We start from the raw sequence: 72,089 nt of genomic DNA, 5'->3' as shown, positions 1-72,089 counted from the left end.
ACATACACAAGTCAATAAATGTGATATACCACATAAACAGAATTAAAAACAAGAATCACATGATCATCTCAATGGATGCAGAGAAAGCATTTGACAAAATCCAGTCTCCCTTTAGATTAAAACCCTCAGCAAAACTGGCATAGAAGGAACATACCTTAATTTAATAAAAGCCATCTATGACAACCTCACAGTCAATATTATAGTGAACGGGGAAAAGTTGAAAGCACTCTCCATGAGAACTGGAACAAGATAAGGATGCGCACTCTCACCACCTCTATTCAACATAGTATTGGAAGTCCTAGTCAGAGCAATCAGACAAGAGAAAGAAATAAAGGGCATCCAAATCAGTAAAGAGGAAGTCAAACTGTCGCTGATTGCTGATGATATGATTAGATACCTAGAAAACCCAAAAGACTCCTCCAAAAAGTTCCTAGAACTGATAAATGAATTCTGCGAAGTTTCAGGATACAAAATTAATGTACACAAATCAGTAGCTCTGCTATATACCAATAGCAACCAAGATAAGAATCAAATCAAGAACTCAACCTCTTTTATAATAACTGCAAAAATAAAATACTTAGGAATATATCTAACCAAGGAAGTGAAAGACCTCCACAAGGAAAATGACAAAACACTGCTGAAAGAAATTATAGGCCGGGCGCGGTGGCTCAAGCCTGTAATCCCAGCACTTTGGGAGGCCGAGACGGGCGGATCACGAGGTCAGGAGATCGAGACCATCCTGGTTAACACGGTGAAACCCCGTCTCTACTAAAAAAATACAAAAAACTAGCCGGCCGAGGTGGCGGATGCCTGTAGTCCCAGCTACTCGGGAGGCGGAGGCAGGAGAATGGCGTGAACCCGGGAGGCGGAGCTTGCAGTGAGCTGAGATCCGGCCACTGCACTCCAGCCTGGGTGACAGCGCGAGACTCCGTCTCAAAAAAAAAAAAAAAAAAGAAATTATAGGCAACACAAACAATGGAAACACATCCCATATTCATGCATGGGCAGAATCAATATTGTGAAAATTACCATACTGCCCAAAGCAATCTACAGATTTAATGCAATTCCTAGCAAATTGCTAATATGACTCCGTCTCAAAAAAAAAAAAAAAATCATTTTTCATAGAATTAGAAAAAATAATCCTAAAATTCATATGAAATCAAAAAGAGCCCGAATAACTAAAGCAATCCTCAGCACAAAGAGCAAATCTGGAGGCATCACATTACATGACTCCAAATATACTACAAGCCTATAGTGACCAAAACAGCACACTACTGGTAGAAAAATAGACACATAGGCTGGGTACGGTGGTTCGTACCTGTAATCCCAGCACTTTAGGAGGCCAAGGTGGGAGGATTGTTTGAGTAAGGAATTTGAGACCAGCCTGGGCAACACAGCAAGACCCCATCTCTACAAAAAAGTACAAAAATTAGCCGGGTATGATGGCACATGCCTGTGGTCCCAGCTACTCAGAGGCTGAGGCGAGAGGATTGCACTTGAGCCTGGGAGGTCCAGGCTGCAGTGAGCCGAGATCACGCCACTGCACCTCAGCCTGGGCAACAGAGGAGACCCTGTCTCAAAAAAAGAAAAAAAAAAAAAAAGACACACAGGTCAATGGAACAAAAGAGAGAACTCAGAAGTAAATCCACATATCTACAAATAACTGATATTTGACTAACCTGACAAAAATATATAGTGGGGAAAGGACACCCTATTCAATAAACGGTTCTGGGAAAATCAAATTGCCGAATGCAAAAGAATGAAACTGGACCCCTACCTCTCACCATATACAAAAATTAACTCAAGATGGGTCAAAGACTTAAATGGTTCGGCTCTGGGTCCCCACACAAATCTCATCTCAAATTGTAATCCCCATGTGTCAAGGGAGGGAAGCAATTGGATCATGGGGCAGTTTCCCCCATGCTGTTCTCCTGATACTGAGTTCTCACAAGATCTAATGGTTTTTTAAGTGTCTGGCATTTCCCCTGCTTGCACTTCCCTCTCATGTCGCCATGTGAAGAAGGTTCTTGCTTCCCCTTCACCTTCCACCAGGATTGTAAGTTTCCTGAGGCCTCCCCAGCCATGTGGAACTGTGAGTCAATTAAACCTCTTTCCTTTATAAATTACCCAGCAGCCTCGGGTATTTCTTTACAACAGTATGAAAACGGACTAATATAACGTAAGACCTGAAACTATTTCAAAAAAAAAAAAAAAAAAAAACTAGAAGAAACCCTAGGAAAATATCTTCTGGACATTGGCCTAGGCAAAGAATTTATGACTAAGACCTCAAAAGAAAAAACAAGAAAAACAAAAATAGACAAATGGGACTTAATAAACCAAAAGTCTTCTGCACAGCAAGAGAAATAATCAATAGAGTAAACAAACAACCTAAAGAATGGGAGAAAATATTTGCAAATTATGCATCCAACAAAGGATTAATATCTAGAATATCAACAAGAAAAAAACAAATAACCCCATCAAAAAGTGGACAAAGGACATGAACAGACATTTTTCAAAAGACATACAAGCAGCCAACAAACATGAAAAATTTCTCAACACCACTAATCATCAGAGAAATACAAATTAAAACCACAATGAGATGCAATCTTACACCAATTGAATGGCCATTATTAAAAAGTCAAAAAAACAAAACCAAGAGATATTGGTGAGGATGTGGAGAAAATGGAACACTTTTAAGTATACAGGTATATAAGGGAATACTTACACACTGTTAGTGGGAATCTGAATTTGTACAATTTCTGTGGAAAGCCATATGGAGATTTCTTAAAGAGCTAAAAATAGAACTACCATTGAATCTAGCAATCCCACTACTAGGTCTCTACCTACCAAAGAAAAATAAATCATGATATAAAAAAGACACCTGCACTCATATGTTTATCATAGCATTATTCACAATAGTAAAGGGATGGAATCAACCTAAGTGTCCATCAGCAGATGACTGGACAAAGAAAATATGATGTGTACATCAGAGAAAATTACTCATCCATAAAAAAAAATGAAATTATGTCTTGCAGCAACATGGATGGAACTGGAGGCCATTATCCTAAGTCAAATAATTCAGAAACAGAAAGTCAAGTATCGCATATTCTCATTTGTAAGTGGGAGCTAAATAACAAGTAGGCATGGGCATACAAATAAATAATAGATAGTGGAGACTCCAAAAGGTGAGAGAATGAGAGGAGGGTGACGAATGAGACTGTTTCTATTGGGTACAATGTACAGTATTCAGATGATGAGTACACTAAAAGCCCAGGCTTCATTACTATGTGAGATATTCATGTAACAAAACTGCACTTGTACCTCCTAAATCTATAAAAATAAAAATAAGAACAAAAAATATGAAGAAGTCTTTTAGATTTTGAATATTTTCAGATTTTGGAATATTTGCATATACATAGTATGATATCTTTTGGATGAGACCCAAGTCTTAGCACTTATGTTTCATATACACTGTCTACACATATCCTGTGCATAATTTTATAGAACATTTCTAATAATTTTGTTCATGAAACTAAGTTCATATGTTGAACCATCAGAAAGCAAAGGTGTGGCTGGGCACAGTGACTCACACCTGTAATCCCAGCACTTTGGAAGGCCTAAGTGGGTGGATCTCCTGAGGTCAGAAGTTCTACACCAGCCTGGCCAACAAGGTGAAATCCCATCTCTACTAAAAATACAAAAATTAGTCAGGCATGGTGGCGGGCGCCTGTAATCCCAGCTACTCTGAAGGATGAGGCAGGAGAATCACTTGAACCCAGGAAGCAGAGGTTGCAGTGAGCCGAGATCATGCCATTGCACTCTAGCCTGGGCGTCGCAACAAGACTCCATCTCAAAATATATATTTTTTAATATATATAATATATATTATATATTATATATTATTATATTATATATTATATATTATATATTATATATTATTATATTATATATTATATATTATATATTATATATTATATTATATATTTTATATCTATAATATATTATATATTATATATTTTATATCTATATATTATATATTATATATGTAATATATATAATATATATAATATATATTTTATATATATTATATATAATATATATTATATATGTTATATATTATATATATTATATATTATATATTATAGATATTCTATATATATTTCTATATCTATATATAACAAATATAGCAATGTAACACACTAAGGTAAGATGTTAATAAGAGGGGAAGCCACATGTGTAGTATGTGGGATCTCTCTGCTAATGTACTATCTTCTCAATTATTCTGTAAATCTAAAACTGTTCTTAAAAAGCCTATTAAAAATTTTTTAAAAACAAAAACAAACACACAAAAAAACACCTGACAAAAAAGAAACAGAATCTCACTCTCACCCAGGCTGGAGTGCAGTGGTGAAATCTCCGCCTCCCGGGTTCAAGCAATTCTCCTACCTCAGCCTCCCAAGTAGCTGGGACTACAGGCATGTGCCACTCACTACACCCGGATAATTTTTGAATTTTTAGTAGAGATGGAGTTTTGCCATGTTGGTCAGACTGATCTCAAACTCCTGATTTCAAGTGATCCACTGGCCTCGGCCTCTCTAAGTGCTGGGATTACAGGTGCACCGTGCCCGGCCTGATTAAACATCTAAATTAAACATTTAAGGCCAGGCGCAGTGGCTCACACCTGTAACCCCAGCACTTTGGGAGGCTAAGGTGGGTGGATCACCTGAGGTCAGGAATTTGAGACCAGCCTGACCAACATGGTGAAACCCTGTCTCTACTAAAATACAAAAATTAGCTGGGCATGGTTGCATGGGCCTGTAATCCCAGCTACTCAGGAAGCTGAGGTAGGAAGGAAGCTGAGGTAGGATGATCACTTGAACCCAGGAGGCAGAGGTTGCAGTGAGCCGAGATTGCACCCCTGCACTCCAGCCTGGGCGACAGAGGGAGACTCCATCTCAAAAAACTAAATAATAAAAATAAATTTAAAAAAATATATAGAAGGAACCATTTATATTAGTTCCCTTTGGAGAGAGAGGATGTGAGGAGAAAAATGTTTTCTTCTTTTCATTTTATCTTATGCCCTTTCCAATTAACATATACCCGTGTTAGAATTTCTAAATTTAAAAATGTAAACAGGAGAGTGGATTTGGACCTTTTTTGGTTCAGTAAGTATACAAGTCTATATTATAAAGATCTGGATATTTTCCCCTAAGTAAACAATGTAGAGGAGAGTGAATGGGTTTATCAAGGGCTTGGATAGATGACCTTAAGTAGTTTGGCATTGTGTAAAGTTTCTATAAAGTTAAAAATAAATATGACAGGGCCGGGCACGGTGGCTCATGCCTGTAATTCTAGCGCTTTGGGAGGCCGAGGCAGGTGGATCAGAGGTCAGGAGTTTGAGACTAGCCTGGCCAACATAGTAAAACCCCGTCTCTACTAAAAAATACAAAAATATTAGCCGGGTGTGAGGGCGGGCGCCTGTAATCCCAGCTACTCGAAAGGCTGAGGCAGGAGAATCGTTTGAACCCAGGAGGCGGAGGTTGCATTGAGCTGAGATCTTGCCATTGCACTCCAGCCTGAGGGACAAAAGCAAAACTCCGTCTCAAAAAAAATAAAAATAAACAAATAAATAAATATGACATACATTTTACTCCAGAATACATCTACCTTTGTTCAGTTTAAACATTTTTTAAATTGCTTTCTGGGGCAATCACCTAATTCTCTTTGAAAAGCAGAATCTGGTGTGCTGAGAAGCCGGGGTAAAAGCCTCAGCCCTTGCAGCCAGCATTCTGCAGGACGCATCCTGAGACTTCTACCACGAGATGGCGGCCGCTGCCTAGAGATGCTACCACCAGCCGAAGCGACCTCGGTAACACCTTGCAATAAGCTCACGGAACACTAGAGGGCCCTGAGAACTGTTGGTAGGAGCAGGGGCTGCGTCCGAAAACATCTCCTGGTCCGGGGCCGCCCTCCCCATGCAACCACAGGTACACACTCACGCCCTCGTTCACTTCAAGGGTCCTGTTACCTTCTATACAGGTGTGCCTGTTATACACACGCACACATACACATGCACATAACCACCCTGCACAAGATGTCCAAGCTGAGAAAACGCTCCTAAACTACCACATCTCAAGGTTCAGAGGGATCTTGCATCTATCTCTTCCTTACTTCCTATTTTAAACACAGAAGTCATTGGAGATCTAGCACATTCAATAACAGTTTCAGCGGCAGGACTTATCAGACCTCATTGTCGACCGGAGCGCCGGTCAGTGGAGGATGAACTCTGCACATCCAGCAACTGGAGGAAACCACAACCCGTGAAGAGCTGGTGTTGACTGCACGCTGCTCACGCCAGACTCTGTGACATAACTTGATTCCCTTTTTCGCTTCAGGAAACTGATTTTCAGTGCAGTAATCACCTCTCCATTGTCATACAATTACCTAGTGGTAGAAAACAGATTCAAAGCCAACTGTGTCTAATTCCAAACACCATTCTTTGTCCTGCTCCAGCGTTTTCTAAAATACTGGAAAAACAAGAAGGTCCAGGTCTCTGAGAAGAATTTAGTGTCACTTGCAATTTTTCTTCTTTTCACCAATAAATCCAGTCAAATTACACAAAGAATTTTGCCAAGTGCTAAATAGTAATTGTCCTACCAAAGACAAGCCATAGCTGAATGGAATGGAATGTGGAATTCTAGTCAACGTGAATTCTCAAAGGTTTTGCATAAAATGGCGTTTTCTGTAATCACAATAGTGCCTAAAACGCCTCAACACCACATATACTTTTTTTTTTTTTTTTTTTTTTGAGACAAAAGTTTGCTTTGCTGCCCAGGCTGGAGTGCAGTGGTGCGATCTCAGCTCACTGCAAGCTCCACCTTCCAGGTTCACGCCATTCTCCTGCCTCAGCCTCCTGAGTTGCTGGGACTACAGGCGCCCACCACCACATCCAGCTGATTTTTTTTGTATTTTTAGTAGAGACGGCGTTTCGCTGTGTTAGCCAGGATGGTCTTGATCTCCTGACCTCATGATCCTCCCGCCTCAGTCTCCCAAAGTGCTGAGATTACAGGCATGAGCCACCGCGCCCAGCCACTTTTTAAAAATTATATGAAAATTGCCACACTCTCAAAAAGGTTAATAAATAAAATAAACTATGCACTCTTCGGTTTTTGTTTTTTGTTTTTGTTGTTGTTTGTTTTTGAGACAGCATCTCGCTTTGTCGCCCAGGCTGGAGTGCAGTTTGGTGTGATCTCAGCTCACTGCAACCTCCGCCTCCAAGGTTCATGTGATTCTCATGCCTCAGCCTCCCAAGTAGCTGGGATTACAGGCGCCCGCCACCACCACACCCAGCTAATTTTTGTATTTTTAGTAGAGACAGGGTTTCATCATGTTGGTCCGGTTGGTCTCAAACTCCTAACCTCAAGCAATCCACCCACCTCAGCCTCCCAAAGTGCTAGTGCTAGAATTACAGGCATGAGCCACCACGTCCAGCCCTTAGTTTGAAGTTAGAGGTAAAGTAACTCTGACTCAGGATTCCTTTTTCTTTTCTTTTTTTTTTTTTTTTTTTTTTTTTTGAGACAGAATCTCGCTCTATCACCCAGTAGCTGGGACTACAGGTGCGCACCACCACGCCCAGCTAATTTTTGTACTTTTAGTAGAGACGGGGTTTCACCATGTTGGCCAGGATGGTCTCAATCTCCTGACCTCATGATCCGCCTGCCTTGGCCTCCCAAAGTGCTGGGATTACAGGCATGAGCCACCATGTCAAGGCAGGATTCCTTTTTCATATGCTACTGCTGGCCACAGGCCATTATCATCAACACACCAATATGTGCTTGAGTTGTATTAATAAAAGGATAAAGTGATCATCTCACTCTACTTGCCTAGGTCAGACATCTCCTTTGGTGCTAAATTCTTTTTTATATTTTTTAATTTTATTTTATTTTTGTAAACCAAACAAGCAGCAGCAGTGTGGTTCTAAATTCTTATCACAACATTTCAATGTTTTGTTAGCCAGAGAAGAGAGATTAGGAGGGCAGGGGCTACAGACCAGACAGCCCCAGGTCCTCAGTTGTTTCTCATGCTGTGGGCTAAAGAAGAGATTATTAAAACACTAACACCTGTATTCAAATAGGCAGGGTTTTGTTTATTTTTTTCTTCTAGCTCTAATGATCAGATGAATAGAAGGTACACAGATAGAGTTTATCTCACCATAAGGAAAAGCACTGTCACACCCCACACTGTCTCACAGTGAAATGGGCAGCCTGGTGAGGGCATCAACAAATATTTGATAAACTTGATAGCAGCAGGAGGCAGACAAATCCCTAGGCAGATGTGAGCAGGTCCCCAGTGAAAACCCGACCTTCAAACCAAAGACAGTTTAAAGCTTGAAAGTCAAGCTACAAGTCCCAGGTAAATCCACAGACTGGATTGAGACCCTCTCTTCCTGTTTGGCATGCTTTCCTCTGATGGATCCCCACCCTTCACTTATTTTACATACACCTACCCTTCCCCAGTTGGTTTTATATACACTGTCATGCCCACCCTTGAGTGGTACCATTGTTTTAGCCTTTTTTGCATAATCACAAGACATCAGCACACACTCCCCATTCTGAGCCCATAAAAGCTCCGGACCCAGTCACACTTAGAAAGAGACTGGTAGACTTTGGGTGGAGGACCACCCTCACATCCCCTCTCCATTGATAGCTGTTTCATCACTCAATAAAATTCTTCTCCACCCTCCTCACCCTTCAACTGTCAGCATAACCTCATTCTTCTTGGATGCGGGACAAGAACTTAGGACCCACTGAACATGGGTATAAAGAAGGATGCAATTCCATGGCCCTCCACCCTCTGCTGGCAGAGGGCAGCTGCCCCACATGAGGGGAAGCAGTGGCAGGGCAGAGCCAGCCCCAGAGATGCTGGCCATAGCAGGGTGACAGGACTGACAGAGCTATTAACATACTACCACCTGTCAGGCTGCAGACGGCCAGACTAAAAGAACTGTGAGCATGCTATTACACCCCCTCTGGTGCTTTGTAGTCTCAGGCACCCCTGCTTGGGCGCCACTGTGTTCCTCTCAGTGCAACACACCTGGTCTAGCCGAAAGCCCCACATGGAGCCCACTCCTGTGCCAGCACTTGAAGCAGCCAGCAAGATCCCACACTCAATGGCTCACACACCCACTTCTGCCAGGAGCTGAGCACACAGCTGCAGCGGCCATGGGATTGTGCTGGAGTGCAAGCCTGGTGTGGCCTGGTGAGCTGAGTAGACTGGGCATCTCCAAAAGCGAGCCCAGGTCCAAGTAAGGCCCAGGCCCAAGCCACCGGAGGTCTCTGGCTGGCAGAGTGTCCAAGAAAAATCCTGCATGAAACTGATGAAATCCATAAGCAGAATATCATTCTATAATATATATGTGATGTGCTATGCTAGGTTCTAGGTGCACAGAAAATATTGGAGGTGGGATCTGTCTCTGCCCTCACAGCCTTTACAGAGAGAACAGACAAGAAAAAAAATGGGGAATTATCATTATAAAGTATGAAACATATTATAATAAGAACTGTGTTAAGAAGCCCATCAAAAAGGCACCTAAGGCCGGGCGCGGTGGCTCAAGCCTGTAATCCCAGCACTTTGGGAGGCCGAGACGGGTGGATCACGAGGTCAGGAGATCGAGACCATCCTGGTGAACACAGTGAAACCCCGTCTTTACTAAAACTACAAAAAACTAGCCGGGCGAGGTGGCGGGCGCCTGTAGTCCCAGCTACTCGGGAGGCTGAGGCAGGAGAATGGCGTGAACCCGGGAGGCGGAGCTTGCAGTGAGCTGAGATCCGGCCACTGCACTCCAGCCTGGGCGACAGAGTGAGACTCCGTCTCAAAAAAAAAAAAAAAAAAAAAAAAGGGCACCTAACTCTGTCTCTGGGTAGTCAGAGAAGGTAGAGAAGGATTCCCAAAGAAAGGTTACCTAATTTAAGACCTAAGCAGTAACTGGGAATGAACTGAATAACAGAGATAGAATGAGAAGATTTTCCCCCTAAAAACAGTGCTCCTAGCTGGGCGCGGTGGCTCATTACTGTAATCCCAGCACTTTGGGAGGTCGAAGTGGGTGGATCACCTGAGGTCAGGAGTTGAGGACCAGCCTGACCAATATGGTGAAACCCCATCTTGCTAAAAATACAAAAATTAGCCAGGTGTGGTGTTGGGCACCTATAATCCCAGCTACTCAGGAGGCTGAAGCAGGAGAATTGCTAGAACCCAGAAGGCGGAGGTTTCAGTGAGCTGAGATCACGCCATTCCATTCCAGCCTGGGGGACAGAGCGAGACTCCATCTCAACAACAAAAAAAAAGTGTTCTTTCAGTTTTCTAGGACCTCCTTCAAAGATGGAGTTTCATTCTGTCACCCAGGCTGGAGTGCAGTGATACAATCTCGACTCTGCAGTCTCCGCCTCCCAGGTTCAAGAGATTCTCCTGCCTCAGCCTCCCAAGTAGCTGGGATTACCAGCACACACCACTACGCCCAGCTAATTTTTGTATTTTTAGTAGAGACAGGGTTTCACCATGTTGGTCAGGCTGATCTCAAACACCTGACCTCACGTGATCCGCCTGCCTTGGCCTCCCAAAGTGTTGGGATTACAGGTGTGAGGCACCACACCTGGCCATCTTTTTTAATAATTAAAACATCCGCAAGACTCTTCATTTAAGGTTACATGGAGTTATGTAAAAGGGTTTACTGAAGAAAGGGTTTACTAAAGTTGAAACTCACAAAAGCAAGGAACTAGCCCTGCGCCTGGAAGTGGGCCAGACACCATGGCTTAGATTAAGGTAGGAGAACAGCTTCCAGTTTGAAGTTAAAGTTTGTTCTTACTTTTATGGCTCTTTCAGGTGCTTAGTGTGAGACAAAGCAGCAAGTGCTAAGAGGCCGTATTTGCTCATTTCTGCTTGAACCCCTGACTCTGTGATAAAATACAGCTCTTGGGAAGAATGTCTTGAAGTCAGAAGAGGACACAGCACACAGCCTCCCACATCTCTCACCTGAGTTACTACATTCCTTAAAAGATAAATGAAGCCAGGTGCTGTAGCTCATGCCTATAATCCCAACACTTTGGGAGGCCAAGCCAGGAGAATTGTGGGACCAGGAGTTAGAGATCAGCCTGGGCAACATAGTAAGACCCATTCTCAAAAATCATTTTATTAAAGGTAAATGATCCTTGTGTTGCCTTTTCCTATACATAAGATAATATCCAATAAGGTTAGTGGTTATGCTTCTATAAGCTATAACCAGATGTACTTTTTTTTTTTTTTTTTTTTTTGAGACGGAGTCTTGCTCTGTCACTAGGCTGGAGTTTAGTGGCACAATCTTGGCTTACTGCAACCTCTGCTCCCGGGTTCAAGCAATTCTCCTGCCTCAGCCTCCCAAGTAGCTGGGACTACAGGCACATGCCACCATACCCGGCTAATTTTTTGTATTTTTAGTAGAGATGGGGTTTCACCATTAGCCAGGATGGTCTCGATCTCCTGACCTCATGATCCGCCCACCTCAGCCTCCCAAAGTGTTGGGGTTACAGGAGCGAGCCACTGCACCTAGCCAACCGGATATACTCTTATATCCAAACTTTGAGGGTATTCTGCTTTAGTGTAACATCTGAACACATTGGATGTGATTTTTTTTTTTTTTTTTTTTTTTGACAGTCTTGCTCTGTCACCCAGGCTGGAGTACAATGGCGCAATCTCGGCTCACTGCAACTTCCACCTTCCGGGTTCAAGCAATTCTCCTGCCTCAGCCTCAAGAGTAGCTGGGACTACAGGAGTGCACCACCATGCCCAGCTAATTTTTTGTATTTTTAGTAGAAATGGAGTTTTGCCATGTTGGCCAGGCTGGTCTCAAACTCCTGACCTCAGGTGATCCACCTGCCTCGACTTCCCAAAGTGCTGGGATTACAGGCGTGGGCTACTGTGCCTGGCCTGGATGTGATTTTACACATACTGAACCTCTGCCACCTGTGTATGAGCAGTGGGCTGAAGAACTTCTGGAGCAGTCTGATAGGACACCTCTAACAGGCCGCTCCCAGGCTGTAGGCTTTGGTTTCTAGCCCTCAGTAAGACTTCTGAATAACACTATCTTTAATTCTTTAAAAGCTTGATGTTTCTTTAGTCAACATTAGCATGATTTAAACAGAACTATTTGGAGGAATTAAATGTTGTGAATTTGTATACTGGTTTCTGTTTCTCCAAATTGTGGTTAGGAGGACAGAGCGCAAATCCTAACTATTGGCCAGGTGCAGTGGCTCACTTCTGTAATCCCAACACTTTGGGAAGCAGGGGGATCACTTGGGCCCAGGAGTTCAAGCCCAGCCTGGCAACACAGCAAAACCCCGTCTCTACCAAAAAACAAAAATTAGCCAGTCTTCTAACCCAATCTCTAAATAAATAAACATTTTAAAATAAAACTTTTTTAAAAAAAAATCCTTAATATTGAGCACAAAGAACCTCTCCCCAGTAAAGCCTCAAGTCTTGACTTTGAAGTTAATGACTGCACCCCTCTCCCTGCTCCCCACACTCTGCAAGCTGACTCAGGCCTGGGGTTTGTCTGAATCCCCTCAGTGAGCCATGATTGCGCCACTGCTCTCCAGCCTGGGTGACAGAGCAAGACCCTTATTAAAAAAAAAAAAAAAAGGCCAGGGATGGTGGCTCACGCCTGTAATCCCAACACTTTGGGAGGCCAAGGTGGGCAGATCGCCTGAGGTCAGGAGTTCGACACCAGCCTGGCCAACATGGTGAAACCCATCTCTACTAAAAATACAAAAATGAGCCAGGCGTGGTGGCGGACACCTGTAATCCCAGCTATTCTGGAGGCTGAGGCATCAGAATCACTTGAGCTGGGGAGGCGGATATTGCAATGAGCCAAGATCATGCCACTGCACTCCAGCCTGGGTGGCAGAAGGAGGCTCCATCTCAATAAAAGAAAGACAGAAAGCCTCATCAGGCTGGTGGGACATTTGCCCCTCTCCTGCCTGGGAACATCTTGACCTTGATTGTGCTACCTCGTTCTTTGATGTCTTCTAGCTTTGACCCGTGCTGCTCCTTCTGATAACATCTGCCCTTTTCCTCCTTAATAAACTTTTCACTCGTTTTTCTAGACTCAGCCCAGGTGTTCCTGCCATCCCAGGCTGGATGCCCGTTCTGTACTCTTCTGGCAGTTGCAATTGAATTTAGTAACATTTGTCATTGTGCTTAGACAGCCCAAAATCACCGTTCCCACCTTCAAGCTGCTCATAGGCCTGTGGCAGATGCAGTATATTCTTTCATAATTGCCCTGTTTCGCAACATCTCCTAGCGTGGCTACTTCTGCTCTCAGCACATAATGGTTGATCATCGAGACTGAAGGCACACAGGGAACAGGGGACCCCAAGGCAGTTGAGGGCCCCATTGGACACAGTTGAACTTACCTGCATTGAACATTACCTCTTCCTCATGGGAGGAGGCTGGCACCTGCTTCTCTCTGTCAGTGGGCAGATCTCCCAAGGCCTGCTGAAGTTACGTGGAATTACATGGGTGATGTGGAGTTACATGAAGTTATGTGTGCTATACGGAGAAGATTGGACTCAAGGCTGAGGGCACTAGGGAGCCTCTGAAGGGTTTTAAGCAAAGGAGAGATGAGTGGCTGCTTGTTTTAGAAGGATCTCACTGATTGGTCTGTGGGGAATGTTCTGGATGAGTGAGATGAGTCATGCAGTCCATTGAGGGGCTTTGGGTGTGGCCCAAGAGAGCACTGATGATGGTGGCCATGCAGATGGAGAAAGCCAGGGGGTGAGGAGATGACTGCGGCTGAATCCCCACTTTGCTCCTCCCTGGCTATGGTTCTTGGACACCAACTTCATAGCATCACTGTGAGGAATACACAAGTGAATGAGTGTTTATAGTTACTATCATTATTATTACTTGTGGGGACAAGAGTGGCTTTATTTTAAACGTCAATCCACCATGTGACTCCTGACTAATCCCAAGTCCAGGAATGCCTCTAAAATGTTTAGTTGATATATTACTCTTTCTGTAAAAACATCTATTCATTGTAAGTTTCACCTCTTCCAAAAAAAAAAAAAAACCACCTGAATGCTATCACAGAAATCATGTACTGTGATGCCCCCAGAAGCACCTACACATTCCTCCCACAGCATGCACGCTTTTTCCCCCAAGATGTAAGCCCTGGGTCAAGGTGGCTGTGGTGCAAAAATCTGCCTGTCTTGCCAGCTGCCCAAGACCACGTTTCTGCTAAGTTTCCCCAATAAGTCACATTATACAGAAAAACTAGATTTGTCTGCCTCCCTCTTTGGTTTCAGAGCTCCTTCAGCATTTAGCGGTTGCTTTGCATATACAACCCTTTCATGGAACATTACCATTCCAAACATGTTCTGGAGATCAACTGGGAAGCACGGGAGGTGAGGGAGAGAGAGCCCAAGGATGACTCTTGGGTCTTTGGCTTAAGGGAGATGGATAGATAAAGTCAAATATGACTCACCCATGGGCATGTCAGGTCTTGGGAGTGGCGGGAGGAGGATATATATTTGGAATCTGTGGTGGGATATGTTCAGGCCCTCATGCCTCAGCCCTGGCTGGTGCTGGTGCCTGGTCCTCACCCCCCTGAACAGGACAGGGTGGATCCAGCACAGGCAGCCAGAGAGGCAGGGCTGATTGGAAATTGATGGGAAAAAAAACATAGGCCACCTATCTGAAAGGCAAAGCTGACAGAGGAGATCCATGTGGCCCTGGCTGAGTCACTTCACCATCTGGGACCTGTGCTCACAGGTGTGAATGGGAAAGACAACTGTGCCCAGCCCTTCTAGACACTATGGCCATGAAGTACGGATGATGATGCTGAAACTCCCCCTCTTCCTTCCAGGCCCTGCTCACACACCAGCTCCTCCATGCACCTTTCCCAGTTCCCCAGCCAGAAGCAATCTCCCTCCACTCTAAACCCCTAGAACCTCCACATTGAGTACTTTTATCTACCCCAGGCCCTGGCACAGTGCAGGACACACCCAGGCACTCGCCATCACATTTGCTGCTGTTCCCCATCCCTGCAAGCGGCTAACAGGAGCCCAAGGCCAGTCTAGAACCTGTGGCTCCTGCTGTGGTGACTCAAGCCAGCAAGGGAACTGGGGTTCTTCTGGTGAAAAGTCTGAGTGTGGGGCAGAACAAAGGGCAATCAGGGCACCCCCGCAGGGGCTCAAAACAGGGGCCACAGATGGACACCACCATAAAGGATTTTTTAAAATTATTTATTAAAGTCCTTATAATTATCAGGTAGGGTATGTGGTTGTACTTTTTCTGAATAACTTCACGTGCACAGAAAAGTATCTGAAGACACTCTGTGGGCCAGTGGGAGAGGTCTCCAGAGGGGTTGCTAGCCAGAAACCAGTATGTTCTGTGGGGGCTCAGGAGATGCTCTCTGACCATGAGGAGGAACAGAGTCACCAGCGATGACCCCTCCTGCCTCTTCCTGGGCCAGGCTGCCGGTGGCAAGGCAGTGCCTCCCCGCAGGACTTCTTCAGTTCTTCCTGAGGCTTTGCATTTCCCCTGGAGCAGGCTGAGCACGGGAGGGCAGGGTTGTAGGAATACAAAAGACTGTGTTCCAAAGGAAGGGCTACTGCTCCAGATAAAAGCTGTCCTTTCCGCTGGGTGTGTTGGCTCATGCCTGTAATCCTAGCACTTTGGGAGCCCAAGGCAGGAGGATCACTTGAACACAGGAGTTTGAGACCAGCCTGGGCCACATAGTGAGACCCTGTGTCAAGAAACAAAAGAAAAAGCAGTCCTTTCAACCAACACTATCCCCCATGAGGATGCTACCGACGCCACCCAGCGTCCCTGTCCCTGGCTCACTCGGCCTCCTCTGTCCTTCTGGCCTGATAGGTTTGGAATCTGCCACACATCCATTCCTCATGCCTCCCACACACAGAAAACAGGCATGCAAACATGCACATACACAGACACCTGCACAGAGACACACGCCACTCACCGACTTTCACATACGCACACACATGCAAAAACGACAAGGTCATGCTCAAATACAATGACCCCAAGTCCACACCCTTCACAGGCTCCATAGTCGGCTCCTCGCACACAAACACCCCACCCATGTCTACAGGGGCACCTCACACACACTTGCTCTTACACCTTTAAATAAATGTCTGTGTAGAGGGGGCTGTGTCTTGCTGCTCAGGGATTGCCAGCGCATTCCCTGATAGTAGGAGTCTGCACAGGACACTCCCTCTCAGAGTTCTGGCCCTGGGGAAGACTTTCAGGTTTTTTCTTCCTATAGCCTGAAGGCTATGTAGAATCCATCCTATAGCCTGGGCTTGGAGTGAAAGCTCCAAGATGATTCCTGGACAGGCCACAGAAGCAACTCAGGGCTGGGCACAGATCAACGGGTCTTCTTAGATGTTGTATTTGGTGTTGAAATTGATATGGGAATCTACGCGTCATCTGCGCTTTTGTTTCTAGTCTCAAACCCCATTTTGCTATGTGATCTTCACCAATACTTCCCTCTTTTGGCCTCAGATTTTCTATATATATTGTGGAAAGTCTGGAGTTTGGGACATGAGTTTCCTGTCTCAGGCCTCAGTCTAACATCTATAAATGGCTGGTAAGACATGAACTAGACCTTTTTTTTTTTTTGAGACGGAGTTTCGCTCTTGTTGCCCAGGCTGGAGTGCAATGGAACGATCTCGGCTCACTGCACCCTCCACCTCCCAGGTTCAAGAGACTTAGCCTCCCAAGTAGCTGGGATTACAGGCACATGCCACCACGCCAGACTAGTTTTTTTTGTTTTTTGTTTTTTGTTTTCTTTTAGTAGAGACAGGAGACAGGGTTTCACCATGTTGGCCAGGCTGGTCTCGAACTCCTGACCTCAGGTAATCCACCCACCTCAGCCTCCCAAAGTGCTAGGATTACAGGCATGAGTCACCACGCCCAGCCAGGGCATGAACCAGATCTATGATACTCAAAATGCAGTCCACTAGCCAACACTGACCTCACCTGGGAGCTTATTAAAAATACAGAACCAGATGCGGTGGCTCACACCTGTAATCCCAGCACTTTGGGATGCCAAGGTGGGTGGGTCACGTGAGGTCAGGAGTTCAACACCAGCCTGGCCAGCATGGTGAAACCCCATCGCTACTAAAAATACAAAAAAAAAAAAAAAAATTAGCCAGTCGTGGTGGCAGGCCCCTGTAATCCCAGCTACTCGGGAGGCTGAGGCAGCAGAATCTCTTCAACGTGGGAGGCAGAGGTTACAGTGAGCCAAGATCACGCCACTGCACTCCAGTCTGAGCAACAGAGCAAGACTCCATCTCAAATAAATAAATATTTTTAAAAATAAAAATACAGAAGCAGCCAGGCATGGTGGCTCACATCTGTAATCCCAGCACTTTGGGAGGCCAAGGTGGGTGGATCGCTTGAGCCCAGGAGTTCAAGACTAGCCTGGACAACATGGCAAAATCCTATCTCTACAAAAAAATACAAAAATTAGCTGGGTGTAGTGGTGTGTGCCTGAAGTCCCAGTTACTCAGAAGACTGAGGTGGACAGATGGCTTGAGCCCAGGAGGTCAAGGCTGCAGTGAGCCTTGTTTGCACCACTGCACTCCAGCCCAGGCAACAAAGTGAGACCCTGTCTCAAAAAAAACAAAACAAAACAAAACAAAAAACAAAGAAGTACAGTCCCTCCCCTCACCCTCCAACACCATGCTGAATCAGAACCTGCAATTTCACAAGCTCTCAGGGTGATGTACAACATGAGACGCACTGCTCCAAACGAGCTCTAAAAGCTTTTTCAAGTTTCTGGAATTATATACTCCACAATTTCAACAAGATTGGGGTGGGAATGGCCGGGTGTATGTAATCGCAGCACTCTGGGAAGCCGAGGCGGGCAGATCACGAGGTCAGTATTTTGAGACCAGCCTGGCCAACATGGTGAAACCTCGCCTCTACTAAAGATATAAAAAATTGCCCGGGCGTGGTGGGCGCCTGTAATCCCAGCTACGGGAGCCTGAGGCAGGAGAATCACTTGAACCCAGGAGGCAGAGGTTGCAGTGAGCCAAGATGGTGCCACTGCACTCCAACCTGGGTGACAAGAGTGAAACTCCGTCTCAAAAGAAAAAAAAAAAAAAAGACCAGGTGCCGCGGCTCACGCCTGTAATCCCAGCACTTTGGGAGGCTGAGGCGAGGGGATAATGAGATCAGGAGATCGAGACCACCCTGGCTAACACAGTGAAACCCCGTCTCTACTAAAAATACAAAAAATTAGCCGGGCGTGGTGGTGGGTGCCTGTAGTCCCAGTTACTTGGGAGGCTGAGGCAGGAGAATCACTGGAACCCGGGAGGCGGAGTGAGCCCAGATCGCACCATTGCACTCCAGCCTGGGCAATAGAGTGAGACTCCGTCTCCAAAAAAAAAAAAAAGATTGAGGTGGGAGCATGAGGCTTTTGGTGAGAAGAGTTACTTACCAGGAAAGCTTTGTCTGTATTGATCCCTGGTGACCACAGAACAGCTTTCATAATTTCAGTAGAACGTCCAAAGTTCTACTTTGACCAACGTTTGGTCAAAGTAATTTTAAAACAACAATACAGCTGGGCATAGTGGTTCATGCCTATAATCCCAGCACTTTGGGAGGCTGACATGTGAGGATCATTTAAAGCCCTGGAGTTCAAGACCAGCCTAGGCAATACAGTGAGACCCCATGTCTACAAAACATTAAAATAAAATATTAGCCAGGTGTGGTGGTACATGCCTATAGTCCCAGCTATAGGAAGACTGAGGCAGGAGATCACCTGAACCCAGGAATTCAAGACAGCAGTGAGCTATGATTGTGCCACTGCACTCCAGCCTGGGTGACAGAGCAAGAACCTGTCTCTAAAATAAAAACTAATATTAAATAACAATATAAATGATGATGTAAGTGGGTAGGTGAAGAAGGGACCCTTCTTTGACTCAGGACCCCCTCATTGTTAGACCTTCCCAAACCCTTCCTCCCAGGAGAATCATTATATAACTAGATCCCTGGGTGAAAAGGATCCCCGCAATCATTTCTGAGGTCATTCTGGAAATGCTTCCTCTGGGTCTGTCTGGGAGCCAGCAGGAAACAAATGGAAGAGAGGCCCAGAGAAGCTCCAAATGCAGCAGAACAGAGCATGGTGTCCAGTAAGTTCTAAGTGATGGAACTTGGCGCCATGAACGCCTGAACCCAAAGGTCACTCAGACTATGTAATCTAAGGACTTGCACATTGTTTCATTAAAACTGATTCTGGCTGGGCACAGTCACCCAGGAGTTCAAGACTAGCTTAAGTGACAGAGCAAGACCCTGTCTCCAAAAAAACGAAACAAAACAAAAACTGATTTTAAGTTCCAGCAGAAAGCTGGGTGAGAAGCAGAACGAGGCCAGCTCTTCCAGGTTGGCAGATGAACTGGGGATCCCCAGGACAGGCTGCAGCCTCTGCGCTGTAGACGCACAGAGCTCTTGCTGTGGCTGCCCACCAGCCAGGCCCAAGCAGCAGGGAACCTCCCTCCCCTCCCCACCTGGGTGACTTGATGGCAGTGGCAGCCTCTCCCAGCCTGGACCATACCAGCCACCCGGTCTCCCGGCCCAGTCCTGCCAGGCCCAGGTGAACCCCCTGCAAGCTGCTAGGATACATGTCCTTGAGTGGCACAGGTGTGGCCGGGTGAAAAAGCGGGTCTATTGACACAGGCTTGGTCACCTCTGTAGGCCATGGGGCCGCACAGATCTGGATCCTCCGGTGCCCGCTCTGTCCCAATTGGACAAGACCTCCCTAGGCCTGAACCAGCCAGGAGATGAGGAAGCCCAGGACAACCACAGATGGATGAGTCAACAGCCATCCGACAAGTCTACCAGACTTTAATAAGGTAGAGAGAAGTCGTAGAATAAGAGACCACATTTGGCCAACTGGAAATGCCTACCACCCTTTGGAAAGATTTACTGGCTATGTGCATAATACACTGAAGGCCTGTGTATATAATATGAAAAAGCTAAAAGCTAATCTCGACTTGCCCCCCAACTTTTTTTTTTTTTTTTTTTGAGATGGAGTCTCGCTCTCTCTCCCAGACTGGAGTGCAGTGGCACGATCTCGGCTCACTGCAAGCTCCACCTCCTTGGTTCACACCATTCCCCTGCCTCAGCCTCCCGAGTAGCTGGGACTGCAGGCGCCCACCACCACGCCTGCTAATTTTTTGTGTTTTTAGTAGAGACGGGGTTTCACCGTGTTAGCCAGGATAGTCTCAAAATACTGACCTCGTGATCCACCCGCCTCACCCTCCCAAAGTGCTGGGATTACAGGCGTGAGCCACCACGCCCAGCCGCCCCCCAATCTTTTAAAGGAAAAAATTTGGCCAGGTTAGTGGCTCATGCCTATAATCCCAGCACTTTGGGAGGTGAAGGTGGGAAGATCGTTTTAGCTCAGCAGTTCATGACCAGCCTAGGCAACATAGCAAGACCCCCTTATCTGCAAAAAATTTAAAAATTAGCCAAGTGTGGTGATGCACACCTATGATACCAGCTACTCAGGAGGCTGAGGCAGGAGGATGCTTGAGCCTCAGAGGCAGAGGTTGCAGTGAGCTATGAGTGTGCCACTGCACTAGAGCCTGGGCAACACAGCAGAGCGAGACCCTGTCTGAAAAATAGTAATAAAAAGAAAAAGAAAAAGGAAAACATTTGTGGCCAGGCACGGTGGCTCACACTTGTAATCCCAGCACTTTGGGAGGCCAAGGTGGGTAGGTCAAAAGTTTGAGACCAGCCAGGCCAACATGGTGAAACACTGTCTGTAATAAAAATACAAAAATTAGCTGGGTGTGGTGGTTGGCATCTATAATTCCAGCTACTCGGGAGGCTGAGGTATGAGAATTGCTTGAACCCAGGAGGCAGAGGTTGCAGTGAGCCGAGATTGCGCCATTGCACTCCAGCCTAGCCAACAAGCGAAACTCCATCTCAAAAAAAAAAAAAAAAAAATTTGTTACATCTGGTCCTTCTAGATGTCAAGAGGTTGCCAACTATGACAGAGTTAGAAAATCACACATCTTGTAAACATCCATTTGTTTTTTTAAAAAATCATAGAAGAGGTGTGTCTCCTGAAAATGACTTTTTTTTCTTTTTCTCTTTTTTTTTGAGACAGGATTTTGCTGTCACTTAGACTGGAATGCAGTGATGTGATCATAGCTTACTGTAGCCTCAAATTCCTGGACTCAAGCAATCCTCCCACCTCAGCCTCCTGAGTAGCTGGGATTACATGCACATGCCACCATAACCAGTTAATTTTTTTAAAATTTTTTATTTTTTTGTAAAGATAGGGTCTTGCTATGTTTCCCAGGCTGGCCTAGAACTCTTGGCCTCAAACAATCCTCCCACCTCAGCCTCCCTAAGTGCTGGGATTACAAGCATGAGCTACCCCACCCTCACCCCACCACCTCCGCTGGAAATGACTTTGTGAAATGTAGAAGCACCAAGAGTAACACACGTCCACGTTTGTACAGGGGTTTAGAGGACATGGAGCAGAAGACTGTGAGAAGGAAGAGAAGGTTCTATGCCAGGCAGGTCATATGGAGAAGATGTTTTCATATTATCATCGTTGTTTTCTGTGTACATTTTATTCTTCACTATTTTATATATAGTTGACAGTACAAAGTACTTTTTTGAAATATCTAGTCTTTCTAGATGTTCTGAAGTGCCTGATATATGTTAAAAGTAGAGGTAGTAAAATATCACATTTTATAAAACTTTTTTTTTGGAGACAGAGTCTCGCTCTGCCCAGGCTGGAGAGCAGTGGCACAATCTCGGCTCACTGCAACCTCCACCTCCCAGGTTCAAGCCATTCTCCTGCCTCAGCCTCCCAAGTAGCTGGGATTACAGGCATGTACCACCACAACCGGCTAATTTTTGTATTTTTAGTAGAGATGGGGTTTCACCATGTTGGCCAGGCTGGTCCTGAACTCCTGACCTCAAACAATCCGCAGGCCTCGGCCTGCCAAAGTGCTGGGGTTACAGGCATCTTTTTGTTAAAATTCGTATGAAATGTTGTTTTTGCGTAGTATGTTATGTTTGTGCGCGGTTCAGGGGAAGAAGGAAGAGAAGGAGGTACAATGAACTCTGCACCACTGCGCTTATAATGAAGCAAGATTAACCACTAGCCCTTCTGTCTGGGCATTTTGTTTTACTTATCTGTGTATATAATGTACACAAAAGATAAACAAGTCCTAATTTACAACAGCTGCTCTTTCTAGATGTTAGAGAGGTTGCCAGTGTATGACAAAAGCAAAAGTAGAGTTAGTTAAACTAATATATTTTGTACATTTTGTTTTAAAATTCCTAGGAAAAGGCTGGGCACGGTGGCTCACGCCGGTAATCCCAGCACTTTGGGAGGCCGAGGCGGGTGGATCACGAGGTCAGGAGATCAAGACCGTCCTGGCTAACACAGTGAAACCCCGTCTCTACTAAAAATACAAAAAATTAGCCGGGCATGGTGGCGGGCACCTGTAGTCCCAGCTACCTGGGAGGCTGAGGCAGGAGGATTACATGAACCAGGGAGGCAGAGCTTGCAGTGAGCCGAGATCGCACCACTGCACTCCAGCCTGGGCGACAGAGTGAGACTCCGTCAAAAAAAAAAAAAAAAAAATTCCTAGGAAAGAATGTCATCTGAAAATTTGAGCATTATAGCCCACTGCATTGGTGTAGAAGGGAACAGTTTTAGGCCAGAATGTTCATGTTGGGAAGACACTGTCAAATGAAAACTATTGTGCTCACTTTGGCAGCATATACGCTAAAGTTGGAATGATACAGAGAAGATTAGCATGGCCCCAGTGCGAGGATGACATGCAAATTCATGAAGCATCCCATATTTTCTAATAAGAAAGAAAGAAAAAAAAAAAAACCGGTCAGGCACAGTGACTCATGCCTGTAATCCCAGTTGTTAGGAGGCCAAGGTGGGCAGATCCGTGCCTGTAATCCCAGCTACTTGGGAGGCTGAGGCACAAGAGTTGCTTGAACCCAGGAGGCGGAAGTTGCAGTCAGTTGAGATCCAGCCTGCATCACAGAGCCAGACTCTATATTAGAAAAAAAAAAAAAAAGAAAGAAAGAAAGAAAAGAAAAGAAAAAAACTGCAACTATTGCTTCATATGTGAGGCTCATTCAACACTGCTATGTCTATGAGGACAACTATCCTTACCTGAAACACCTAGTCTATGTAGATGTTTACAAGTACCCAACGCATATTCAATATAGAGATAGTAAAATATCAATTTGTAAATATCTTGTTGCTGAAATTCATAAGGAATATTATCTTTTGGAAATAAAATTGTTAAACCACCTCTATGAGCAGGATAGTACCATCTATACTTGTTCAATGGTTTGCAGGAGGTGGGAGGGAAGGAATTGCAAAAGGTAATATACTAGTGCATTCACACTTGGAAGTTTTCAGACACCGTTTTTCTGCACATTTTGTTTATTTGGTTTTGCTGTGTATCTAGTGTATGTAATGCACAAATGAGTCCTTAATTTTGCAACATCTAGTCTCTAGATGTTAAAAAGGCTGCCAGCCTATGACCAAGTCTTAGTAAAATTGGCTCATTTTGTACAGTTTGTATTGAAATTCACAGGAAATGTTGTCCTCTGTAAATGGCTTTAGGATATGAGTTTGTTCAACCTCTCTAACCATTACACATGCCTGTACTAGTCCTCTGCATTGATGACAGAGAGAAGGAAGTGAGGAGTGTATGGTTCAAGCCCACGATGGTCATATTTAGAAGATACCTCAGATTAAATGCAAAAGCTCAATTACTTTTGCACCAACCTGTAACAATTATGTGTAATTTTAACAGTGCTGTGTATACAGTGGGCAAGTTCTAATATGAAATATCTAGTCTTTCTATATATTTAGAAACGCTTGATGTATTTAAAAGTATAAGTAGTAGGCTGGGTGCAGTGGCTTATGCCTGTAATCCCAGCACTTTGGGAGGCTGAGGCGGGAGGATCACCTGAGGTCAGGAGTTCGAGACCAGCCTGACCAACATGGAGAAACCCCATCTCTACTAAATACAAAATTAGCCAGGGGCGGTGGTGCATGCCTGTAATTCCAGCTACTTGAGAGGCTGAGGCAGGAGAATGGCTTGAACCCGGGAGGTGGAGGTTGCGTGAGCAGGGATCGTGCCATTGCACTCCAGCCTGGGCAACAAGAGCAAAACTCCATCTCAAAAAAAAAAGAAAAGAAAAAAGAAATAGTAGAATAACACTTTGTGTAAGTGGCTTTAAAAAACTAATCAAAATACTGTGTTGGAAGCAGAATTGTGAAACCACCTCTGAGAACAGTATAATCTCTGTGGTTGTTCATTGGGTTCAGGGAGATAGGAGGGAAGATATTATGAAATGTGTTTTGCTACTGTGTACTTGAAAATTTCAGCTTATCAGCCGGGTGCAGTGGCTCATGGCTCATGCCTGTAATCCCAGCACTTTGGGAGGCTGAGGCGGGGCAGATCACCCAATGTCAGGAGTTCAAGACCAGCCTGGCCAGCATGGCGAAACCCCATCCCTACTAAAAATACAAAAATCAGTTGGGTGAGGTAGGAGGCACCTGTAATCCCAACTACTCCCAAGTAGTTGGGAGGCTGAGACAGGAAAATTGCTTGAACCCGGGGGGCAGAAGTTGCAGTGAGCTGAGATCATGCCATTGCACTCCAGCCTGGGCAACAAAAGCGAAACTCCATCTCAAATAAATAAATAAAAAGAAAATTTTCCTTACCCATTGCCCTATATGTTACATGCATTTCACTTAACTTTGTTGTACTGTCTGTATTGTGTATATACTGGACAAATGAGTCTTAATTTTTTAATATCCAGTCTCTGAATATTAGTAAATAACACATTTTGTACAGTTTGTGTTAAAACTCATGAAAAGGCTGTCTTCTGAAAAGGACTTTTGGACATGAAATGATAACGTCTCTCCTAAGTGACAATGTCCCTATATCCACCAGATTGGTGGTGGAGAGGAGTTGGAAGAAATGAAGGATTCAAACCAGAATGTTCCATTGCACTAACAAGGAAGTGAAAATGTAAAAAGAAAAAAAGAAAAGAAACCAGAATGTTCCTATTTAGAAGATACTTTCAGATATAACCATTGCTACATGTGTCATTTATTTAACACTACTGTGTATATAGGAGAAAACTTAAGTCCTTATTTTTTATTTTATTTTATTTATTTATTTATTTATTTATTTTGAGATGGAGTCTCACTCTGTCACCCAGGTTGCAGTGCAGTGGCACAATCTCGGCTCACTGCAACCTCCACCTCCCGGGTTCAAGCGATTCTCCTGCCTCAACCTCCCAAGTAGCTGGGACTACAGGCGCGTGCCACCACTCCAGGCTAATTTTTGTATTTTTAGTAGAGATGGGGTTTCACTATGTTGATCAGGCTGGTCTTGAACTTCCGGCCTCGTGATCCACCCGTCTCAGCCTCCCAAAGTGCTGGGATTACAGACATGAGCCACTACACCCGGCCTAAGTCCTTATTTGAAACATCTACTCTTTCTAGATATTTAGAAGTGGACCAAGTATGTTAAAAGTAGAGGTAGTAAATAATACATTTTGTAGATATCTTTCTGTTAAAATTCATATGAAATATTGTCTTTTAGAAATTGATCACGGCCGGGGGCGGTGGCTCAAGCCTGTAATCCCAGCACTTTGGGAGGCCGAGACGGGCGGATCACGAGGTCAGGAGATCGAGACCATCCTGGCTAACACGGTGAAACCCCGTCTCTACTAAAAATACAAAAAACTAGCCCGGCGAGGTGGCGGGCGCCTGTAGTCCCAGCTACTCGGGAGGCTGAGGCAGGAGAATGGCGTAAACCCAGGAGGCGGAGCTTGCAGTGAGCTGAGATCTGGCCACTGCACTCCAGCCTGGGCGACAGAGCGAGACTCCGCCTAAAAAAAAAAAAAAGAAAAAAGAAATTGATCACACCACTTCTCTGAGCAGTACACATTATTATATTTGTGCTGGTTCAGGGAGGAAGGAGGAGAAAGTTCAAAGGGCTTTATACAAGAGTGTTTCTGGTGAACAACATTTGACCGTTGTCCCTCACGTCTGTGCGTTTAATTTTACTTTGCTGCGTATCTAGTGTATATAAAGGTCAAATGAGTCCTGCTTTACAACATCTAGTCTTTCAAGATGTTAAAGAATTTGCCAGCGTATGACAAAAGTGGAGTTAGTAAACTAATACACTGAGTACTTTACGTTAAAATTCATAGGAAAGACTGTTCTTAAAAACACTTATGAGGCCGGGCGCGGTGGCTCAAGCCTGTAATCCCAGCACTTTGGGAGGCCGAGACGGGCGGATCACGAGGTCAGGAGATCGAGACCATCCTGGCTAACACAGTGAAACCCCGTCTCTACTAAAAATACAAAAACTTAGCCGGGCGAGGTGGCAGGCGCCTGTAGTCCCAGCTACTCGGGAGGCTGAGGCAGGAGAATGGCGTGAACCCGGGAGGCGGAGCTTGCAGTGAGCTGAGATCCGGCCACTGCACTCCAGCCTGGGTGACAGAGCGACACTCCGTCTCAAAAAAAAAAAAAACACTTATGGAAGTGAAATTGTTAAAATTCCTTGTAAGGCCAGCCATGGTGGCTCACACCTGTAATCCCAGCACTTTAGGAGGCCCAGGCGGGTGGATCATCTGAGGTCAGGAGTTTGAGATCAGCCTGGCCAACATGACAAAGCCCCGTCTCTACTAAAAATACAAAAATTAGCTGGGAATACTGATGGGTGCCTGTAATCTCAGCTACTGCAGAGGCTCAGGCAGGAGAATGGCTTGAACCTGGGAGGCAGAGGTTGCAGTGAGCCAAGACTGCACCGCTGCACTCCAGCCTGGGTGATGGAGCGAGGCTCTATCCCAGGCTGGGCTCAGTGGCTCATACCTGTAATCCCAGCACTTTGGGAGGCCAAGGCAGGTGGATCATGAGGTCAGGAGTTAGAGACCAGCCTGACCAACATGGTGAAACCCCATCTCTACTAAAAATACAAAAAAAAAAAAAAAAAAATTAGCCAGGTATGGTGGCACGTGCCTATAATCCCAGCTACTCAGGAGGCTGAGGCAGGAGAATCTCCTGAACCCAGGAGGCGGAGGTTGCAGTGAGTCAAGCTTGCACTAATGCACTCCAACCTGGGCGACAGAACGAGACTTCATCTTAAAAAAATAAATTAATTAAAATTAAAATTTAAAAATCCCTTCTAAGCATTGCAGATGCTTATACTTGTCCCCTGGGTTGATAGAGGTAGGAAGGGGAAGGGTTCTAGGCCAGAATGTTCCTAGTCAGAAAACATATTGAAATTATAGCCTTTGTTATGTATGTGCACTGTTTACTCAATGGTACTGTGTGTATAGTGAAAAACTTCAGTCCTATTTGAAACATCTCATCTTCCTAGATGTTTAAAAATGCACAAAATATGCTAAAAGAACTAAAGTAATACCCTTCAAGTTTTGGGTTTTTTTTAATATTATAGAAGTCGCTGCATTTTGGGGACAGAATTGTTAAAGTTGATGTCTTGGAGGGTATGCTGACTGCTCATTGGGTAGTGGTGGGTGGTGGGGAGGAGGAATTTTGCAGAGAGAAGGGTTCTATGCCCAGGAGTTAGATTAGTTCAGATCGCCTAACCCTCGTTCTATATGCGCATTTTAGTTATTATTGCTGTGCATTAAATAATAAAATAAGTTATAATGCTCAAAGTATGTTAAAAGTAGAGGAAGTAAAATAATCCCTTTATAAATGTGCTCTTGTTCATTTTTACGAACACCTGTCTTCTGGGAGAGACCTTTGTCCCTAGACCTCTTGGAGCTAGACATAGTCCTGTACTTAGTCCCTGGAATGGTGGAAGGAGAAGAGAAAGGGTAGAGGGAAGGGCTCTTCACTAAATACCTAGAAGATGGTTTTAAATTAAAATCATAGGTCTACATGTGCATTTTTAGTAAAGTACTTGTGTTTCTTGAGGACAAAGTTCATTGTTTTGCAACATCTACGCTTAATAGATGTCCCGAGGTGACAGTGTAAGACAGGGGTATCCAATCTTTTGGCTTCCTGGGCCACGCTAGAAGAACTGTTTTGGGCCACACATAAAATACACTAACACTGACGATAGCTGAAGAGCTAAAGAAAAAAAAAATCGGCCGGGCGCGGTGGCTCAAGCTTGTAATCCCAGCACTTTGGGAGGCCGAGATGGGCGGATCACGAGGTCAGGAGATCGAGAGACGATCCCGGCTAACACGGTGAAACCCCGTCTCTACTAAAAAATACAAAAAAATAGCCGGGCGAGGTGGCGGGCGCCTGTAGTCCCAGCTACTCGGGAGGCTGAGGCAGGAGAATGGCGTGAACCCGGGAGGCGGAGCTTGCAGTGAGCTGAGATCCGGCCACTGCACTCCAGCCTGGGTGACAGAGCAAGACTCCGTCTCAAAAAAAAAAAAAAAAAAAAAAAAAAATCACCAAAAAAAAAAAAAAAAAAACAACTCATAATGTTTTAACAAAGTTTATGATTTTTTTTTGAGATGGAGTCTTGCTCAAAAATAAAATAACTGATGATTTTTTTTAACGAGCATTTAATCCATATTGTAAAATACAGAGAAGTAGAGACATGGTGATTAACCCCGAGGGAGAAGGAGTGCTGTCATTTGCTCCTGAGACTGCAAGAGCAGGTGGACGGCTTAAAGGAACCGTGGCTCAGTACCAAAACCTGAAATGCAGGATTCATGAATTCAAGTAATTAATAGTAGGGTTGGAAGTATGAGGTGCGTGGGTGAAAAAGCCCAGGGCAATGGCCAGAAGGGGCAGGTGTGCGAAAGAGGAGGGAGACTGGGGAGGTAAACAGCCAGGACAAGGAAGATAATCAGGAGGGGCATAGGCCATGTCTTTTCCTTCCTTCCTCTTCCACATACCACATTAACACTGTCCTTTAAAGTTCAGATCAAATGTCACCTCCCCCATGAAGGCCTCCCTGATTTCCACAGCTGGCATTGAGCCCTTTCCTCCTCTGTGCTCCCCTGGCTCACTCTCTCCTCCATCTGATCTTTGTCACACTCTTCCTCCTCCTATTTTAACTTCCCCTCCACCCCCCACCCCCAGACAGAGTCTTACTCTGTTGCCCAAGCTTGAGTACAGTTGCACAATCTCAGCTCACTGCAACCTCTGCCTCCCAGGCTCAAGCAATCCTCCCACCTCAGCCTCCCAAGTAGCTGCAACTACAGGCGCACACCACCATGCCTGGCTAATTGTTGCATTTTTTGTAGAGACAGGGTCTCACTATGTTGCCTAGACTGGTGTAGACTGATCCTGGACTCAAGCAATCTTCCTGCTTCAGCCTCCCAAAGTGCTGGGATTACAGGCATGAGCCATTGCACTTGGCCCATATTTTAATTCTTTTAAAAGTTAACTGGTGTAAGTCCTTTGCATTCCAGCTGCCTTGAATAGAGATGTGATGGCTGAAGCTATGGCTACTATCTTGGACCACTGAGAGTCAGCCACCTTTTAGGGAGGGCAGGGCAAAGAGCTGGAAGGACCTGACTACCTCAGGACTCAGTGGGTCAGAAATGCCACCTCAGGCCTGGGCTGCCTATCTCTAGATTTTTATGTGAGAAAGATATATTTTATGTTAAGTCAATTATTTGGGGTCTCTGTTAATTGCAGACAACCCCAATTTTAACTAAAGCATTGGGAATTATTTCTGACTCCTTTTCTACCTTTCTCTGACTCTAATCACCAAATCCATCTGATTCTACCTCCTTGATATGCCCCAGATCTGTAACCTTTTCTCCATCACTGTTACCTCTAGCTGAACTCAGGCAATCAGAATTTCTTGCCTGGATTCCTGTGTAAACCTTCCTTCTACCTAGTCTCCCCACTGTAGGGTCGTTCCTTCCAATCCACCTTTCATATCAGGAACTCAAATTGGCATATATCTATATGTATATATATACACATACACACACACACAAAAAAACTATATGCACACAGACACACACACACACACACACACATGGAAAAGTACAGAATCCAATGTAACAAATACTCAACCCCAAAATGGTGACAATTGTTAATCTTATCTGTATTTTTTCTTTTTCTTTTTTCTTTATTTTTTTTGAGACAGAGTCTTGCTCTGTGCCCAGGCTGGAGTGCAGTGGCACGATCTACGCTCACTGCAACCTCCGCCTCCCAGGTTTAAGTGATTCTGCTACCTCAGCCTCCCGGGTAGCTGGGACTACAGGCACACGCCACCACATCTGTCTAATTTTTGTATTTTTAGTAGAGACAGGGTTTCACCATATTGGCCAGGCTGGTCTCTAATTCTTGACCTCAGGTGATCCGCGCACGTTTGCCTCCCAAAGTGCTGGGATTACAAGCGTGAGCCACCGCGCCTGCCTCTTATCTGTAATTTTTACGAAGCAATATGACAAAGTTGCGTCCCTCCCTCCACAAGGGCAAATACGCTCATGCCCTCCTAATCCTGGATTGAACTATATCCTTGGCATATTTTTTCAAACTTTTACATACACTTATGAATGAATGTATGTTCTGGTTTCATGTATTTTAAAAATATTATCTAAGTGGCACCATATTATATGTATAATTCTATAGTGTGTTTACGTTTTTGAGGTGTTTCCATGGTGACATCTATTGAGCTCATTCATGTTGGTAGTTCTGTAACGCTCCATCATGGGACTGTAGCAGAACATCCATCTCTTCCTCCGTCAATGGGCGACTAGGTTGTTCCGCTTTGCTTTTATAAACAATGCTTCACTGACAGCCTTAAAAATGTGTGAGGAGATCTCTAGGGTTTATACCTGGAAGTGTTATTGTTTTGGGAATAGTCGTTGTTACGGGTTGAAATGTGCCCCCCAAAAAGATATGTTTAAGTTCTAACCTGGGGAACTCATTAATGTGATCTATTTGAAAATAGGGTCTTTACAGATGTAATCAGGCGAAGATGAGGCAATTAAGATATACCCTACCCCAATATGATTGGTGTCCTTAAAAGAAGAGGAGAGACAGACAGGGAGAGAACACTGTGTGACACCAGAGGCAGAGATCAGTGATGCCTCTGACAGCACAGGAATGCCCAGGACTGCAGACAATTGCCAGAAGCTAGGAGAAGCATGGAACAGAGTCTCTGAGACCCCATAAGGCACAAACCCCGCCAACACCTTGATTATTGACTTTTGCCCGCCAGAATTGTGAGTGAATAAATTTCTGTCGTTTTAAACTACCCAGTTCATGGGGATTTGTTACAGCAGCCTGAGCAAACTAATGTACTAGTATGTTTGAAACGCTTGTTTCTTGGTGCCGTAAAGAAACAGCACTTGAACATAAATTTAATTTCCTTAGCAAGGCCATTTTTATACTTTCTGCAGAAAGGGTACACTCGACAGCAGTTTTACCATGAGAGTACACCGAACAAAGGAGACAGGGTCATTTATAAGCTGATGCGTCCACCTTGCTGCTGTGTCCTGTTTTCATTGGCTGGAACGGGTCCTCACATTTTGTATTTGTTCTGATTGGCTAGCGACTTAGAACTTTTTAAAAGAGGCAAAGGCAGAGGAGAGCAAAGGAAGGAGGAAGTAAGTTGTAGAATGCTGAGAATGGTAAAATACAGAAGAGGAACAGGCTATGACCTGATGCTTGCTTGGACCAGTACAAGCATGCCAGGGCAAATATTTAGGCTAAATTGTGGGAGCTAAGAACATAAAGTACATTGATTTCTTTATTATGGCTAGCAGATATTTAAGAATGTCAGTACGGGTCTTTGAATAAATTTTGTTTTTAAGAGAAGTTACTATTTCTTTCTTTCTTTTTTTTTTTTTTTTTTTTTTTTTTTTTTTTTTTTTGAGACGGAGTCTCGCTCTGTCTCCCAGGCTGGAGTGCAGTGGCCGGATCTCAGCTCACTGCAAGCTCCGCCTCCCGGGTTCACGCCATTCTCCTGCCTCCGCCTCCCCAGTAGCTGGGACTACAGGCGCCCGCCACCTCGCTGGCTAGTTTTTTGTATTTTTTAGTGGAGACGGGGTTTCACCGTGTTAGCCAGGATGGTCTGGATCTCCTGACCTCGTGATCCGCCCGTCTCGGCCTCCCAAAGTGCTGGGATTACAGGCTTGAGCCACCGCGCCTGGTCATTTTACTATTTATTTCTAATTAGGGAGCAAAGTCTTTGAAGAAGAACCTCTACTTTACCTTTTACAGGTAGAATCCCAAATCATGGCCTATAGGAGCATAGGTCAAGGTCATATGAGAGCATAAGGGTCTAAGACAGTAAATTGGAGCTGGGCTGGAAGGACCTATAATGTGGCCCTAAGGAGGGGTTTAGACTTTACCATTCAGGCAACATGGAGCCACAGAGGAGATATTAAATTGCCAAGGTACACAGTTCTATCTCGGTTTTATTTTATTTATGTGTGTACTTATTTATTTAGAGACGGCGTCTCACTCTGTTACCCAGGCTGGAGTGCAGTAGCACAATCTTGGCTCACTGCACCCTGAATTAATGGGCTCAAGAGATCCTCCCTCCTCAGCCTTCTGAGTAGCTGGAACCACAGGCATGTGACACCACACCCAGCTAAATGTTTTTATTTTTTTAAGAGATGGGGGTTTCATCTTGTTGCCCAGGCTGGTCTCAGACTCTTGGTTTCACGCCATCCTCCTGCCTCAGTCTACCAAAGTGTTGGGTTTACAGGCATAAGCCAACACACTGGGCCCCTATCTGGGTTTAAGATACGAGTATGGGAGAAATAGACTACACATGAGAAAGACTTGTTTGACTTGTGGATGTGTCTGAAATTCCTTTGCTTTTTTCTTTAAAACTGATTCATTTCCTTCCACAAACAGTCACCAGGATTTGACATACACGAGTTTGTCATTAATGACCATGGGTTATTTTCTGCTTACTAAATCAGGCCCTGTTTTAGACATAATCTGCTAATCTTATTAATCCTCACAACTGCCCCACAAAATATGCATGCGACCCTCTCCATAAAGGGATAAGGAAGCCGGGCGCGGTGGCTCACGCTTGTAATCCCAGCACTCTGGGAGGCTGAGGCGGGCGGATCACTTGAGGTCAGGAGTCCGAGACCAGCCTGGTCAACATGGTGAAACCCCCGTCTCTACTAAAAATACAAAAATTAGCCGGGCGTAGTGGTGGCGCCAGTAACCCAGCTACTCAGGGAGCTGAGGCAGGAGAATCACTTGAACCCAGGAGGCAGAGGTTGTAGTGAGCCGAGATCACGCCACTGCACTCCAGCCTGGGTGACAAAGTGAGACTCCATCTCAAAAAAAAAAAAAAAAAAAAAAAGGGGTGGGGGATAAGGAAACATTCAGGAAGGAGGTGACATGACTTGTGTTTAGGGAAACTATTAGGGTTGAAAGCAAGGCACCTTGGTTGGGTCCTAGTGGCTGTAAGGCATCAGACAAAATACGTCAACTATGTCAACCTACATTTTCTCATCTTTTTTTTTTTTTTTTTTTTTTGAGACAGAGTCTTGCTCAGTCGCCCAGGCTGGAGTGCAGTGGCACGATCTCGGCTCACTGCAAGCTCCGCCTCCCGGGTTCCCACCATTCTCCTGGCTCAGCCTCCTAAGTAGCTGGGACTACAGGCGCCCGCCGCCACGCCCGGCTAACTTTTTGCATTTTTAGTAGAGACGGGATTTCACCGTGTTAGCCAGGATGGTCTCGATCTCCTGACCTCGTGATCCGCCCGCCTCGGCCTCCCAAAGTGCTGGGATTACAGGCGTGAGCCACCGAGCCCGGCCCATTTTCTCATCTTTCAAACCGCCATAACAGCAGCCACTCTTCGGCCGGCTGGATTAAATGAATGAAGTGCAGCGAAGGCTGGGTTTAGGTAAACTGTGCAGTCATCCTCTTCCATGACCTCCGCGGAGCCCACGCCGCTCCGCCCACCGGCCGCCAGGGGTCGCTGTGACGCAGCTCGGGCCCAGCACGCGGCCGCTCTGGCCCGGGAAAGTCGTTGTCCTTACCTTAAACAGGAGCCGGCTCCCTGTGTGTGTGTCCGCTCGCCCTCTGCTCTGTCCTGCGGCGGCCCACTGCCCTCCTACCGTCCACCATGGCCCTGCTGCACTCCGGCCGCGTCCTCTCCGGGATCGCCGCCGCCTTCCACCCGGGCCTCGCCGCCGCGGCCTCTGCCAGAGCCAGGTAAGCCAAGAGAAAAGGAGATGGAGCCAGGGCGATGGCCCTGCCCCGCTGAGCTGCGAGCACCCCAGCACATTCACTCCTCCCGGCCCCCAAACACACACTGTCACTCACACACACACACACTTTTCTGCCACCCCCTCGGCTTTCCCTTAATGGGGACTGAGGATTGAGCGTCCGTGCCCCACAATGACCCTCAGGATCCCTCATCCTTCTGGTCCCCGCACCGGGCCCTGCAAGAGGGCGTGCAACGCAATCCCTGGGGAAAGGAAGTGTGGCCCTCGGCGGCTCCCGGACTCCCATTCAAGTGGGAGGGGTGCGGAGAGTACTGGGGCAGCGGCGCCCGGGGACGCCCGTGCCCTTGATAGGGTGCCCTGGGGGCGGCGGGCGCACCTGTCCTGGCTCCCGGCCCGCCCGAGCCGGTGGGCCGGCGGCGGCTGGCTGCCGCGTGTGTGCCCTGGGCGGGAAGCGCGCGAGAGGAAGGTTTCCCGGGCGTCGGCATTCGGGCCTCGCTTCCCTCCCGGCATCTGCGACCTTGGCGTGCGGCATCCCCGAGACCTTGCGACCCTCCGAGGTCCCTGTGACCCCGGTGCCCGTTTGGCCTTTGCTTGGGAAAGGGTCGAGGTGTAGTGTGCCTCCTTTATTTTTTCCTTATTGCCCCTAAGGAGGTCCGGTTGCAGGGAGGCCATCAATCTTCCTCTCCATCTCCCTGTGCTCTTTCATTCAGTAAATGTTTCGTAACTGCAGTTTCTCAGAGCCAGGCTCTGGACCAGATGCTAGCGATACAACTGTGAACAAGGCGAGGGAGAGACAATGACAAATTGTCATTGCTCAAAAAATGACAACGTAATTTCGTACTGTGGCGTGTATAATAGTATGGAGGGAAATTTCAGAGCTTGAAACGAGCTCTAGTAATTCATTCCCAGTGGAGACTGGAGCCAGACGATTAATTCAACTCAAGAAGCCGATTTGGAGCACTCTCCTTAAGTGCTACCTTAATAAGGAACTGAGTTTTAAAACCACCCCCAAGCAGGTATTAACTGCAAGGAGCAAAGCGTAGCTCGGCCTTTCGTTTGAATGTATGCTGTGTGTCTTTCAGCCCAGCAGAACGATCTGTCCTTTCCAATGCCCCACAGCCTTGGCAGTACAGTTTTGCCTGGGCTTCGCACTTTCTTCTCTTCCTGACTTGGCTCCTTCCTGGCCCACTGTCAACGTGTGTCCTCTTTAAGTCTGCCTACCTAGTGGACTAGAGCCAGGAGGAGTTATTTATACAACAAATTTGGAAAACCAAAGTAGTGCTTAAAATTTCGGGCAAGAGAAAGTATGTTTCCCTATTGTAGTAATCTTAAAATAATACCTTGTTTTATGGATTTGGCTAGGTCGCCTGAAGCTCTAGTGCTTGGTGAAAATCCCTTGGGGTCAGGGTTAGTCATTCTTTCAGTTTGAGAGTCTGACTCATGTTTCTTTTCTGTATTTTTCTCACTAGAATGTAAGTTCCATAAGAGCGGAGACTTCACCTACTTTATATTCACTGTTACATCTCAGCACTATTAACAGTTCCTGGCATGTCTCTCATATTGGATATTTTTATTTTAAGCCCAGATTTTTCACTTAATGCAACAGAAACAAATACAGTATGACATTTTAATGTTGTGTCTTAGATCAAAATCTGAACATAGGCTGGTCCAAGTGTAATGGTGTTTACAACTAATTGATCATAACCAGTTACAGATTTTATTGTTCCTTCTCTCGACTAATCTTAAACACACAGGGGAACCATAGTGCTGCAAAATATGTAGAAAAAAAATAAATTATCTCTCTTTTTTTTTTTAAATACAGGGTCTCACTCTGTCGCCCAGGCTGGAGTGCAGTGGCACAATCATGGCTCACTGCATCCTGACCTCCTAGGCTCAAGTGATCCTCCTGCTTCAGCCTCCCAAGTAGCTGGGACTACAGGCATGCACCACCACACCCAGCCAATTTTTTATTTTTTGTAGAGACAGGCTCTCCCTATGTTGGTCTCAGACTCCTCCCACATCAGCCCCCCAAAGCGTTGGGATTATAGACTGATCGACTCCACCTGACCAGAAAATAAATTCTTGAAATAGTTGAGCACCTAATGTTGAGGAATTACTCTTCATATTTAAACAATGATACCTGATTAGATGATAGAACCAGATGCCCTATTTAGCATGAAGGTTAACTGTTCATGCAAGGAGATCAGACTTCACTCCTTCCACTGTGGAAGTGATCTTTACCTAGCTCCGAGTGGCAAAAGTGGAAAATACTTAAACTGAACTCATCGACATTTCTATTTAAATGACTAATATAATAAAACCTTGTCAGTTGTTATTCTGAAGAACTGAGGATTTATCCAATGGCATACTTGGAACTCTTCGTAAATATGTGGAACTCTTTGTAAATTCAAGTGTATCATTTAGCTAAACACTGCGAATATAACTTTCTCTTGTTGACCTGTACTGTAAATGTATAGTGACATGAGATCAGACATAGTTGCAGTTCAATGAAGAAAAAAAAAAGATGCTAATGTATTTTGATTTATAATGATTCGTTTTTAATTATTTAATTCTGATTACTTTTTGGTGGAATAACTGAGCAGGTCTTGTGAGACTTTAAAAATGCAGTGTGCAACTGTGGTACCATAACCATTGGTTAGAAGATCACAGACCAGGCGCAGTAGCTCACACCTGTAATTCTAGCACTTGGGAGGCTGAGGCAGGTGGATTGCTTGAGCTCAGGAGTTCTAGACCAGCCGGGCAACATGGCAAGACCCCGTCTCTACATAAAATACAAAAAATTAGCCGGGCATGGTGATGTGCACTTGGAATCCCAGCTACTTGGGAGGCTGAGGTGGGAGGATCACTTGAGCCTGATCGCTTGAGAGGTGAAGAGTTGCAGTGAGCCAGGCCGATCACGCCACTGCACTCCACCCTGAGCAACAAAGCAAGACTGTGTCTCAAGAAAAAAGAAAAAAAAAAGAAAGATCACAGCTGTGCTATTGTCTCTGCCATTTTTAGCTCTGTGATTGTGGGCAAGCTAACTAACTTCCCTTCTGATTTTAAAATGAGAAGATGTGAGGAAAAGCAGTTTAAAAACTAAAACTTTAAGTAGGCTTAAGCTCCAGGGAAATTGCAATGCATTTCGATTGGAAAGGCTTACCTGAATACTTTGTACCTAACCTCTCTTGGATGACCAGTCGATATTGCTCAATGTTTGAGGCTTTGTTCCTGTATCCAAAGTGTACTGATAGGAATCACTTTCTAGGTCACAGGTTATCAGCATTAATTTTGCCCCTAGAACACTCTTCTTTTCATCTACTCAATTCCTTTAAAAATATCAGAGTTCTTACAACGTGTGTGTAGTCTTTACCATGTTAAGAAATGGAATAATGAAAGGCATGGAGGAGCTGAAAGCTGGTTACTAATGTGTGGCTAATCAAATTGAGTATTCCCTCTAGGCCAGGTGCCGTGGCCCACACCTGTAATCCCGGCACTTTGGGATGCCGAGGTGGGAGGAGCACTTGAGCCCAAGAGTTGGAGACCAGCCTGGGCAATATGGCACAACCCCATCTCTACAAAAAACTAGCCAGGCATGGTGGCACGCACCCTAGTCCCTGCTACTCACGGAGGATCACTTGAGCCCGGGAGGCTGCAGTGAGCCGTGGTCACCCCACTGCATTCTAGCCTGGGTGACAGAGTGAGACCCTGTCTCAAAAAAAAAAAAAAAAAATCTTATCCCTCTAGAAGGGGAACAATAGACACTGGAGCCTACCTGAGGGTAGAGAATGGGAAGAGGGAGAGAATGAGAAAAAATAACTGTCAGGTACTGTGCTTCTTAGCCAGATGATGAAATTATCTGTACACCAAACCCCCAGGACACGCGCATGTACCTGTGAACCTGAAATAAAAGTTAAAAAAACCTCCCAGGCCTGTGCCTTTTAGATGCCAGTAGCATCTGCTTTCCCCCAGCGTTTCAGCAAACAGAAATGTCCCCAGAAATTGTCAGTGTTCCCTAGCTAGGCAACTCCTTCCTCTCTCTCTGGCTAAGAACCACTTTCTTTGTGATCTGGATTATCAAGCTTGTCTCAAGCAACAGATAGTGGTTTTCATACCTGTGTACTTTAATCTGTATTTCATGTTCAATCTCAAAACTAGCTTTGTAATTGTAAAATGAACATAATTTATTACTTTTTTTTTTAATTGAGTATCCCTGCTCCTGTATTTAGATTGTTTAAAAATTCAGTATTTTGAAATTGTGTTGAGAATTCTTAAGAGATATCCCAGAAGACTCAAGGCTATGGTTTCTGAGTTTCTATGCTTAACATTTTAAAGAACTTGAAAAATAAGTGCTTTTCACACCATTTAACAAGAATGATGCCTTCTCCCCTTGTGGTAGGGAGCAGTGGGCAATGTTATTATTGATCGAGGGCCTTGGAGGATACAGACCATTGCTTTTTCTTTTTCTTTTTTCTTTTTTTTTTTTCTTCCTGACACAGAGTCTCTATGTAGCCCAGGCTGGTCTCAAACAGTAGGCTCAAGTGACCCTCCCACCTCAGCATCCTGAGTAGCTGGGACTACAGGCAAGCGCCACTATGCCCAGCCAGGCCATCTTTTGAAAAATGAAAACTGTTTTCCAGAAGTGTTCTCTTTTATAATCTAGTATGTCCTTGACATTCAGGGTATTCCTTTCACTCAGCAGTTAATGACAGTGATGTAGACAGACAGGTGGCTACATGTTTTCAGGGTCTGAATTGTGGATAAGTCATAAGGAAAGCTTTCTTCAGGCCCAGTTCAGAAGTTGGTTTAAGGTATCTGTGCTTCTTACTATCGCCTAGGTACTAGGAACAGCCAAGCAACCTAGAGCCACAACAACAAAATGAGAGGCAAGCTATTAAAAGAACTGGCACCAACACTAGTGAGGGGGAAGGGCGATAATGGTAGTGTCTCCTGATACTCTGGAAAAACCTATGCGGTAGTAACTGAAAAGCAGAAAAGGGCCGGCGCGATGGTTTATGCCTGTAATCCCAGCACTTTGGGAGGCTGAGGCGGGCAGATCACTTTAGATCAGGGGTTCAAGACCAGCCTGGCCAACATGGCAAAACCGCATCTCTACTAAAAATAAAAAAAATTAGCCGGGCATGGTGCCAGGCACCTATAATCCCAGCTACTTGGGAGGCTGAGGCAGGAGAATCGCTTGAAGCCGGGAGGTAGAGGTTGCAGTGAGCCGAGATCACGCCACTACAATTCAGCCTGGGCAACACAGTGAGACTCTGTCTCAAAAAAAAGAAAAGCAGAAAAGGTTAGTTGGTCGGAGGGTTGTGGGTTATTGTTAAACTAATTAACATTATCTCCCCCTACAGCCATGCTTGATTAGCTTTGTATTTAAAGAGAAAGAAAAGCAGAAAGGACCTGCATTTGGTCATAATCTTACAACTGTATATGCTCCTTGAATTCTCTACATACTGGCCTCACCAGGCTCTGTACTAGGATGCAGGATGGTTACAAATAAAAGTGGAGCGGTGATAATTTAGTAATGATGACTATTAGCGAACATCACACACTCTGCCAATCTAGGTTCTGAGTGTTTTTTTTCATCATTATACCAGCCCTGCGAGATAGGTAGTACTATGACCCCATTTTACAGGTAAGGAAAGTTGAGGCTTAATTTACTTGCCAGTGCTCACACAGCTGGCAGATGACTGAGCTGGTATTTGAATGCATGCAGTTTGCCCAGTACTGAAATTACCCAAGGCAAACTAAAAGAACCATTGAAAGAAATAAGAGCCTAGGAAATCAAAAAAACTGGAAATAATCTGCCCTTAAATAACAGAGAATTGACTGTATACACTAATTCATTACAATGATTGAGACTGCAGCAGTCTTTAACTTGTCAAGAGAGCATGAATTAAACTCTGTACTGCCATCCAGTATGCCCCATGGAGGAGTGGGTGTATGAATGCTGACAAGTACGTTAAGAGAACCTTTGTTGGGAAAGAAATATTCATGAGGTAATTCATGAGTTTATCAGCATGGTGAACACGGAGAACTTCCATGGTACCATACTGAAACACGTGGCTGATTCACAGTAGATAAGTGATTGCTAGGAGAACTTGGGCGATTCTCCTGCAACAACCCCCAGCTCTTTCTCACCGTGAGCCTTTATTCTTAAGCCTCTACTTGGAAAGCCCTTTTTCTCTTCTTTTCAGCCTTAGCACTCAGCTGCTAAGTCACGTCCTCCAGGAAGCCTTCCTAACCTTGTGCAGTACTTTCCTTCCCTTCTCCAAGCTATTAGGTCCTCTGCTCGGGGCTCCCATAAGTAATATCCCATAATAATGCCCTGGGTCAGTGTATATCACTATCCATCATCTCCCTGCAGTGCCCAGCCTGCATTGCTTGTAGCTCCCTGCTGATCACCACAGTGGACTAAGGTGGTAAGGGATTGTGTTATACTCTTCTTTACGTTCCCAGCCCTTAGCATAGTGTTCTTAATGATTGCTTTGGAAGATCATAAAGCCTAGAAAAGTGTTCTGGCAAGGCAGAGAATCTCTACAATCTAAACTGATTGCACAGAAGGTTTTTTTTGTTTGTTTGTTTTGTTTTTTTTTCTTTAACTTTTATATTGTGGGTGAAGTCATTAATCACTAAACCAAGGAAACTAGGTCATCAAGATTGGCCAAACTTTGTTAAAATGTTAACTTGTGTGCACCTGTAGTCCCAACTGTTTGAGGTGGGAGGATGGCTTGAGTCTAGGAGGTCAACGCTGCACTGCAGCCTGGGGGACGGAGTGAGACCCATCTCTTTGTTTGTTTATTGAAACTGAGTCTCCCTCTACCACCCAGGCAGGAGTGCAGTGGTGCGTTCTTGGCTCACTGCAACCTCCGCCTTCTGGGTTCAAGTGATTCCTATGCCTCAGCCTCCCAAGTAGCTGGGATTACAGGCGCCTGCCACCTTGCCCGGCTAATTTTTGTATTTTTCATAGAGACGGAGTTTCACCATGTTGGTCAGGCTGGTCTCAAACTCGTGACCTCAGGTGATCTGCCTGCCTTGGCCTCCCAAAGTGCTGGGGTTATAGGCGTGAGCCACTGCACCCAGCCGAGACCCATCTCTTTAAAAAAGAAAAACAAAAAAGTTAACTTCTTTTCAGATTCACTTACTATAAATCAAAACAAAATTCACATCTGGATGCAGTGGCTCACGCCTGTAATCCCAGCACTTTGGGAGGCGAAGGTGGGTGGATCACTTGAGGTCAGGAGTTCAAGACCAGCCTGGCCAACAGGGTGAAACGCTGTCTCTACTAAAAATACAAAAATTAGCCGGGTGTGGTGGCACACACCTGTAATCGCAGCTATTTGGGAGGCTGAGGCAGAAGAATCACTTGAACCCAGAGACAGAGGTTGCAGTGAGCCGAGATTGCTCCACTACACTCCACCCTGGGTGACAGAGCAAGACTGTGTCTCAAAATTAAATAAAAATTTAAAAAAACAGGCCGGGGGTGGCTCAAACCTGTAATCTCAGCACTTTGGGAGGCCGAGGTGGGTGGGCCACAAGGTCAGGAGTTCGAGACCAGCCAGGCCAACATGGCAAAACCCTGTCTCTACTAAAAATACAAAAATTAGGCTGGGTGCAGTGGCTCACGCTTGTAATCCCAGCACTTTGGGAGGCCAAGGCAGGCAGATCACTAGGTCAGGAGATAGAGACCATCCTGGCTAACATGGTGAAACCCCGTCTCTACTAAAAATACAAAAAGTTAGCCGGGCGTGGTGGCAGGTGCCTATAGTCCCAGCTACTCGGGAGGCTGAGGCAGGAGAATGGCGTGAACCCGGGAGGCAGAGCTTGCAGTGAGCTGAGATCGTGCCATTGAACTCCAGCCTGGATGACAAGAACAAGACTCCATCTCAAAAAAATAAAAAATAAACAAAATTCACTTTCTAAGTTTTGTCCTCATATGCTCTTTCATATTTAAAACAAACTGATCCTTTAGGATGGTAGTTCTCCCTGGGAACATGTTAGTTCCATGTTAGTTATGTTAGCATGCAATGTGTTTCCATCATTGCTATTTTCAAATGAATCAGTAAGTATAACAAGCTGCTCAGTTTTTCTAATATAGTAAGTATTAGTGGTTATACCCCACATAAATAAAAGCTCTTTGGGGTTTTTAGTAAGTTTTAAGAGTATAACAGGATCTAAAGATCAAAAGTTTGAGAACTGCTGCTTTAGACCAATACTACTCTTTTTCCTTAAAAGCACACAGTTGTATTTATTTGTCACTATTGATCCTAGTGTGGTCTCAACACTCATTGCTTATCTTTTAACCAAAGTAGCTTCTATTTCCCAGAGAAAATTAAGAAGGGAGGGTGGTGATGTCAGTCCTACACAAGCATTCTAAGCAGACTGGCAAAACTTGTGAACACACGCAGCACAACTTCTACCGCCGCATATATCCCTTTTATACCTCCTTCAAGTGGCAACAAGGAAAGATCTTTTTATTTTAATGACTCAAAGCTATAACCTCTTGAGCATGTAAAAATAAGCAAAGATATATAAATTTTAAATTATACTTGGCAATCAATGTGTCTGTAGTCTATCTTAGAAATTAGGTGTGCAATGAATAATAATCTGTTAATCAATTCATTGTAATATTAGACCAAAAGTATGAGTTACCCTAAAGATCTTAGAAATTGTGTTCAAGGCCGGGCTCAGTGGCTCACACCTGTAATCCCAACACTTTGGGAGGCTGAGGCGGGCAAATCACATGAGGTCAGGAGTTCAAGACCAGCCTGGCCAACATGGTAAAACCCCATCTCTACTAAAAATACAAAAATTAGCTGGGTGTAGTGGTGGGCGCCTGTAATCCCAGCTACTTGGGAGGCTGAGGCAGGAGACTCACTTGAACCCAGGAGGCGGAGTTTGCAGTGAGACAAAATCGCGCCACTATACTGCCTGGGCGGCAGAGTGAGATTCCATCCCCCACCGCCTGGACAAAAAAAAAAATAAAAGAAAAAGAAATTGTCATCAAGCTGGCATATTACAAAATGCAATTACTGTTCTCCCGAAAGCCTATATCCCCAGTCTAATAAGAAAAACATCAGACAAATTCCAGTAGAGGGGCATCCTACAAGATACCTGACCTGCATTCCCAAAATTGTCACAGCCAAGAGAAGCTTATGGAGACATGCAGCTAAGTGTAATGTGGTGTCCTAGATGGAATCGTGGAACAGAAATAGGTAAAAACTAAGGAAATCTAAGTAATGTGTGGACTTAATAATGTATGGGCCAGGCGCGGTGGCTCACGCCTGTAATCCCAGCACTTTGGGAGGCCAAGGCGAGTGGATCACCTGAGGTTGGGAGTGTGAGACCAGCCTGGCCAACATGGTGAAACCCCGTCTCTACCAAAAATACAAAAATTAGCTGGGTATGGTGGTGGTCACCTGTAATCCCAGCTACTCGGGAGGCTGAGGTGGGAGAATCACTTGAACGCCAGAGGCAGAGGTTGCAGTGAGCTGTGATCACGTCATTGCACTCCAGCCTGGGTGACAAAGAGGGAAACTTCATCTCAAAAATAATAATAATAATAATGGGCCGGGCGCGGTGGCTCAAGCCTGTAATCCCAGCACTTTGGGAGGCCGAGACGGGAGGATCACAAGGTCAGGAGATCGAGACCATCCTGGCTAACCCAGTGAAACCCCGTCTCTACTAAAAAATACAAAAAAACTAGCCAGGCGAGGTGGCGGGCGCCTGTAGTCCCAGCTACTCGGGAGGCTGAGGCAGGAGAATGGCGTAAACCCGGGAGGCGGAGCTTGCAGTGAGCTGAGATCCGGCCACTGCACTCCAGCCTGGGCGAAAGAGCAAGACTCCGTCTCAAAAAAAAAAAAAAAATCATGTATCAGTATGGATTCATTAATTGTAACAAATGTGCCATACCAATGTAAAATGTTAATAGGGGAAACCTGGGGGTAAGGGTAGATGGGACTGTACTATCTGTTCAATTTTCTGTAAATCAATACTGTTTTGGCTCACGGAGGCTGAGGCATAATTGTTTGAACCCAGGAGGCAGAGACTGCAGTGAGCCGGGGTCACACCAGTACACTCCAGCCTGGGTGACAGAGTGAGACTCTTTCTCAAATAAATAAATAAAGTTTGTCAGAATAGCAATTCAATTTCATTTAACACAAATTTGTAGTTTTCATAATTTTAAACATATAAGAGTAATATGGCCGGGTGCAGTGGATCACCTGAGGTCTGGAGTTCGAAACCAGCCTGGCCAACATGGTGAAACCCTGTCTCCACTAAAAATACAAAAATTAGCTGGTGTGGTGGTGCGTGCCTGTAATCCCAGCTACTCAGGAGGCTGGAGCGGGAGAATCACTTGAGCCCAAGAAGCAAACGCTGCAGTGAGCCAAGATAGCGCCACTGCACTGCAGCCTGGGTGACAGAGCAAGAGTCTATCTCATAAATAAATAAGTAAAATGGATCTTGGATCTAGCTAATGGGATCGAGCTAATGTATTTCTCATTTCAGCTCCTGGTGGACCCATGTGGAAATGGGACCTCCAGATCCCATTCTGGGAGTCACTGAAGCCTTTAAGAGGGACACCAATAGCAAAAAGATGAATCTGGGAGTTGGTGCCTACCGGGATGATAACGGAAAGCCTTACGTGCTGCCTAGCGTCCGCAAGGTGAGCTTGCCATTCATCTCCTTCTGAGTGGGATGAATAAACTGAAGAGAGCCCTGGAGAGTGGCAGGAATAGTGCTGGACCGGGAATCAGGAGCCCTGGGCTTTAGTTCTGGCACTAATGGCATGAATCACTCGGGTTTTCTGGGCTATAGTCTCCTTGGCTGTAAAGGTAAGAGGTTGGAACCATCTGTTTTTTTCCAAGATTGAACTTTCTATGGTTCTGTGATCATCTGTAAAATAGACATTAAATATGCTTTAGAAATGCTTAGCTATGTCTAGTTTAATCCTGAAGGTGCACGAGATGACCAAGACTTTAAGCACTGTCTCTTGGTGAGAGGAATAGCTCTTCGTGAATTACTATTGTTATTTTCCCTTTCTCTAACTGTGATTACCTTAATCAAACCTTTGTACACAGGCATGCTCCGTCCTTTCTTCCTGCTGAGCTATGGAATTTTTTTCACCTCTTTTGTTATATTTTTATTAGTAGCATCTTTATTCATTAACTAAATAATGTAACAAATCCCTTTAGACTAATTTTTTAAGTTATTCAGTAAGTATTTGCTACTGCAACCTGCATCACAACCAAGCACTATTGTACATACCCTCATTCACACTTCTGAACACTGTGAGAGGTAGAAATAGTTCCTCCATTTAACAGAGGAGGAAACCAAGGCTCAGGAAGGCTAAATAACTTGCCTAGGGTAACACAACTAGTAAGGGACAGCCAGGCCTCCAATGCCAAAGCACGAAGATATGTGGCTATCACTGTTAACCCTTTGAAGCTCTTAGACTGGCATATAGCTTGAAATGCTTCTCCTGTATGTATTTAGTTTGATTTAATCATCTTATATCTATTTTAGGTGTTGCTCTTAAACCTTGGTTTTGTGCATTCCAAGAATCTCATTTTATGTTAAATTGTAACCAAGAGAGACCATACCCATCCACATAAAACTTAACTTAAACAATAAAATACAATTTTAAAAAGTAAGTATTTCTGTTCTTCAATATAAACTATCAAGCATTCTACCTACCATTCTTCTCAGAGAGTAACTTCAAATTTTAAAAAAAGGTTTGGCCAGGCGCAGTGGCTCACGCCTATAGTCTCAGCACTTTGGGAGGCTGAGGCAGGTGGATCACTTGAGGTCAGGAGTTTGAGACCAGCCTGGCCAACATAGTGAAACCCCATATCTACTAAAAATACAAAATTAGCCAGGCATGGTGGCAGGTGCCTGTAGTCCCAGCTACTTAGGAGGCTGAAGCAGGACAATCACTTGAACCTGGGAGGTGGAGGTTACAGTGAGCCGAGATCACACCACTGTACTCCAGCATGGGTGACAGAGCAAAACTCTGTCTCAAAAAAAAAGACTTTACCTCCAAAACTTAACTTATAAAACTTTAAATATTAATCATAGTAATTCCGAGTAAGGAGAAGAAACTCAATGAATGTATTTTCTCTTGTCTAGGCCGAGGCCCAGATTGCCGCAAAAAATTTGGACAAGGAATACCTGCCCATTGGGGGACTGGCTGAATTTTGCAAGGCATCTGCAGAACTAGCCCTGGGTGAGAACAGCGAAGTCTTGAAGAGTGGCCGGGTAAGCTGAGCAGGCTCTGGCATCATCCCAGGTCTTTAACAAATTTGTAGTTATTTAAACAATTTTAGGCCAGGCGTGGTGACTCACACCTGTAATCCCAGCACTTTGGCAGGCCAAGGCGGGCGGATCATCTGAGGTGGGGAGTTTGAGACCAGCCTGACCAACATGGAGAAACCCCGTCTCTACTAAAAATACAAAATTAGCCAGGCATGGTGGCGCATGCCTGTAATCCCAGCTACTCGGGAGGCTGAGGCAGGAGAATCACTTGAACCTGGAGGGTGGAGGTTGCAGTGAGCCGAAATCGCACCATTGCACTCCAGCCTAGGCAACGAGAGCAAAACTCTGTCTCAAAAAAAAAAAAAATTTAAGAAATATGAAAAGATAACTTATTTTGTGTGTAATGATTGTTTTGAGGAGGCCACACTATTTCTAATAATTCTTATTTGATAGTAAATTGCCATCATTAAATAAAATAATCTACATGACACCAATTCCAAAAATGTACTACTAGTAATCCTGAAAATGTGGTAGTCATTTGACTGATAGATTTGACGTTACTTTTGCTGTTAGTCTCTACCTGCTTACGTTCATTTTACATTGAATATGCTTTAGAAATGTTAACTACGCCAAGTTTTAGGCCTGCAATTAGCCCAAACCCTCATGTCCTAAGCTTCCAACTTGCACAAAAGCAGCAAAAGCAGGAAACAAGCCATGGGTGGACTGTGGGCACTGAACCAGTCTGGCAGCCCTCTGCTATCCCTTCACAGCCCGTGTGGACACAGAAAAAAGACCACGCTCCCAACATGGGAACTCGTGCACGTTGTGGTTCACTTTATTTTAGAAAAAAACATGTTTTTTAATGAGTGCATTTGTATGTTTTTCTAGGTGAGCCTGGGGAGTGAAGAAACATACAAACTAGCAACTTTAAGTCAATATTTTCTCTTCCCTTCCCCCTCTGAAAAGCCAGAATAAATACACTTTATTTACAAGACTGGTCTAAGTCCACATGTGAATTTGTTAACTCAGAGTAAAGCACAACAACCTCAACCCCAGGGTTAGGTAGTAATTATCCTACATCAAATAGATGTGGTTTAGTTCTGTCCATACAGTCAACTGCCTGTTAGCCCCTCCTAAAAATTTCTGTACTTTTTAATTCATGTGTTTTTTTTGCCTAGTCTCTGCTCCATCTAGATAATAACCTAAGTATGAAACTGGCCTACCTTAAAATAACATTAACTTGTCTTTTATAAGTTGTGCCTCGGCCGGGTGCAGTGGCTCACGCCTGTAATCCCATTGCTTTCGGGGGCCGAGGCAGGTGGATCACTTGAGGTCAGGAGTTCGAGAACAGCCTGGCCAATATGGTGAGACCCCCGTCTCTACTAAAAATACAAAAATTAGCTCGATGTGGTGGTGCACGCCTGTAGTCCCAGCTACTGGGGAGGCTGATGTGGGAGGATTGCTGGAACCCAGGAGGTGGAAGTTGCAATGACCCGAGTTTATGCCATTGCACTGTAGCCTGGGTGACAGTGCAGAGGGTGACCTGTCTCAAAAAAAAAAAAAAAGCTGTTGTGCCTTTGTGAATCATAGTATTATCAGACCTACAGTGAGGTTTTTATTTTCATCATGCCAAAGTTTGCAGAGACAAACTATTTAAAAATAAGTTTTTAGTTGGGTTTTTCCCTCTTTAATCTACTGCCACCCCAGTCCAGAAAATACATTTGTGCTTTGTAGAGCCTTGTACTTCTACAATGCCTTTAAAAACAACAAATGAAAACCTCTTAAACCTACAGTGATTTCTTGTTTGTCCCTTAAAGCTGACCAATTTGAATAAGCAGATTCACCTCAGGCATCTTCCTATTACCCAAAACATGAATATTTTCAGATTATGAAAACACATAGAAGGGGACCTCTTAGAAAACCTTTATTTATCTATTTATTTATTTATTTATTTACTTATTTATTTATTTTGAGATGGAGTTTCGCTCTTGTTGCCCAGGCTGGAGTGCAATGGCACGACCTCAGCTCACCACAATCTCCGCCTCCCAGGTTCAAGCAATTCTGCCTCAGCCTTCCCGAGTAGCTGAGATTACAGGCATGTGCCACCACACCTAGCTAATTTTGTATTTTTAGTTGAGACAGGGTTTCTCCATGTTGCTCAGGCTGATCTTGAACTCCCAGCCTCCGGTGATTCGCCCAACTCGGTCTCCCAAAGTCCTGGCATTACAGGTGTGAGCCACTGTGCCTGGCCAGAAAACCTTTAAAATGTTGTAATGTTATCCTTATATATTTGTTGACTTGCTTTTCAAGGAACTTTGATGTTTAGAGAGTCATTCTACTTTGTATAATTCTAGAGTAATGTCTTAATGTAGTGACTATTCTCAGTGTCTTTTTATTTATTTATTTGTTTGTTTGTTTATTTATTTATTTTTGAGACAGGGTCTCACTCACCCACACTAGAATGCAGTGGCACGATTTCGGCTCACTGCATGTTTGGGTCCGCGTGTTTCCTAAACAAAGGAATGAACACACAAGACAACACAAGACAAGACAAACATGGCGGCCGCCTCGAATGGCGCGCTCCGCTTTATTTTATACAGTCGTTTGTGGAATGTTGCCAAGTCACAAGACACATTGTTGTTTTTCTGACCTTTCCCTGACTTTCTGGATTTTCAAGATGTTTACATATAAACAGGCCCCCAACGCCCTGCTTCGTTTGCAAGAGCAGGACTTATTGGGAACACCCTGCTTCGTTTGCGAGAGCAGGACTTATGGGGAACGCGGTGCTTCGTTTGCGAGAGCAGGACTTATCGGGAACACGCTGTTTGTGAGCACGTAGTCCTCTACAGCTGCATCCTCCACCTCGCAGGTTCAAGCAATTCTCGTGCCTCAACCTTTTGAGTAGCTGGGATTACAGGTGTGCACCACCATGCCCAGCTAATTTTTGTATTTTTAGTAGAGACAGGATCTCGCCATGTTTGCCAGGCTGGTCTCGAACTCCTGACCTCAGGCGATTCACCCGCCTTGGCCTCCTAAAGTTCTGGGATTACAGGCATGAGCCACCACACCCAGCCTCTCAGTGTCTTTTTATATCTTTTATATAATTCACCCCTTTTTCATATTGGGGAGGAATGTTTGTGTTCTGAAAGTTTCCCGTGTAACATGGAATGATACTAACAGGCCATAAAGAATGAGCTTCTGAAGTACGGAAGGGTCTTGGACAGAGCAGTGCCCTGGGCTGGTCCTGTATAGAGAGTGTCGCACATCACTGACCGTGGGTATCTCTCCTTCAGTTTGTCACTGTGCAGACCATTTCTGGAACTGGAGCCTTAAGGATCGGAGCCAGTTTTCTGGTGAGTCTGGAAGCTTCTTCAGGAAAGAACTATAAATTCCAGATGACAGGGCTTCCTGTTGTGTGTATATTTGACTGTTGATGCAGTAGATTTCTTCTTTCCATGAATTTGCAGATGTCCTATTCTCTGATGAAAAAATGAAAGGACTTTAAAGAAATTACAAGAAAGATATAGTAGTGATGAAGGTAAATTAAGTTCACTAGAAACTATTTACTAGAGAGCTTTTGCCTTTTAACTTGTTTAATCCCTATGACAGAGGTACAATTAACCCCATTTACAAGTGAAGAAAGCAAGACCCAGAAAGGTCCTTGGCTATACAGCCAGTATAACTGTCGGAGACTATTCCAACCCAGGCAGTCTTACTGCTGAGTCAATACTGCTCAACAATTGAGAGAAACTGGGTTTCGGTGGAGAAAAATGTTCCCTCAGTAAAACACGTCAACATTTTTTTGCATCTCCTTTGTTCATTTTTCTGTTTCCTTTCGTCCCATCTTTTAGCAAAGATTTTTTAAGTTCAGCCGAGATGTCTTTCTGCCCAAACCAAGCTGGGGAAACCACACACCCATCTTCAGGGATGCTGGCATGCAGCTACAAGGTTATCGGTATTATGACCCCAAGACTTGCGGTTTTGACTTCACAGGCGCTGTGGAGGATATTTCAGTAAGTGTGGCTTTCAGGGTGAGAATAAAACTTGCTTGCAGACATTTGATGTCTCCCACCGTGTTCCAATATCTGAGTTAAAATACTGGAGAAGAGGTGATTCCCAAACTTCTGGTTACCTTTGTTACTTATCAAATGATGACAATCCTGTGGCATTTCACATAAACTGTTTGCCTTAAAGCTTCAAAGTCATCTCTTGGCTGTTTTTCTCTTTAGAAAATACCAGAGCAGAGTGTTCTTCTTCTGCATGCCTGCGCCCACAATCCCACGGGAGTGGACCCGCGTCCGGAACAATGGAAGGAAATAGCAACAGTGGTAAAGGTGAGGAGGATGAACTCACTGGCGACAGTTCTGTGTTTAGTAACCAGCTTTGGAGGCTTAATTTGGCAATGTCTTAACAGAGAGTCTTAACCTTGAACCTGCGTGAAATGTCCATACAGGTGGTTAAGCTGCCAGAAAAGGGCTCCCCATTTGCGTGATTAGCAGTTCTGGGATTGATGACGCATGAGCATTTGAAAGTAATTTTTTCTGGCCAGGCGCAGTGGCTCACGCCTGTAATCCCAGCACTTTGGGAGGCCTAGGCAAGTGGATCTACCTGAGGTCAGTTCGAGACCAGCCTGGCCAACATGGAGAAACCCTGTCTCTACTAAAAATACAAAATTAACTGGGCGTAGTGGCCCATGCCTGTAATCCTAGCTACTTGGTAGGCTGAGGCAGGAGAATCACTTGAACCCAGGAGGTGGAGATTGTGGTGAGCCGAGATCGTGCCACTGCACTCCAGCCTGAGCAACAAGAGCAAAACTCTGTCTCTAAAAAGGAAAAAAGAAAATAATTTTTTTCCTCATCCTGGATGTAGGGAACTCTGATAAAACCTGTCTACTGACCCCAGGATGTCTGCTGTTGATGCCTACATTCACCCTGGTCAGTGGTTGCTTAGTGATCTGTTTAAACACTTTTTCATGGCCTTTCCTTTGCAGCATCGCCATGATCACTCTAAAAGTGTAGACAGCTGTCAGAGAAGACACTAGTCAAAATTCCTAGAGAGGAAAATATTATTCCTGTTGTCTCATCTCCCTGTTTTCCCTTTTTACTCCTTTTCATTTCCCTTTCTTTTCTCTCTCTCTCTCTCTTTTTTTTTTTTCTCTTTTGAGACAGAGTCTCACTCTGTCGCCTTAAGCCAGAACACAGTGGCACAGTCATGGCTCACAGCAACCTCTACCTCCAGGGTTCAAACAATCCTCCTAGCTCAGCCCCTGAGTCGCTGGGACTGCAGACATGTGTGCCACACCTGCCTGGCTAATTCTTTCTAGTTTTTATAGAGACAGCATCTCACTTTGTTGCCCAGGCTGATCTCAAACTCCTGGACTCAAGCAGTCCTCCCACCTTGGCCTCCAAAAGTGCAGGGATTATAGACATGGGCCACCGTGCCTGGCCAGTTTCCCTTTCTTTAACTTCTGTCAAATCTAAGCTGCACACAGAATGAGACAGAAACAGCATTTGGAAAGCACTTTCAAGATAAAATGGTTCTAATGAGGTTGTCTCGTGAGCCCTGGATGTAAGATGAGTCTTCCAAGATTACGTTAGCCCCAGAAAAGGCTTATTGTGCTTATTGGGACCATGCCCACCTCACAGAAACGTCTTTCAGATTTTTATAAACATCTAGGGCCTCTTCAGACAGACTGCTGAAGCTTCGATCTTTTGTTCCTTCTCAGAAAAGGAATCTCTTTGCATTCTTTGACATGGCCTACCAAGGCTTTGCCAGTGGTGATGGTGATAAGGATGCCTGGGCTGTGCGCCACTTCATCGAACAGGGCATTAATGTTTGTCTCTGCCAGTCATACGCCAAGAACATGGGCTTATATGGTAAGCTACGGCACCCAGCATGACACATGTTCTCATGCTGGGAGAGAATGCCACGAAGGCATAGAGCTTGTGGGGTGTGTGTGTGTGTGTGTGTGTGTCCATCCATGTCCACATCCCTCCCTACCCTAAGATGAAAGACTGGTATCGTAGATTTTACTGATTTTCTTAGCCATATATTCTTCAGTATTCTTAAATTTTTCCAGCAAAGGAAACTGATTACTGCTTCTCTAAACAAAAAGTAACAAATGCGTCAGCCAAGAAGATAGATACAATAAAAAATACCTTTGAATACTCTGAGTACTCAAAACTTCCTTGTGCCTCAGTTCACCATTCTGGTTGTTGAAAGCTTTTTATTTATAATAAAGTTATTTTGGGGTCCTTTGGATGGAAACAGATAATACGTAGCAAATACACTCATGATTTGCTTTAGCACATTAGATAGTAGAAGTAGAAGACGAGATCCATTTTTGTCTTTCAGGTGAGCGTGTAGGAGCCTTCACTATGGTCTGCAAAGATGCGGATGAAGCCAAAAGGGTAGAGTCACAGTTGAAGATCTTGATCCGTCCCATGTATTCCAACCCTCCCCTCAATGGGGCCCGGATTGCTGCTGCCATTCTGAACACCCCAGATTTGCGAAAACAATGGTAAAGGCTTATGCCACTCCCCAGCCACCCACCTGTTCCCACCACTGCTCCTTCAAAGCTAGTTTTTAATTGACCTCTAGTGATATACAGTACCCCATAGATTCCATATGCGAAGGCAGGGAAGGGAGCAAAAAATGTGCATTCCTTGTTTAAAAAACTGAGGCCGGGTGCAGTGGCTCATGCCTATAATCCCAGTACTTTGGGAGGCCGAGCTGAGTGGATCACCTGAGGTTGGAAGTTCGAGACCAGCCTGACCAACATGGAGAAACCCCGTCTCTACTGAAAATACAAAATTAGCCAGGTGTGGTTGGTGCATACCTGTAATCCCAGCTACCTGGGAGGCTGAGGCAGGAGAATTGCTTGAACCTGGGAGGCGGAGGTTGCAGTGAGCTGAGATTGCACCATTGCACTCCAGCCTGGGCAACAAGAGCAAAACTCTGTTTCAAATATATATATATATATATATATATATATATATATACACACACACACACACACACACACACACACACAGAGAGAGAGAGAAAGAGAGATTGGTTGAGACAGGGTCTTGCTCTGTCACCCAAGCTGGAGTGCAGTGTTGCAATCCTAAGTCACTGTAACTTTGTACTTCTGGCCTCAAACAGTCCTCCAGCCTCAGCCTCCCAAGTATTTGTTAGCACTTTGAACCAAATTAGTTGGTATTTCTCTGTAAGAGACAGACATAATTTTTAATTGGTAGTTCCTTTTATTCCGTTATCTCCGCGTTAAATAGAACCTGCTTTCCCCTAAAATCAGTTTCAAATTAAGTACCTCACATAGGAAAACTTCCTTAAAAACATATTTTTGTTTGTGTCCTAATAATTGCTAGCATTGAATCAGTATTTTTGCATTTCTTTGTGTTTTATTGTAGAGACAGGGACTTGGCTGTCTTGCCCAGGCTGGTCTCCCTCAAACCCCTGGGCTCAAATGATCCTCCCACCACGGACTCCCTAAGTGCTGAGATTGCAGGTGTGAACCACTGCACTCAGCCTGTTTTTTATTATCTGTAGTATCTGACTCTCAACATCTGTTCTGTGAATTAGTGTTACTCAATCTTTTTGACCACAATCCACATAAGAAATATATTTAAGGCCACTATGCCCAGCCAGTTGCATCTTACTAAGTTGAATTTAACATACTAAGCCAGGCAACGTGGTTCACACCTATAATCCCAGCATGCACTTTGGGAGGCCAAGGTGGGTGGATCCCTTGAACCCAAGAGTTCGAGACCAGCCTGGGCAACATAGCAAGACTGTGTCTCTATTAAAAGAAAATTAAAAAATAAAAATATAACCTACCAATGGGTCATGACACATAATTTAGAAAATACTGCTCCAGAAAGGGGTTGGCAAACTGTTCTGAGAGTCAATCCAGTTTGCTTCCTATTCTTGTAAATAAAGCTTTATTGGAACACAGCTGTACCCATCTATTTATGCGTTTTGTATAGCTACTTCTTTGCTGCCATGGCCAAGTGAGCAGTTGTAGCAGGCAGAGACCATATGGCCCGTAAAGCCTAAAATAATTACTCTTTGGCCATTTACAGAAAGTATGCCAACCCCTACTCTATGAGTTTATAAAACCATGATGCCTGTGGAAGGCGTGATTTGTTATATGAGTTTATTCTGTGTAGCTGCTTAGTTGAGAGGTCACATCTCTGAGCAGCACTTGGGTAGAAAAGCTAAATCTGCTATCTCTAAGAAACTTGATATGTACCTCCCCTAGTCATCATGTTGCAACTATTTTTCTGTCTTCAGTTTCTGTGTCATGAACATTAAAGTAAATACTAAGAGTCTGGTTCAGGATAGTTTTTTTTGTTTTTTTGTTTTGTTTTGTTTTGTTTTTTCCTTTTGATTTTTTTATAAAGACAAGGTCTCACTGTGTTATCCAGGTCAGTCTCAAACTCCTGGGCTCAAGTCATCCTCCCACCTCAGCCTTCCAAAGTGCTTGGATTACAGCTGTGAGCCACTGCACCCAGCTCAGGATAGTTCTTTATGATATAATAGGTTCACGCTAGACTTACCAAAAAATTGACTACTTTTTAAGTCATATTTTTTTGCAGCATGATATTAACATGTAAGTATATTTCAGAAAGTTTGTGAAAGGGAAAAAACCATAACTCTAGCTATTCTAACTCAGCTTTTTTTTTTTCCCTTGCCCATTGTTTGTTTGTTTTTTGTTTATTTGTTTTTTAAGTTTGTGTGTGTGGTTTTTCGGGTTTTTTGTTTTGTTTTGTTTTGTTTGTTTGTTTGTTTTTGAGACAGAGTTTTGCTCTTGTTGCCCAGGCTGAAGTGCAATGTCACAATCTTGCCTCACTGCAACCTCCGCCTCCTGGGTTCAAGCGATTCTCCTGCCTCAGCCTCCGGAGTAGCTGGGATTACAGGCATGTGCTACCATGGCCAGCTAATTTTGTATTTTTAGTAGAGACAGGATTTCTCCATGTTGATCAGGCCGGTCTCGAACTCCCGACCTTAGGTGATCCGCTCATCTCGGCCTCCCAAAGTACTGGGATTACAGGCGTGAACCACCGGGCCCAGCCACCCATTGTTATCTGTAGTTGTGACATACTGTTATATATGTATGAGCAGGACTGGTTTTGGTTTTGTCACTTAGAATTATACTAAACTTTTTTTACTTAATATTTTCTAAAATATTTTCATATTCTCTGGTTATGAAGATTTTTTTTAGTGCATGCATTTCAATACACAATTTGAGAGTTTGTAGTAGACAAAGATGCCAGACTGTGTTAATGACTACCCTCAGGGTGGTTATAATCCGATGAGAAAGATACACACATGACTTTCTTGTTGTTGTTGTTGTTTTTGAGAGAATCTTGCTCTGTGGCCCGGGCTGGAGTGCAGTGCCACAATCTCGGCTCACTGCAACCTCCGCCTCATGGGTTCAAGCAATTCTCCTGTCTCAGGCTCCCCTGAGCTGGGATCACAGGCACCCACCGCCATGCCTGGCTAATTTCTGTGTTTTTATTAGAGACAGTTTCACCACCTACGATAGCTTCGCTCATTGTAGATTCGTAGTATATTGTCTCAATTGTGGAGATGAGAATGTATATTTCATCCATGTCAAAAATAAGGTCATTTTTTTTGTTTAACCCACAGCTTTTACCTTAATCTTAGTAGGTTTTAGAGTGATTCATTCACTTTTCTTAATACATATGCAATTACAATGGGGTTACATCCCAGTAAGCCTGTCATAAATTAAAAATGCATTTAAGGCCAGTCTTATGTCTGTAATCCTAGCACATTGGGAGGCTAAAGTGGGAGAATCACCTGAGCCCAGGAGTTCCAGACCAACCTGGGCAAATAGGGAGACCCTGTCTCTACAAAAAAAAAAAAAATTAGCGAGGCATGGTGGAATGCACTTGTGGTCCCACCTCTTGGGAGACTGAGGCAGGAGGATCACTTGAGCCTAGAAGATTGAGGCTGCAGTGAGCCATGATCATACCATTGTACTCCAGCTGGGTGATAGACTGAGACCCTATATCTTAAAAAAAAAAAACAGGCCAGGCGTGGTGGCTAACATTTGTAATCCCAGCACTTTGGGAGGCCAAAGCAGGAGGATTGCTTGAACCTCAGAGTTTGAAACCAAACCGGGCAACATGGCAAAACCCCATCTCTACATTTTTTTTTTTTAGAAAAAGGAAGGAAAAGAAAATGCATTTAATACGCTTAACCTACCAAACATCATAGCTTACCCTAGCATACTTTAAACATGCTCAGAACAGGTATTAGACTACAGTTGAGCAAAATCATCTAACACAAAGCCATTTTATAATGAAGTGCTGAATGTCTCATGTAATTTATTCAGTAACATACTGAAAGAAACAAAATGGCTGTATGGATACTTAAAGTACGGTTTCTATTGAATGCATATTGCTTTTGTGCCGTCATAAAGTTGAAAAACTGTAAGTCAAGGACTGTCTCTACTCAAATGTGTTAACTGTTTTAGTTGCCTGATGGAAATAGTGTTCTGATATAAAACAGAATGCTATAAAATAGCTTTCTTACCTGGCCAGTGACAGCATGTGATTCACTCATGGCCTGAGAATTGAGGCACGCTAGGGGAGCGCTCAGGTCGGGGGTAAGAATGCTGCAAACTCCGGCATATCTGTCAGTGCTTAGGCAGAATAAGCTGCATCTCAGGATTTCTTTACAGGTTGCAAGAAGTGAAAGGCATGGCCGACCGCATCATTGGCATGCGGACTCAACTGGTCTCCAACCTCAAGAAGGAGGGTTCCACCCACAACTGGCAACACATCACTGACCAAATTGGCATGTTCTGTTTCACAGGGTTAAAGCCTGAACAGGTGAGTGATTCTGATTTCTCTGCAGCAGACTAACTGATCAGTCTTTGCAAACCAGAAGGATTCTTTTTTTTTTCTTTTTTTTATTTAATGTTTTTGGGTTTTTTGTTTTGTTTTGTTTTGTTTTTGTTTTTGTTTTGAGACAGTCTTGCTCTGACACCCAGGCTGGAGTGTAGTGGTGCAATCTCAGCTCACTGCAACCTCCACCTCCCAGGGCTTAAGTGATCCTCCTGCCTCAGCCTCCCAAGCAGCTGGGACTACAAGTGAATGCTACCACACCTGGCTAATTTTTATATTTTTTGTAGAGACGTAGCTTTGCCATGTTGCCCAGGCTTGTCTTGAACTACTGGACTCAAGCAATCCGCCCACATTGGTCTCCCAAACTACTGGGATTACAGGTGTGAGCCACTGAGCCTAGCCCCAGGAGGATTCTTCATAGATCACCCACCTATTCAAAGTTAACCTAAAAATAATTAAAACAGTTATTTTGGAGCCCTTTTAGGTAAAAGTATTGTAATACTTTTTAGCATTTATTTGGCTTTCTTTTTTTTTTTTAGTTGTTTACCTCTCTGTATCACCCATGAACTCACAAACTTCTAAAGAGCAGAGCTTGTTTTGATCATGTTCATGATCACTGTTGCTTCTCCCAAGAGAGCAACAGGAGAAATAGCTGTTTCGTAATTGAATCCTGGCTCTGCTGAATCTAAAGGTGTTTTTCCCCATCTATTTATGCCTCAGAATTCATCATCCTACTTTAAAGTAGCTTTTTTTTTTTTCCGAAATGGAGTCTCACTCTGTCACCCAGACTGGAGTGCAGTGGCGCAATCTCGGCTCACTGCAGCCTCTGCCTCCCAGGTTCCAGGTTCCAGCTATTCTCCTGCCTCAGCCTCCTGAATAGCTGGGATTATAGGCGTGAGCCACCACGCCCAGCCTTAAAGTAGCTTTTTATTCTTATTTTATTCCAAGTTAACAGCAAATTCTGGGAACAGGGTTTAAGCGAGGAAATAGAACTTTAATAAGTTGGCTGCTGTACCATGCCAGGCCGGGGAGAATCCCCCCTACCGGGAAGAGGTACCCAAACTCTTTCTTCTCTGCAGGTGGAGCGACTGACCAAGGAGTTCTCCATCTACATGACCAAGGACGGCCGCATCTCTGTGGCAGGGGTCACCTCCGGCAACGTGGGCTACCTTGCCCATGCCATTCACCAGGTCACCAAGTAATGTCCCTGGTGCAAGGAAACAGAGACAACCTTTCTGTCTTCAGCCTCTGCTATTGAGAGCTTCACACAGACGATGAGAGAGGGTGGATGGTGGTGAGTGGATCATTTCTTTCAACCACAGTGTGTAACACTCAGCATTTGAATGTTTCTCCAAAAAGAACATGTAGTGACACAGGGCAGAGGCATCCGTGGCTGGTGTCTGGAACATTAAACCAAACTCTCTCCCCTGTCCTTTTATCTCCAACTTTTCTCAAAGAGTTTACATGTGCAAGAAAGTCATCGCACCAAAAAACCTGTCAATTATGCCATTGCAATATTTCAGAAGCTTTAACTGAAGTGTCAGGTTCCTTGTGAGAAATAACACACGTTAGAGGCTTTGAGAGAAGACCTAGTTCTGTCGTGAGCAGTCGACCTTGTGTCTGTCCTCCCATCTTGGAGCAACCTTATCAACAGGCCGCACTGCAGAAATGATGTTTTATGAAAACCAATGAGGCTGCTGCCACTCCAGCAAGGAAAATAATGCAATTTCCTGTCTTATGTAAGAAAAAGAGAAGGCTCTCTTTTTCTCCCTTGTCATTGCTGTTCTTTTCCTTATGTACAAACATTTTTAACTACTACAGATTTTCATCCCATTCTACTGCTTGACTGACCATCAACTCCATCCTATCGAGATTTATTTAAGAATGAAGAACAAAATTTTCTGCTGATGCCATACCCTCACCTTTCTCAGCAAAGAATAGTGGAGAGTAGGAAACTGTACTTTAGGCATCCTCTTGAATGATTGTGTAAGTTTCTCTGGTTGGGATGTTGTCTCTGCCCAGTTGGACCTCCTCCCTTTGTTGAATGTGGTATACAGCCACTCATCTCACACCGTGAGTTGTGGCGCAGGGTGGTACCAGGAAAGAGGATATTCTAGGCTTTGTGTGCTGCTAGCTGGGTTCAGGCTTCACCCACTGGAAAGAACCACCATCTGCTCTAACCATGTAGACTTATTGCGGCCTGGTTTCTCTGTTACAATAAAATTACTGTAGACCCAACTACTGTCTACTAAGTTATCTTTTTTCTTTAATGGGAGGAAGGAGTAAGAGTGGGTAAATAAATATCCTAGGAGTTTGGAATCGTGTAGCTGATCATAAGCCAGTAGATGTAGGCACTATTCCAAATATTGGCTGAAGATTCATCGTTTTCTTCTTTGTGTTGCCATTCAGTTTGTGCAGTCCAAAGATGCTGAGAATGTGGGTGTAATCTCTTGGACCTTGTGGGGAACAAATGGAGTCCCATGAAGGATACTGTGGATATAGGCAAGGGGTAGAAGGGATGGAGGAGAAGTGACAACTTCAGTGGTCTAGAGGAGCCAAATAGGTAATGTGAATAAAAAGTGGTGTGAACTGGATTAACGATGATCAGTGGTGATCAACCCTCATCCTCAGCATTGAGGAGCAATAGCGAAGTGACAGGAACTGTGAGGATGAATGCCCAAGGTGGTAGGTCTTATATTTGTCAAGAGAAATGGAAATCTTGATTTCTATGGGTGGTCTGTTGGCGCTTAAAAGTTGGCAACTGGTTCAATTTTTTAAAAATGATTTGGGCCGGGCATGGTGGCTCATGCCTGTAATCCCAGCACTCTGGGAGGCCGAGGTGGGTAGATCACCTGAGGTCGGGTGTTCAAGACCAGCCTGACCAACATGGAGAAACCCTGTCTCTACTAAAAATACAAAATTAGCTGGGCGTGGTGGCGTGTGCCTGTAATCCCAGCTACTCAGGAGGCTGAGGCAGGAGAGTCGCTTGAATCCAGGAGGTGGAGATTGCAGTGAGCCGAGATCACACCGTTGCACTCCAGCCTTGGCAACAAGATCAAAACTCCATCTCAAAAAAAAAAAAAAAATGATTTGGAAGCAGGGTGCAGATGGTAAACTGCAATTCTGTGTCCTCTGATGTAGGTCACATGCCCCTGTCAACAGACATCCAGCACTGGCACCCGTGTGGCATCAGCCCTGCTTATGGTATTTTGTCCCTTCCATTCAGTATAAGGAGCCTTTCATTATGGGGCAGTGACCAGCCAGATAAGCAATGGCGCAGGAGCCAGGCCCAGAGACCCTCCACAGTGTCCCCATGGTTGCTGGGGTGAGGAAGCAGGCTCAACTTGTTCTTTCCCTCTTGCTTTCCCTGAGGGAACACTGCATGGCAGGTCAGGGGTCGCTCTGACCCTTTGCTTCTCTGTGTTCCTGTTACTAGTGGACATTCCAAGGTGGTGAAAGGATGTGTGATAGGACTGGTTCACTGGATATCTCTATCTGAAAAGGGGAAACAATAGACATCTTAGTCTGCTGCTCTACAATAGTACTGACTGCCTAGGTTAGGAGAAACTGAAGTTCTCTCTGTCTGGAGCAAAAATGGTTGAAAGTTGGCTGCCAAGACCTCAACTAATTGCGAAAGGAACTTAACCCCCACCCCCTGGTCTCACTCTGTCGCCAGGCTGGAGTACAGTGGCGTGATCTCAGCTCACTGCAACCTCCACCTCCTGGGTTCAAGCAATTCTCCTGCCTCAGCCTCCCAAGTAGCTGAGACTACAGGCATGTGCCACCACACCCAGCTGATTTTTTGTATTTTTACTAGAGGCGGGGTTCCACCATGTTGGCCAGGATGGTCTTGATCTCCTGACCTCGCAATGCGCCTGCCTCAGCCTTCCAAATTGCTGGGATTACAGGTGTGAGCCACCACACCCGGCCTGACCTTGTTATTTTTAAACATGGGTACTACCACCTTACACTGGACTAAGTCCCATTCATCATGTGGTGTCTGCAGCTTGGTAGTTTTCTGAGAAGGTCAGAACATTGGCCCACAGCCTTTTCCTAGTTCCCTAGTCTGGGTCTAAAATGTTAACATTCTCCAATCTGAGAGTAGTTTGTCTGCTCAGAGAGAATAGTCATACCTTTGTTTTTTTGTTTTTTTGTTTTTTTTGAGACAGAGTTTTGCTCTTGTTGCGCAGGCTGGAGTGCAATGGCACAATCTCGGCTCACTGCAACCTCCGCCTCCCAGGTTCAAGTGATTCTCCTGCCTCAGCCTCCCAAGTACCTGGGATTACAGGGATGCACCACCATACCTCCCTTTTTTTTTTTTTTTTTTTTTTTTTTGGTATTTTTAGTAGACACAGGGTTTCTCCATGTTGGTAAGGCTGGTCTTGAACTCCTGACCTTAGGTGATCCACCCACCTCAGCCTCCCAAAGTTCTGGGATTACAGGCATGAGCCACTGCACCCAGCCACCTTTGTTTCATTATAATTCAAGGTAGAATAGTTCCCAAATCTAGATCATTTATTTAAAATACTGGTTCTCTGGCCTCACCTCTTGGGCATTCTGATTCAGCATGTCTAAAAGAAAGCTTTAGAATCTATTTTATTAAATAAAAAAAAACTGCAGTTGATTCAAATATAACTCACCCATATATCAGCCACTGGGAACTGTCAACCTGAACTGTTTCAGTTAAACATCTAAGCAACCAAAGTCCAACTTACTCAGCCAACTTGAGAGTTTATTCTAAGCCTTTTTTCTGGATTTTTTTTTTTTTTCATAGAAATTACTGGGGTTTTTTTTCTTTTACTTTTGTTTTTTCTTTATTGTTATTATTTTTTTTTAATGAGACCAGGTCTTGCTATGTTGCCCAGGCTGGTCTCAAACTCCTGCACTCAAACAATCCACCCACCTTGGCCTCCCAAAGTGCTGGGATTACAAGTGTGAGCCACCACACCCAGCCTATAGGTTTATTTATACGTAATGATAACTGAAAGACCAATCGTTTCTTTTTCAAAATATCTTATAAAAATGCTGAAAACGGCCGGGCTCGGTGACTCATGCCTGTAATCCCAGCACTTTGGGAGGCCGAGCCAGGCGGATCACGAGGTCAGGAGATTGAGACTATCCTGGCTAACATGGTGAAACCCCATCTCTACTAAAAATACAAAAAATTAGCCAGGCGTGGTGGTGGGCGCCTGTGGTCCCAGCTACTTGGGAGGCTGAGGCAGGAGAATGGTGTGAACATGGGAGGTGGAGCTTGCAGTGAGCCAAGATTGCGCCACTGCACTCCAGCCTGTGAGACAGCGAGATTCCATCTCAAAAAAAAAAAAAAATGTTGAAAACAGTAGTTTTTATTGATAACAGTAAGGTATGCTCATTTCAGAAAATTTTAAATTCCTCAAATGCCTACCATGTGGAAATAACAGTTTTTATACTGAATGGTCTTCATTGGTTTTTCCATGCAGATATTTACATAGTAGAGATTGTACTACTAATATAATTTTGGCTGGGCACAGTGACTTGGGCCTGTAATCCCAACTACCCAGGAGGCTGAGCTGGGAGGATCACTTGAGCCCAGGAGTTTGAGGCTGCAGTGAGCTATGATCTAAGTGAAAAGAATGAGCTTTGACCCCCTACTTAACAACATACACAAAAGTTTATTCAAGATGGATCAGAGATTTAAATGTGGAAGGTGAAACAATAAAACTTCTAGAAAAAAAAGTAGGCGCAGGCACCATGACTTATGCCTGTAATCCTAGCTCTTTGGGAAGCTGAGGCAGGAGGGTTGCTTAAGCCCAGGTGTTCAAGACCAGACTGGGCAACATAGTGAGACTCCGTCTCTTAAAAAAGGAAAAAGGGCAGGATGCAGTGGCTCACGCCTGTAATCCCAACACTTTGGGAAGCCAAGGCAGGCGGATCACCTGAGGGTCAGGAGTTCGAGACCAGCCTGGCCAACGTGGTAAAACCCTGTCTCTACTAAAAAATATATAAAAATTAGCCAGGCATGGTGGCGTGTGCCTGTAATCCCAACTACTCAGGAGGCTGAGGCAGGAGAATCACTTGAACCCAGGAGGTGAAGGTTGCAGTGAGCCAAGATCGCCATCATTGAACTCCAGCGTGATCAACAAGAGTGAAACTCTGTCTTAAAAAGGGGGGGGGCTGGGTGCAGTGTAACACTCCTGTAATCCCAGCACTTTGGGAGGCCGAGACAGATGGATCACGAGGTCAGGAGTTTGAGACCAGCCTGACCGACATAGTGAAACCCCATATCTACTAAAAATACAAAAATTTAGCTGGGTGTGGTGGCACATGTCTGCAATCCCAGCTACTCAAGAGACTGAGGCAGGAGAATCGCTTGACTTGGATCTGGGAGGCAGAGGTTGCAGTGAGCCAAGATTGCACCCCTGCACTCCAGCCTAGGTGACACAATGCTATAAATAGAACAATGTCTTTTGTTTCCAAAGTTGATATACTAGAGCGATGCAAAAATAATTAAAAACGAGATATTTCATGGCAAATTTATCTCAGGGTAAATGCTGTGGCCACAAGCGTTGCCAGTTAGTATTCTTGGAGCAAAGAAGACAAGGGTTAAGGATTACCAGAGTTGAGTAATTTATAAAAATAGGTTTATTTGGCTTATGGTTTTACAAGCTGTACAAGAAGCATGACACCAGCATCTGCTCTGGTGAGGACTTCCGGCTTCTTTCACTCTTGGCAAAGGGGAGCTGGTGTAGGCAGACATCACTTGGTGAGACAGGAAGCAAGAGAGGGGCCAGGCTCCTCTAAACAGTGAGCTGGGAAGGAAACTTCTGCCAACTAATAGAGTGAGAATTCATTTCCATGAGGACAGCACCAAGCCATTCAAGAGGAATCTGCCCCCATCACCCAGACACTTCCCATTAGGCTCCACCTGCAACATTGGGGATCAATTTCAACATGAAATTTGGAGGGGTCAGATATCGAAACTATAGCATATTCCTATCCTATGACCCAGCAATTCCATTCTTAGGTATACACTCAAGAGACATTCATATATGTCAACCCAAAGACATGAACGAGAACATACACAATACCTATTCTTAATTGCTGTATTAGTCTGTTTTCACACTGCTATAAAGAAATACCTGAGAGTGGCTGGGCACGGTAGCTCATGCCTGTAATCCCAGCACTTTGGGAGGCTGAGGCAGGTGGATCATGAGGTCAAGAGATTGAGCCCATCCTGGCCAACATGGTGAAACCCCGTCTCTACTGAAAATACAAAAATTAGCCAGGTGTGGTGGCACATGCCTGTAATCCTAGCTACTCAGGAGGCTGAGGCAGGAGAATCGCTTGAACCTGGGAGGAGGAGGTTTCAGGGAGCTGAGATTATGCTACTGCACTCCAGCCTGGGCAACAGAGCGAGACTCTTTCTCAAGAAAAAAGAAAAAAAGGCCGGGCGCGGTGGCTCAAGCCTGTAATCCCAGCACTTTGGGAGGCCGAGAGGGGCGAATCACGAGGTCAGGAGATCGAGACCATCCTGGCTAACCCGGTGAAACCCCGTCTCTACTAAAAAATACAAAAAACTAGCCGGGCGAGGTGGCGGGCGCCTGTAGTCCCAGCTACTCGGGAGGCTGAGGCAGGAGAATGGCGTAAACCCGGGAGGCGGAGCTTGCAGTGAGCTGAGATCCGGCCACTGTACTCTAGCCTGGACGACAGAGCCAGACTCCGTCTCAAAAAAAAAAAAAAAAAAAGAAAAAAGAAAAAAAAAGAAATGCCTGAGACTGGATAATTTATAAAGCAAAGAGATTTAATTGACTAACTGTTCCACATGACTGGGAGGCCTCAGGAAACTTAACAATCGTGGCGTAAGTTGAAAGAGAGGCAGGGACCTTCTTCACATGGTGACAGGAGAGAGAAGTGTAAGCAGGGGAAATGCCAGATGCTTATAAAACCATCAGATCTCATGAGAAGTCACTCACTATCACGAGACTAGCATGGGGAAAACCACCCCCATGATCTAATCACCTCCCTCCCTCGACACATGGGGATTACAATTTGAGATGAGATTTGGGTGGGGACACAGAGCCAAACTATATCAATTGCCAACACTAAAAACAACCCAAGTATTCATCAACAGAAGAATGAATTTTTCTTTTAGAAGAATGGGTTTCTGGCTGGGCACAGTGACTCCTGCCTGTAATCCCAGCACTCTGGGAGGCCAAGGCAGGTGGATCGCCTGAGGTCAGGAGTTCAAGACCATCCTGGCCAACATGGCGATGAAACCCCATCTCTACTAAGAATGCAAAAGTTAGCTGGGCATGGCAGCGCACGCCTGTAGTCCCAGCTACTTGGGAGGCTGAGGCAGGAGAATCACTTGAACCTGGGGGTTGGAGGTTGCAGTGAGCCAAGATTGTGCCATTGAACTCCAGCTTGGGCGACAGAGTGAGTCTCTGTCTCAAAAACAAAAGAAAAAGAAGGATGAGTTTCTTAAAATTCACAGTCATAGGGGGGAAATACATATATAAATAACTACTTAGAGCAACCTGGATGAAGCTCACAGTATTGACCAAAAGAAACTAGACTCCAGTGAGCAAATACTGTATGATTTAATTTATATGAAGTTCATGAACTGGCAAAACTAATCTATGATGACATCAGCCAGAATAGTGGTTGCCTTTTCTAGAGGGGGATATTACCTGGGACACGAGAGGCTTGAGATGCTGGAAACGTTCTGTATCAATCTGAGTGGTGGTTGCATGTATGTATAAACACTTGTAAAAATTTCAGTTAAAATTTATTACATGTAAAGTTGTTCCTAACATAAAAGTAAATATATTTTTTAAAAGAACCAGCACAATATCTATTTAAAATGCTTAATCTGGCTGGACACAGTGACTCACACCTATAATCCCAGCACTTTGAGAGGATGAGGCGGGAGGATTGCTTAAGCTCAGGAGTTCAAGACCAGCCTGGGCAATATAGTGATACCCCATCTCCGAAAGAAAGATAAAATTTCTTAATCTGTCATAGGGATAAGAAAAAAAAATGCTCTAAGAGCTGTGCTAGAAATGTTTTAAATCTTGCTCTGGGTCATGGTTACAAAAGTGAATACATAAGTAAAAATTCATCGAGATGTATTGAATTTAATTAGTATATTTTACTCACTTTGCTATATGCATCTTACACTTCCTTTTTTTTTTTTTTTTTTTTTTTTTTTTTTTTTTTTTACGAAGTCTTGCTCTGTTGCTAGGCTGGAGTGCAGTGGCACAATTTCCCTCACTGCAACCTCTGCCTCCTGGGTTCAGGCGATTCTCCTGCCTCAACCTCCCGAGTAGCTGAGATTACAGGCACGTGCCACCACGCCCGGCAAATTTTTGTATTTTTAGTAGAGACGGGGTTTCGCCATGTTGGCGAGAATGGTCTCAATCTCTTGATCTCATGATCCGCCCACCTCGGCCTCCCAAAGGGCTGGGATTACAGGCGTGAGCCACCAGGCCCGGCCCTAAAATAAGCTTTAAAAAATACTAGGAGAAAAAAAGGAATGGGAGAAACAAGGCAAATGAGCATACCAACGCAAGGAAAATAATGCCACAAAGAAAATGAAAATTCTGGCCATAGATTCTCACATATGTTGAACGTACTGAAAGACAATTATGTAAAGTAGAGATCAAGGAAGAAAAAAATTAATAAATAGAGAATTAAGTGAGTTGGCAGAGCTTAGGAAATAAGCGAAAGATAAAAACAAAACCAGGGCCAGGCATGGTGGCTCTCGCCCGTAATCCCAGCACTCTGGGAGGCCAAGGTGAGTGGATCACCTGAGGTCAGGAGTTTGAGACCAGCCTGGCCAACGTGGTGAAACCCCGTCTCTACTGCAAATACAAAAATTAGCCGGGTGTGGTGGCGGGCGCCTGTAATCCCAGCTACTTGGGAGGCTGAGGCAGAAGAATCGTTGGTACCTGGGAGGCGGAGGCTGCAGTGAGCCAAGGTCACACCATTGCACTCCAACCTGGGCGACAAGAGCGAAACTCCATCTGAAAAATAAATAAATACATACATACATACATACCGGGGCCAGGTGCGGTGGCTCACACCTATAATCCCAGCACTTTGGGAGGCCGAGGTGGGCGGATCATGAGGTCAGGAGATGGAGACCATCCTGGCTAACAGTGAAACCCTGTCTCTACTAAAAAAATACAAAAAAATTAGCCGGGTATGATGGCAGGCACCTATAGTCCCAGCTACTCAGGAGGCTGAGGCAGAGGAATCACTTGAACCCGAGAGGCAGAGCTTGCAGTGAGCCGAGATCACGTCACTGCACTCCAGCTTGGGCAACAGAGCAAGACTCCATCTCAAAAAAAAAAACAAAAAAAACATGGTTTTATTTAAAATGGTAAAAACTTGCTGTCAAGTCCCCAGTGAGGTGGTAGCCTTGGGGAATCTACAGACAGGAAGTCCATTCTGTAGCTGGGTGCAGTAGCATGAGCCTGTGGTCCCAGCTATTTGGGAGGCTGAGGCAGGAGGATCACTTAGGTCCAGGAGTTTAAGTCCAGTCTGGGTAACGTAGTGAGACCTTGTCTCTAAAAAAGAACTTTTTTTAATTAAAAAATATAGGCGAGGTGTGGTGGCTCACTCCTATAATCCTAGCACTCTGGGAGGCCAAGGCAGGAGGATCACTTGAGACCAGGAGTTCGAGACCAGCTTGGGCAACATGGTGAAACCATATCTCTACTAAAAATACAAAAATTAGTTGGCTGTGGTGGTGCACTGCCTACAGTCCCAGCTACTCGGGAAGCTAAGGTGGGAGAATCGCTTGAACCTGGGAGGTGGAGGTGACAGTGAGCCGAGATTGCACCACAGCACTCCAGCCTGGGGGACAGAGAGACTCCGTCTCAAAAAAAAAAAATTGTAAAAAGTATATCTACACTAAAGAAAAAAAATGAAATGAAGGCCATTCTCTAAATGTCCAAATCTAAAAAAGGAAGTTACTCAATATCCAAAGACCTTTTTGGACCAATTCCTGGGGCAATGTGAGGAATTTCAGCTGAGAATTTCTGTCAGGCTTATATTTAACAATCCCTTACCTTTATTTACATGGCACTTAAAAATGGACATGATCAGCCAGGCGCAGTGCCTCATGCCTGTAATTACAGCACTTTGGGAGGCTGAGGCAGGCAGATCACTTGAGTTCAGGAGCTCAAGACCAGCCTGGCCAACATGGTGAAACCCCATCATTACTAAAAATACAAAAATTAGCCGGATGTAGTGGTGGGCACCTGTAATCCCAGCTACTCAGGACGCCGAGGCAGGGAGAATCACTTGAACCCAGGAGGCAGAGGTTGCAGTAAGCCGAGATCACACCATTGCACTCCAGCCTGGGCGACAGTGAGACTCCGTCTCAAAAAAAAAAAAAAGTACATGATCTTATTTGATGCCCGTGGCAACCTTCAATAAATATTTTCGAGCAAATACTGTGGCAGGTCATTTGTGCTTAGAACTCGAAGGCACCCTTTATTGTTTTCCCCTGTCTTGGCTTTGAGACTATAGACTTTATCAATTAGGGCTCCTTTGGTTGCAAGTGCCAAAAGCCAGCTTGACTGGCACAAGAATAAAAAGGGAATTAGCTCATGTACATGTACTGGAGAACAGCCCAAGGCTGATGTAATGGTAGCTCTAGATCTCTAGCTGCTGGGTCTAACAGCCAGAGCTAAGTGCTCCGTGTTGCCAAGAATGTGCCTCCATTTGTCAGCTTCACTTTTTTTGCTGCTGCTGCTGGCACTGGCTTCAATCTTTTTTTTTAAGAGATAGAGTCTTGCTCAGACACCCAGGCTGGAGTGATTGCAGTGGTGCGATCTTGGCTCACTACAATCTTTGCCTCCCAGGTTCAAGCAATTCTCCTGCCTCAGCCTCCCAAGTAGCTGGGATTACAAGTGCCTGCCACCACACCCAGCTAATTTTTTGTATTTTTAGTAGAAACGGGGTTTCACCATGTTGGCCAGGCTGGTCTCAGACTCCTGACCTCTAGTGATCCACCTGCTTCGGCCTCCCAAAGTGGTGGGATTACAGGCGTGAGCCACAGCGCCTGGCGGGTGCTGGCTTCATTCTTGAGAAGGCTGTCCTCTCAACAGTGAGAAGATACTCACTAGCAGGTCCTGGAGTTTTTTCTAATAACTCCACTCCCTCTCAAAAAAAAAGAGAGACAAAAAGAAAGAAAGCTTCTCTTTCTCAATTTCAACAAATGTCTGAAGACCTATTCTGAGTTGGCCCAGTTTAGGATATTCCACAGCAGATGCAAAAGCATAATGGAAGGCCTGGAAACAAGTTAGAGCTCAAAAATGGGAGCAGCAAGAGATCTGCCTAGCGGGGCAGGCAGAGGCCACACCACCAAGTGCATTATGTCTTCTTAAGGAATGACTGGATCCTGTAGGCAAAAGGGTTTAAGGAACAAAGTCATCTGCTCCATCTCAATTTGGTTGCATCATATGAACCTTGATCCCCATCCAAACTCTTAATCTAAACTGGATGAAGTGGAAAATAAAGAACGATTCTTGGCCGGGTGTCGTGGGTCATGCCTGTAATCCCAACACTCTGGGAGGCCGAGGTGGGTGGATCACCTGAGGTCAGGAGTTCAAGACCATCCTGGCCAACATGGTGAAACCCCGTCTATATTAAAAATTCCAAAAATTAGCCGGGTGTGGTGGCGGGTGCCTCTAATCCCAGCTTCCTGGGAGACTGAGGCAGGAGAATCGCTTGAACCCGGGAGGCGGAGGTTGCAGTGAGCCAAGATCGCACCACTGCACTCCAATCTGGGCAACAAGAGTGAAAATCCATCTCAAAAAAAAAAAAAAAAAAGAATGATTCTTACCAGAGCATTTTTGAAATGGCAGAATGTGGAAGAGAGAATCCTGTCTTCCATAAAAGCTATGAGAATACTGTCAAAAATTGCCAAAATCAACACTCTGAGAAGGAAGCAAAGGCTTCCAACAATCCCAGGAGAGTTTATTCAAGAAAAATGACAATCTCAGTCAGAACGGCAAGACTTGTGTCATTTAACGCCCTATTCCCATCCCCCTTCTCCCAGCTCCATGGTAGCCTTAGAAACCAAAAGACTCAAAACTGGTTTCAGGGACCGGTGCAGTAGCTCATGCCTGTAATCCCAGCCCTTTGGGAGGCCAAGGCAGGTGGATCTCTTGAGCTCAAGAGTTTGAGACCAGCCTGGGCAACACAGTGAAACCCATCTCTACTAAAAATACAAAAATTAGCTGGGTACACAGGTGCACACCTGTATTCCTAGCTACTCAGGAGGCTGAGGCACGAGACTCATTTGAACTGGGAGGCGGAGGTTGCAGTGAGCCGAGATCGTTTCACTGCACTCCAGCCTGGGTGACAGAGCAAGAGCTGGTCTCAAAAAAACTAAGAAAGGAAAAAAAAAAAAACTTCAAAAGAAAAAAACTGGGAAATGAATGTGTCTATAGAGGCCTTTAAAAAGTTTTGAGTGGCTCACACCTGTAATCCCGACATTTTGGGAGACCAAGGCAGGAGGATCACTTGAGCCCAGGAGGTCAAAGCTGCAGTGAGCCATGATCATTGCCACTGCACTCAAGTCTGGATGACAAAGTGAGATCCTGTCTCAGTAAGTAAGGGCCAGGCACAGTGGCTCACAACTGTAATCCCAGCGCTTTGAGAAGCCAAGGCGGGCAGATACTTGGGGTCAGGAGTTCAAGACCAGCCTGGCCAACATAGTGTAAGCCAGTCTTTATGAAAAAATGCAAAAAAATTAGCTGAGCATGATGGTGCACACCTGTAGTCCCAGCTACTCAGGAGGCTGAGGTGGGAGAATCGCTTGAACTGGGAAGGGGATGTTGCAGTGAGCCAAGATTGTGCCACTACACTCCAGCCTGGGGCAACAGAGTGAGACTCTGTCTCAAAAACAGTAAGTAAGTAAAAGTTTGTCATGCTTCTGGAAAACTAGAAAACCATGAACAGTTACAGGCTGTGCACATGTCCAGGTAAGATCTAAGAACATCCTAATCTCTCACTTCTGACTGGCCTTGAGGCTCTGTGCAAACAGTAAGTGAAGTCCAGGACAGAGGGATAAACTGCCAACCAGAGAATTAAACAGACTTTCAGTAAAGGCTGGGATACTTACTGGTTCAAGGCCATTTAAGGAAATTATCAAATTAACTAAACTAACTCAGAGGAGACTTCAGTGACCACACACAACAAAGAATAAAGACTTTACAGAATTAGTCCAGGAAGGTCACTAAACAAAAGGAAGCAGCAACAAACTCCAATTTTTGGATATCCATATTATATTATTTTTCAATGTCTAGTCTTCAAAAACTTTATGAAAAATGTAAAGAAATGGGAAAGTATGGTCCACACATAGGGAAAAAAGCAGTCAATAGAAACTGTCCCTGAGTAAGCCCAAGCCCAGGCATTAGACTTACTAGACAAAGACTTTGAATCACATACGCAAAGAATGAAAGGAAATTATGTCTGAACAACTACAGAAAAGTATGAGAACAGTGTCCTGCCAAATAGAGACTATCATGAATAGATATTATTAAAAAGACCCAAATAGAAATTCTGGAGTTAAAATGTACAATAATAACTGAAATTAAAAATTTAATAGAAGGGCTCAATAGTAAATTTGTGCTGATAGAAGAATCAGTAAACATAAGGATACATCAGTTGAGATTGTCTGTCCTGTGGAAGAGAAAGAAAAAAAATGAAGAAAAATGAGGG

At 44.7% G+C, this 72,089-nt stretch overlaps 1 protein-coding gene and 1 non-coding gene across 2 annotated transcripts; both read left to right on the top strand.

Moving 5' to 3' along the window:
- The first annotated feature begins 22,786 nt into the window (after positions 1-22,786).
- On the top strand, positions 22,787-22,893 carry LOC123570759 (U6 spliceosomal RNA). The gene has a single exon (XR_006695004.1). It is a non-coding gene; the product is annotated as a U6 spliceosomal RNA (small nuclear RNA).
- An 11,143-nt stretch (positions 22,894-34,036) lies between these two features.
- GOT2 (glutamic-oxaloacetic transaminase 2) lies at positions 34,037-59,609 on the top strand. The gene is made up of 10 exons (XM_045382906.2): positions 34,037-34,213; positions 44,749-44,905; positions 46,369-46,497; positions 49,788-49,847; positions 50,346-50,507; positions 50,724-50,828; positions 52,220-52,370; positions 52,849-53,014; positions 57,206-57,356; positions 58,451-59,609. Exons 1-10 carry the CDS (start codon positions 34,125-34,127, stop codon positions 58,571-58,573), a joined length of 1,293 nt encoding a protein of 430 aa, XP_045238841.1. The 5' UTR covers positions 34,037-34,124; the 3' UTR covers positions 58,574-59,609.
- Positions 59,610-72,089: the final 12,480 nt, after the last annotated feature.

Source organism: Macaca fascicularis, chromosome 20 (assembly GCF_037993035.2).
Source record: "Macaca fascicularis isolate 582-1 chromosome 20, T2T-MFA8v1.1".
Classification (NCBI taxonomy): Eukaryota; Metazoa; Chordata; class Mammalia; order Primates; family Cercopithecidae; genus Macaca; species Macaca fascicularis.
The sequence above is the reverse complement of the archived record's forward strand: the minus strand, read 5'-3'. Positions and strand labels throughout refer to the sequence as shown.

Excerpts from the sequence above, each read along its gene's own strand:
- GOT2 (XM_045382906.2), top strand. The coding sequence starts at position 34,125 with ATGGCCCTGCTGCACTCCGGCCGCGTCCTCTCCGGGATCGCCGCCGCC. Across the intron at positions 46,498-49,787 it reads AAGTCTTGAAGAGTGGCCGG|TTTGTCACTGTGCAGACCAT; the intron begins GTAAGCTGAGCA and ends TCTCTCCTTCAG. Across the intron at positions 50,829-52,219 it reads AAATAGCAACAGTGGTAAAG|AAAAGGAATCTCTTTGCATT; the intron begins GTGAGGAGGATG and ends GTTCCTTCTCAG.